This window comes from Humulus lupulus, chromosome 4 (genome assembly GCF_963169125.1).
Source record: "Humulus lupulus chromosome 4, drHumLupu1.1, whole genome shotgun sequence".
NCBI classification, from domain to species: domain Eukaryota; kingdom Viridiplantae; phylum Streptophyta; class Magnoliopsida; order Rosales; family Cannabaceae; genus Humulus; species Humulus lupulus.
Window position 1 is genome coordinate 114772613 of NC_084796.1, and position 72089 is coordinate 114844701.

The 72089-nt window shown below is 37.6% G+C and overlaps 1 long non-coding RNA gene and 1 other non-coding gene across 3 annotated transcripts; both read right to left on the reverse strand.

The window, feature by feature from the left end:
• Positions 1 to 30453: 30453 nt before the first annotated feature.
• Positions 30454 to 35337, reverse strand: LOC133829123 (uncharacterized). Of its 2 annotated transcripts, XR_009891549.1 has the most exons (9): positions 34924 to 35330; positions 34263 to 34399; positions 33634 to 33833; positions 33085 to 33202; positions 32748 to 32810; positions 31357 to 31417; positions 31247 to 31278; positions 30882 to 30966; positions 30454 to 30625 (listed from the first exon to the last, which is right to left on the reverse strand). It is a non-coding gene; the product is annotated as an uncharacterized LOC133829123 (long non-coding RNA). The 2 variants fall into 2 exon arrangements; XR_009891548.1 differs by having other exon boundaries at positions 33085 to 33833; positions 34924 to 35337.
• A 32575-nt stretch (positions 35338 to 67912) lies between these two features.
• Positions 67913 to 68019, reverse strand: LOC133833596 (small nucleolar RNA R71). The gene has a single exon (XR_009892968.1). It is a non-coding gene; the product is annotated as a small nucleolar RNA R71 (small nucleolar RNA).
• Between the last annotated feature and the right edge of the window lie 4070 nt (positions 68020 to 72089).

A 72089-nucleotide genomic window follows, 5' to 3' on the forward strand; every position in this document is an offset into this window, starting at 1 on the left:
AAATCTTGTACTTTTTTATTCACACTTAAGAAACCCAGTTGACAAAGGCTCATCTGATCTTATGTGTAGATCTATATATCATAACTCCAAGTGGATTAGGCTATTACCAATAAATTGGGGCTGAACCACTATAAAATTATTGGTGTCGTATTTTCTCTTGAAGGCTTATTGTAGTTTTTATGTCTACTCGTCGTTGGCCAAAATCGTGGTCAACACCTTTTAAATACTATAATATGTGGGCAGATCATTTGAATTTTAGAAGCATTGTTTTGCGTAGTTGGTCTGAACTGATTCGTGCTTCAGGTTTACTATGGATTTTAAAGAAATTACATCGACCAAAGTTTATTCTGGTGCAGTTTAACAAAGTGAAAGTTTGTGATGTTGCTTAGCAGTTTTCAGCAGCTAAGGTTAAGTACCATCAAGCCCAGTTCAATTTGCAGAAGGACCCTTCATTGGTTGATCTTCAGCTTGCTGAAAAAGAGGCGTGTACAAAGTTTGGCCGTCATTCAAGAATGTATGAGAGTTTTCTAAGGCAAAGGATTAAAATTACTTGGCTTCGATTTGGAGATGAGAATACTTCCTATTTTCATGCTAGTCTAAAGCAGAGGAAAGATAGTAATCAGATCACTTCGTTCATGGATCATTCTGGTCATCTCAATGATAATTATGAAGAGGTTGTTTCTTATTTCATTAATCACTTTAAAGGCTTTATGGGTAGTCCTAGTTCGGCTACTACTTGGATAGAGCAAGATTTCTTCTCTCAAGGGGTTTTTTTGACTCTAGAGCAACAACTTGGCTTAATACAACCTTTTACCAAGAAGGATGTGAAGGAGTCATTATTTAGTATTCATTCTATTAAGAGTCCTGGCCCTGAAGGATATGGTTCGGGAATTTTCAAGGCCTTATGGAAGGATATAGGGGATGAAATTTCTGAGGAGATTTTGACATTCTTTGATCATGGAGAGCTTCCTAATGAACTTAACAACACAATCATTTCCCTTATTCCTAAGGTAGATGCTCCCTCTAAAGTTGTTGATTATAGGTCGATTGCTTGCTGCAACACACTATATAAATGCATTTAAAAAATGCTCTGTTTAATGTTGTCTAGAGTTCTTCTTGTGCTTGTTCATCAAAACCAATGAGCGTTTATCAAGAACCACTTGTTAGCTCATAATATTCTTATCCTCCAAGATCTCCTTAAAGGCTATACCAGGAAAAATGTTTCTCCCCGTTGTTTGTTAAAAATAGATCTTAGCAAGGCTTATGATTCTATCGATTGGTTCTTTTTGGAGGATCTATTGAAAGCTTATTGTTTTCCTAGCCGATTTATTCAGTGGATTACAGTTTGTTTGAAGGGTACCTCTTATACCCTTTTGATGAATGGCACGTTGCAAGGGATTTTTTGTGGGAGTAAAGGCTTAAGACAAGGGGAGCAGATATCCCCCTTACTGTTTGTGCTTATCATGGAGTATCTTACTAGACTTCTTAGCCATGCTACTCATAACAAGGAGTTCCGATTTCATCCTATGTGCAAAAGTCTGCAACTTGTCAACCTTTGTTTTGCAGATGACCTCATCTTATTTTGCAAAAGAAATCTTCAGTCTATCCAAATCATGTATGATGGTTTCATCAAGTTTAGTCAGGATTTTGGTCTTTCAGCCAACTTGGCTAAATCTCATGTTTATTTTGGTGTACTTACCTCTGAGGATAAGAAGAGTATTTTGACTTATGTCAACATAGAGGAGGGTTCCTTTCCCTTAAAATATCTAGGTGTTACTCTTAGGCCTACTAAATGGAAGGCGATTGATTATGGTGTAATCATTAATAAGATTCATAGTCGTCTTCATACTTGGTCTAGTCATCATCTGTCTTTTGCTGGGAGAACTCAATTGATTCATTATGTTTTGTTAGGCATTAGAATGTATTGGATGAGCATTTTCCTTCTTCCTCAAAATGTCATCCATGAAATTGATCGGCTGAGTAGGAATTTTTATGGGGAGTTAAAGGAAATCGTAGCAAACTCCACTGTTCCTCTTGGGATAAGGTTTGCTTACCGAAGAATTTGGGAGGTATAGGGTTTAAGGAAGGCTCTAAATGGCATAAAGTTTTGTTAGAAAAGTATATTTGGGCGATCAATACTAAACAAGATATTTTTTGGATTAAATGGATTGTTGATCTTTATCTCAAAGGTCAGAATTTTTTGGAGTATACCTTAAAAGCTGATGTGAGTTGGTATTGGAGGAAATTAGCTAAGCTGAAAGAGTTTTTATCCTTAGAAGACTTGGAGGCCTCGACTTCTAAAGGCAAGCTGAAACTGAGTAACCTTTACAGCCATTTGCTTCAGCGGGATAAGATCAATTATGCTAAGGTTGTGTGGTGTAAGTTTTCTGTCTCGAAGCACAGATTTATCTTGTGGGAAACGATTCTTGGCTATCTGCTTACTAGGGATAATTTGTTGCACTTCCATGTTCATATGGCTTCTTATTTGTGCCCTATTTGTGATAGTGTAGTTGAGTCTCATGCTCATCTATTTTTCGAATGCATTTTCTCTCAAAAGGTCTTGCTGCATATCAGAAGGTGGTTAGGTCCAGCTATTTGGCCTATCAAGTATACCGATTGGATTCTTTGGATGGATGGGAGAACTAAATGGATGTTACAAAAAATTGTTGCTGCTTCTCTACCTGTGGCTATTTATTTTATATGGATCAACCGTAACTCTTGTATTTTTTATCACTATTCTATGTCTGTTCAAAGAATTGATTGCTTGATTAAATTGTGTCTGAAAGCTAGATTGTTCAGTATTGTGAGACAAAAATTGCAAGTCAAAGAGAAGTTAATGTTAGAGTTTATTAGGAACTTGTAATCTTTTATCCTGTTAGCTCTTTTTGAGCTTTTGGTTGTAAGTTGTGTTGATCAATATATTTCTTTTTCTTCTTGATAAAAAAAAAATTATTTATTTATTTATATATATGAATTTTGAAAATGTATATATTTAAATTAATAAATATCTAAAATTAATAATTCATTCTAAATAAATTATACAAACTCAATTATCATATAATTGTATACTTGACCAAAACAATAATATTCTTCTCAAATTCCCAAATTACAGTTATACCCTTGTATCAACCCTTACCTTGGTATGGTGTTGATAGAATCACCCTAGGGACTTATGGACCTATAATATCAAGCTCCAATAAATATTAGATTACTAATCAAAGTTCTTTGATTAAATAATCATATTTATTAATCTCATGATTACTTCATTATAAATATGAGATTGAACACTAGATAAGTATAGACATATATTTACTAAGTACTTTATTAAAGAATAAAGTTTCCATTGATATAATCATTAAATACAATGTTAATCCTCTATTAATAGTTCATAATTAAAAGGAAATAAAATTACCGTTTTACCCTTTTAGCTATATCTTGTTCCTAGTGCACCATTGACTTTACTAGTGAAGGTTGTCTCACAACAAGTTTGCGATGTGATAGCTCATAACCTTTTCAGTTCCAAAATTCAACCCAATAGGGAACCATTATTCAATCTATAAGAAGGTATAGATTCCATATCTGTTAAACTACGTCCCCGGCCATATATATCATTGAGTCCCCAAAACAATTGTTCTTAGCCTGATCATTCCGACAAATCTTAACTCATGAATCAAAGGATAAGATGGCAAATATATGAGTTCATAGCATCCTTAGGATTAAGATCATTGTGTATATGATCATCGTTTGATGTGTTTGATTAATACTATAAAACTATGTTTAAACAAGTATTAACAAATAACATCTGGTCCAGTTCTATATATCACGATATATAAAGTACATTCATTAAAGTGTCCTACTACACTAGTGACCCGGATATAGGTCACTTGTATTCATAATACTAACGAATCGTACTAGCAGTAATTAATCTATAGATTCCATAACTTTATTTTACTGCGAACTGTTTTAAAAATATTATCTTAATCTTGATCCTCTCATACCAATATGAGATTAAGATCACATAGATACACTTTGGAATTTTCTAATATTTACTTAATATTATCAATGTAATATTAGACATAGTCTATGTATATAATAATTCAATTCAATTATTTATTTCATTTAAAATATTTGCATCTACAATTGCTTTAAGGGCATTATTCCCAACAATCTCCCACTTGCCCTAAAGAAAATTGAGGCATCTCTTTTTAATATGTCAATCATACTCTCCTGAAAGAATTTGTCTAACAAAGTCTTTGTAACGGTTTTTTAAGAAACTGTTTTGAAGTTATCTTCAAGATCATTACATCAATTATGTATAATTATCTTGTATTAAATTATACTTCATTTCATGTGCTTTACCCTCTCATGATTACATAATATGACAAAGAACTCAACTAAATCAAATAGCCTATTTAACTGCTTGTAGCTGTTACATTTTGGCTTTTGGGTGAAATATATAAATATGAAATGTCTAATACATTTCCTAATCTATGTGTCTCCTCCATAGTTATGGAGGCTGATTCTGATATTAATTTTTGAAGATTTAAAATCAGTTCATCATTTGGGATTTTAGGTCTCTGCCTAAATGCACATACATATAATCTCTATTATATTCAAGATACTCAAAATTAAGTCCTTATAATTATTCAATGACTCAATCCATCATGGAGACAACTGCTGACTATTCCCACCGCTTAACAAATGTCAATTCGAAAATATAACATTCGATACATTAAACAGTCCATCGCTGAGTTGTAGGAACAACTGTCTCATGTCTTTTTTTTCTTGTAAAATAATAAATAGACATTTATTATTTAGATAATAAATTCTCCTTACCAGGAAGGCAAAAAACCTTTCTTGGATTTTTGTAAACTAAAATATTTTTGCTTCTTATCTATATAAGTCGCTTGAGACAGTGCCTAAGGATTGTTCTTTCAATCTCTATAGGATTGAATGTATAGAACATTATTGGCTTTTCTTAATCCATTATTTAGAAATGTTCAGCTAACCATTTCTTTTCTATTGACAATTTCTCTACATCACTCCCAATGATTAGAACATTGTCGATATTAAGAATAAGAATCACAATAAAATCTTTCTGGTTGAGATCTTCAAATGATTTTTTCATGTCAGCTACTCAGTAAAGACTACTTAGACATCCATTTAAATTATTCTCATAATTCATGCATAAAGCAGTAGATAAGAGTATGTAAACAGATTTAAGTTTTTTTAAGTACAAGATATTTATTAAAGTAATAAATTCTTCTTTTTATTCATAGCATTAGGCTATTAACTTAACTTTGAAAAGTCTGTACTTTCCTTTGTTCTCCTCTTCATCTTGAATATCATGTTTCAAATTGAAGTTCAATAAACTTTAGTTGGACGTTCAAGAATCCAGATGTCATAGAATTCCAAATTCCATTTCTAGATTCATGGTGTTTCAACCATTGTTTTCCGTAAAAACTTTTTCATTTCATATAATAGTATGTAAATGAAGTATAGTTAGATTGTGTTACACACAATATAACTATCTCTACATTTGTAATGGAGTAGTTACTAACTAAAGCTCCCACTACAACAATGGTTTACATAATTTGTGATATTCTTTGGTTTTATCATTGTTAATTATCAGTAACTTGCTTACTTGACTTGCAGTCATTATTTCTAGTACAACTTATGTAACGAACCAAAATCACTAATATTGCTTAAGGGCCTTGATTAGTGTGCCGGGAAGGCATAATTGGCTTATGTGTGCATTTATTAAGTTAATGTATGATTATATGAATGTAAATGTGATTATATGTTATATTTGTGAGAACCACGTTATTATGTGGGTAAATCTGCAGCGTGCGATTCGAGGCGATCCTAGGGAGCTAGTTGGCAGGAAGTCACAACGGGGCTTAATGTTTGACTTGGGGCAAGTTAAGGGGTAATTCAGGTATTAGATGATTATTCGGGTGAGCAGGTTATGGAAATAAATATATGGAGATATATTTGAGGTTAGGAAGCCTAGGCGGGAATATTGGGGAATTTTACCATTTTGCCCTCGGGGACGTTTTCGGTACCCCGAGCCTCAGGATTGACTTAATTAGCTAAGGTTAGACTAAGTAAACAGAAAGCAGTAGAACAAAAGACACAAACCGACCCATTTTTGCCCCTCTCCTCCTTCTCTTCTCTCTCTTAAGGAAACTACAAAAAACTTAAAGAACTCAACTGGAAATTATGTGTTTTGAGCTGAATTTGCGAGGGATTAGCCTAGTTCTAACTAAGGAACACTCAACCAGGATCAAGGTATCTCATTCTTGAGCATTAGAATTTTGAGTTTTGGCTGAGTATTAAAAGTGTTTATGGTTTTGATGTTAAGGATTGAATTAAAGCTGAGAAGCTTGGGTTTTAGCTCAAGAATATGTTAAGGAAGAGGTTCATCAAAGAAGGTAAGCTTCAATTCGTAATTTAGAGTCTAAATTCTGAGTTTGCATGACTGGTTTTAGAGTTCTTGAGCTACTGGGTTTCAGAAATCAAAATGGGATTTTAGTGAGTTATTAAGCTAGGTTTCTATTAGATTAAGTTGCTATAATGATGTTGGGAGTCTTATGATGAATGGGTTTTGGAATTAGGGTGCTTTGGGATGGTTTTTGGCAAGGTTAGGAGGCTAGTAATGGTGGGATTTTTGGGCACGAAGGGTTGGGTCGCGGCTCTGTTCTAGAGTGCCGCGGCCCTGCGAAGCAAAGAAGAGCCAAGGAGGCTCTGCAGTGGGGAAGCGCCGCGGCGGCACAGGGCAGGGCCGCGGTGCGTGTCTATCTTCAAAGAGGCTTAGCCTCTATTTCAGGGGCGAGCCATGGCTAGGTTTCAGGGGCCGCAGTCCTTAAGGGCATTTTTGATCTTTTGAGGGTTTCAGAGCGGGAACCTAACCTAGGGTGCTCGGGATCAATTCCACCACCGTGATTGGTGGAATTCGATGTCCCGGAGGCTAGAACTCCAGCCAGAAATATTAACGCGATTATTAATGGTACTCCCTATCTTGGTTGTGACTAGGTGTTAAGCTAGGGCTCGGGAAGCGGATCGTGCTCGAGAGGCATCGCTCGTAATCAGTGAACTTGGGAATTAAAGGTAAGAAAACTGCACCCGGTTGTGGAATTATAATGGGACTGAGGGTTCCCTATTTTGTATGCTTTGTAAAGGATGGTATTATGCCATGTAAATAGTAAACCAACGGCCTAAGAGTGCAGAAGTTTACACTAGCGCATAGGGCGCAGCTCGGCCACTGGTAGCTGAGGACAGCTTGTTATGCATTGAGCTCGTTTAAGTAGGTCGGAGTCAGTGGGATAAACAGAGGGTGCGACCTAAAGTGTCGACCCTGACTATTATATGATTTGTTTGTTATTATTGTTTGGTGGGTTATTATGCTGAATAGTTGGGTGATGATTAGCTAACTCTGTGGTTGAATGTCCATGCTTTGTGAATATTGTGGTATGTTAAGTGTATGAACGTGCTTAAATGGTTATCCAAATATTATTATTGCTTGTTATGTAATATGATATGTTTCCTTGCTGGGTCTTGGCTCACGGGTGCTACGTGGTGCAGGTAAAGGCAAGGGCAAGCTTGATCAGCCCTGGTTTGGAGAGCTCTGAGAGCAGAATGTACATGATGAGCTGCTCTGCCGCCACGGTTGAGGGGAGACAAGGGCAGGAATACCATAAACTTATGTTTTGCCTTTGGAAAGGGTGGTGGTTGTCTGTACACTGGAAATTTTGTAAATAGACTTTTGAACGCTATTTCTTTTGGGATCCCATATGTAAATATTTAATTATACGGTAAGTATCTTTTGAGACCAAAACCTTTTAACCCTAGCACCTTTACAAATACACAGTGTAGCGGTCTTGGCTATCCAGGGCGTTACAACTTAACTAGAAAATATAGTTATTATAATAATCATGATTTACTAAAGTAGCATTTAAAGAGATACAAACTCTTTCGTAATCTTTTATGATTATTAAACAATTTCACTAAATGATTCCTATGGAAAATTTTCAATTTATTCACATAACCTTTTGTGCATCCCAACTTTTAAATCTTTGATGTTGTAAAATCAAACATGTACAGAGTATAACAAGTGTTAAAATTATAAAAATAATAAAGGCGATAATGACTACTCATTATGAATAATCTTATCTAATATGATTATATTATATTTCCAAAATACTAATTTTGCTTAGCATTCTAGTTGTATGCGAGTTGGGTTTGAATTTCAAGTTCACATGCAAATTACTTGAATTCCAAATTCGAGTTTAGACTTCCTTTTAATCAGATCAAACAAGTCTCTAAGTGACTTTACTTTGAATGATGCAAGAGAATTTCTAGAAATTTTCTTTGCATTTAATCAAAGTTAAACATATCTAAAATAAATGTCTATCAATATTGACTCGCTATTTATTATTTCTTTTAGCTTTGAACATTAAAATGTTCAACATACATCTCTATGTATTAGCTAAACGATTATGTGATTTTGAGCCTTTATTTGAGAAGGATCTTTTGGTTAACTTTAATTAATAGACTATATAAACTGGGAGATAACCATTGAATGGTTGCAATAAAAGACTGTCTTTTATTTGTTTTATGTGTCTAATTAATTATAAGTCAATCTAAAAAATAATTCACATATATGTTTCAATTAATTGTGGTTGGAATAAGATGTCTTATTAAAACTATGATTTGCACAATAATAAATAATTCATAATCATCATTTATACTCGATGATGAAATAGGTGGAACAAGTATATTTCAAAAATAACAACTGAATTTATTATTCAAAAGAAATATTAAAACTTTTTCATTCATCAAATAAAGGGATCTAAAAATATAGTTTCTAGAAAAAATTCTATAATTAATTTAAAGAAAGAACTTTTTAATTTCTTTCATATTGAAAATCAATTATTTCAAAATGACTAAAAATTTAAATTGTTTTAAACTAAACAAAATAAAATTTTAATCTAATCTTTTCTTTATTCAATTGTCTTCATCATTTCTTTTTCGCTTTGGTTTCAATGCAACTATTCTTTTTCCCAAAAGATTTATGCATCCCTAAAAACAAGAACATATGAAAAAATATATTAGTGGCATAATTTTGAATCAACCATTCAAAAGTTTTAAAGAAGAATTTTTGAGTAAATCGAATTTACCCTGTATTTGAAAAATGGAGCAAGTGCTATAGCATCATCCTTTATCATGGCCCACATCTCGTATTCAGTTTCAATAACCATATATCTTTCTTTAATGTCGTCATGCATGGTAGATAACATGCATTGACGTGACAGGTGATTCAATCTCATCCATTCACCATATTTTCCATGTTCATCAAAGCTAGATGAAAAGTTTGGAACCTCTGGTGGTAGATCATAGATCGCTCCATACAAGTTTTGTGTTTTGAAGACAATGTGAATCCCATCTTACCATCTTCTCATGTGGTTAAGATTAAATGGAATCCTTTCCAAAAGTTTGTCAATTAGGTATGTTTGATTTCCTAAGTTTTCAAGTACATGATCAGGATTAAGAGAATTAACCATTATTGCAAGAAATAAATAAATAAAATGTAACAAATTAAAACATATAATAAATATAAGATTTTATTTGGAAAAGTAAATATGATGCATGAAGGCAACATATAAAAACACATAAAAAATATTACTAATCCACGATAAATTAATTTGAAAATTAATGGATCGCCTTGGGGTAGGTCAGACTAACTCCAAATTAATTTCGAGACAAATCTCAATTTCATAAGTGAAAACTTAAAAACGTCTTTTTCTATTTTGACTTATGGACTACCACTAGTTTGGTCAAGATGCACTAGTCGTGCTCGAAAGTCTATATACATCTTTGGAGTGTAATCCATTATTTTCAATGAATTACTTAACTCAAGAGTGTGCCTTAGGGTCAGTCAAACTTGAAATACATCTCTGATTATATTCTCATAATAGAAGTCAACTTTGAGATAAAATAAAACTATTTGGAAGACTTTCCTTAGGGAGGCCGTAAAAGGAGGCGACACGAGGCCCTTCCTATGCCTATCGGTGTTTAACCAATAATGGAGACCATGGGACTTATTGTCATAACTCCCTCTCCCACTCACTATTTTGGAAAAGTGTGTTTTTCACAAAATCAATATTTTTTAATTTAGTTGTAAAAATAAATTTAATTATTTTTACCAAATGATATTCTAATAATTAGTAATCCAATCAAGCTAAACAAAACAAAGCTGTGCCCTTAATTCTAATTCTAATTTTGCTTTAATTAACAAAATATCATTTTTATTTTAATAAAATATTTTTCATTAAAAACAACAAATTAAGCAACTTTAATTTGATTTACCATCTTAACTAATTTAGACTAAATTTATTATTATATGAATTATCATATATAAGCGGGAATATACTCATTTGGTACCCTATGTTTTTGCAAAGTATCATTTTGGTATCCTCTGTTTTCAATAATGCTCATATGGTACCCTATATTTTAAAATCGTACATATTTGGTACCCTAAACTCAGATTTGATAGATAAAATTTTGTCAATTTAATCAAACTGCTGTCAATTATGTAAGTTACAAATTTAAATTTTATTACATAATTACATATAACTGATGACAATTTGATCATATTGACAAAATTTTATCTATCAAATCTGAGTTTAGGGTACCAAATATGTACGATTTTATAATACAGGGTACCATATGAACATTATTGAAAACAGAGAGTACCAAAATGATACTTTGCAAAAACACAGGGTACCAAATGAGTATATTCCCTATATAAGCATATAGGAAAATATAGGACGTTCCTAATAGCATGTTCCTACACGAATGTAATGCAAGCTAATTGCATACTTTGTGGGTATATGAATGGCATGTTATAATGCATGACAAAATATTAAACATTTTAATCATATGAAACATTTTAATCACATTCAAACATTTATAATAACTTTTGAGTATTTCTAGAAAAATTACAACACTTGCAAAAATATACATGAAAATGTAACCTAGACAAATTAAGGCATGATAAAGAGCACTTTGATCTTCAACCTTGAGATGTAGTCTTATTGAGCCAATGCATGCCATTTTCCATATCCATTTTGAATTATACAACTTTTTAATTATTTTAAACAAACTTTTAAAATAATTAAACTTTGGGTTTTAACACCGAAAAGTTTCTAAGGCCCAATTTGAATTTGGGTAATTTAATTCAAAAATAAAATTAAAAAATTTAATTTTAATAAATTAGAATTCAAGATAATTTTAATTTTGGATATTTTAATTATGGAAGATAACAATTAAAACATTTTTAATTAAGGAAAATAATCAAAATTATTTCAATAAAAGAAATTTCCAAATTAAAACCATTTTAATTCAATTTATGTTTTTTAATTAAATGAATAATTAAACTTAATTATGGTAACAACACACTAGGGTTTGTTTCAAATAAACCCTAGGTTGTATCAAGGGTGTAGCGGCAAGGAGGGTGGTCTGGCGACTGGGTGTAGGCTGGGCGTTACTGGGGCACGAAGGCAGGGGTTCGTAACTGCAGGCGCACGGGTGCGCTGGCTGGGTGCGGTGTGCAGGTGCATGGGTGCGTTGGCTGGGTAGCACGGCTATTGCGCAGGGGCACGGTTGGGCAGCAAGGGCACAGACTGGGCAACAGGCAGGCGCAGGGCCTGGCAGGTGCGCACGGGCTGGCTGGCACAGCTTGGGGCTAGGCTCGGGCTCGGGGGTCTGGCTCGGGCCACAACAGAATTTTACCCAGAATTTTTAAAGAAAAAATTACAAAATCCTTATGCCCCAAAATGGCTTACATATTTCATCTACAAATTTTAAGAACAATTCATAAACCCAAAGGCACCATATAATATAAAAATGCATATAATCTTACACAAGAATTAATAATATATATAGATTAGTGACCTCCTCTGGTACCAATTGTTGAAAAAAATATTCAGAGCACGCGGCGAAACGAGCGTGGTGGGCTCATTGGGGACAACATAAAAAAAATTCATCATCCATATAAAATGTTTATATGTACAAGAAAACATCTAGACGTAAACAATAACATACAATATTATTAATCATGCAACATATATATAAATATACAATATATTTATATATAACATATAAACATACAAGAACATGAACTTTTACCTCTTGAAGCCTATCAAGTGTCCTTAAGTCTTTTCGTATCTTTAGCGATCTTCCTATCCAAAGCTTTAATCACTCAAACCACGATATTCCGGAGTGTTCTCTACACCTCAAGATGTGTGTGGGCACATAGAGAACATGGGTTTGCGATTTTAGGAATCACAAGTATTTCTCAACACATGAGAACTTTGATTATGGTCTGAAAATGGCTAGAATAAAGAAGAAGAAGAAGAAGAAGAAGAAGAAACTTTTGTCTGACAAAAATTATGAGAACTAATATGAATTGTATCTCATCCACCTTTCTTCTTATTATTCTATATCATATATATAGAGATAATTTTATTACCTTATTATTACTAAAAATAATAATAATATAATCATAATATCATAACGATAATAGGATTTAATTTAAGTATATATCTAACTTACCAAATTTGAAAAAACTATTTTCAAATTATTAATTAATTAAATCAATAAAATAAAAACAATATTGATTCAATATCAGTATATTGATACACGCATGACACAATCCTTGGAATGTGTCATGCGTGTACTGCTATATCTTTTTTCAGGGATATTGCATTTTTCTTTTATTTATTTATTTAACAAAAATCAATTTTCCTCGAAATAAGGTATTAATCTTTTTAAGGAAAAGATGACAATCAAATTGATGATCATCATTATCATCATCTTTTAAAATTTAATAAATCAAAAACTATTTTTGACTTACCAATTTTATTTTCTCCACTCAAATAAAATAATTAATTAGAAAAATTAATTAATTAATTTATATATATGAATTTTCAAAAATTATATATTTCAATTAATAAATATATTTTCGAAAATTAATTATTAATTCTAAAGTAATTATGCAATCTCAATTATCATATAATTGCATACTTGACCCGAAAAATAAAATTCTTCTCAAATTCGCAAATTTCAGTTGTACCCTTCTATCAACTTTTACCTTGATATGGTATTGATAGAGCCACCCTGGGGACCTGGGTACCTATAGTATCAAGCTCAAATAAATATTAGATTATTAATCAAACCTATCTTATTAAAAAATCATATATCACTAATCTCATGACTACTCCATTATAAATATGAGATTGACTCTTGATAAGTATAGACATATATTTACTGAGTACTTTATTAAAGAAAAAAATGTCCATTTATATAATTATTACATATGTTATCCCTAAAAAATACGAGGATGACGTGGCGAAATAGAATGCGACACGTGACATCACAAATTAGGGAAAAAATGACAAAGCATTGAGAAAAGGTTGCGGGCAAAAAAGATAGGTCCAGGATCTATGGGGAGGTCGACCAAGCCTAAACCCCCTAAGGGTGGTCGGCCTGACCCCAACCCCTAGGGTGGTCAACCTGACATGCTCAAGAACCATCTGGGAGGTCAGCTCAAACCCCCAAGTACACTTCACTGAGAAATATTCACTCTCGTTCAAACTGAGATCAGCAAGCCTAGCACCCAGAAGGTCACAGGCCTAGCACCTGAAGGATCAACAGGTCTAGCACCCAAAAGGTCACAGGCCTAGCACCCAAGATTTAGTCGACTGGCCTAGCACCTAAGTCTCACATACCAACAGAGACTTAACATCTTCTCAGAGGTTTCTGTCGTGCTTTATCCACCACGATCTAGAGAAACAACGAGAAGACCCACGATCTCATAATCTTGGGGAGGTGGACATGTATCTTCACTCACAATGATCGTGTACTAAACCACAATCTCCAGTACTACTAACCATGTAACAACCCCTGGGTACTATAAATAAAGGACCCAGAGCTTCATAAAGAGGACATTTTGGTCTCTCTTTTCTGGATGGCTTTTTCTGGAATTTTGGAGATCTAAAGAACATTTGGTGAGAAATTCTAGGCAAGTGAGAACGAGTGAATACTTTGGTTCAACAGTGTAATTTTCGAGTAATTCGATACTAAAAGCTATGTGGATTAGGTTATTATTGTTCATCAGAATAGGGCTAAACCACTATAAAATTCATGTGTGTTTATTTAAGATAATTGTACTCTGTCGTTTACTCTATTTATTTCGTTCAGAAGGTGTCGTATACTGTACATACGATCGTTGGCCAATTTCATAGGTCAACATTTTGGTGCTTTCATTGAGAGTACGAAATCAAAAAACACACTTTCATCATTTATACGATGCCTCCAAAATCTAGTCAGGCCAAGAATATGACTCCCAGGGATTCTGACACTCAGGATTCCATCAATCCCGTGAACGAACCTCAGGTGGAGGTTGGAGATCAACCTGATGCAAAAGATCCACAAGACGCTCACCAGGAGGAGATGGCACAATTTCTGGCAAGGCAGGAGGCCTTTGCTGCAGAAATTACCCTTCAGAGGGCGACTATGGAATGGCAACAATGGGAGATAGATGAGTAGGTCCAGAGACTGATCCAGAGGGAGCAGGAAGCTAACCGGAGACACCAAGAGGCTACTGTGGCCATGGAGGCATATACTCAATTAGCTCGAGCTAAACGCTGAAGCTGCTGCTCAAGCGGTGAGGGAGGCTCAGGCCAAAGCAACAAGAATGCGAGACAATAGTAACAGAGAGTCCCAAGGGAGGAGTTGGACCCCAAGGACACTCTCAGAACCACTTTCCTAGAGACAGGATAAAGAGGCATAGTCCAAGACTGCTTCCTCCATGACTATAAAGAATAACACTTCATCTCGAAGTAGGAGTATTACCAACCCAAAGGCCCCCTCCTAGGGGGATCGATGAAACAACGCAGGAGATGAGGGTCAAACATCTGAGAGGCATGACAGGAATAGAAATGGCCGCTCGAAGTCTCAAAGCCATGTAGGAGGGGAGGCTCGAGGGCAGGATCGCACCGACAGGGGCAAGGCAGACCTACCACCCCTACACCCTCAGTCTCGCAAGGGAAAGGAATCGATGAATAACACCAATATTGTGTTCGATAGGCTGGGGAAAGATGCGCAACCTCAGGATTTGAAGGAGGTCATCAACAGGAGGACCAACGCTCAGGAGGGGGTACCAGGGACATCTACCCCACCTGGAGCAACGATCCTACCAGGAGTGCAGGCTCAAATAGATGCCCTCATTATGGTTGTTTAGGGTCTAACAAAGAAACCTTCAAATATCTAGCTGGCTCATAGAAGTGGGAGTCCTTTCAGTGCCAAGATCCAAGCTACCCAACCACCACCAAAATATAAGACCCCGAAACTTCCTACATACACGGGGAAGGAGGACCCAGTACGATACATTGGGAAGTTCGAGGATCAGATGGAGTTACTCGGTATGGAGCATGATTATAGGTGCAAGGTATTTCCTACTACTTTCTCTGACTCAGCTCACGAATGGTATTGGAAATTCAAACCTAGATCCATCACTTCCTGGGACCAGTTAAGGAAGGAATTCTGCAAGGCCTTTAGTGCCAGGCGGATTCAACCAGTTTATGCCAATCAGTTAGCTGACATCAAACAAGGGAAAGATGAATCCCTAAAACACTACATTCAAAGATTCATGAGAGGGGCAAATCGAGCATCCACGGTAAGAGATGAAAGGAAGTCCGTTGCCGTCTCGGCAGGAATAATTTATCATAGTCCCTTGTGGGATAGTATACACTGAAACCCAATCAACACCTTGCAAGAGTTCCCAAACCGAGCTTACAAATACATGAAGCTAGATGATGCTATCATGAAGGAAGAAAAAGGCATAGACCATCTGACCACTGTCAAGGCAAATTAAAATGGCGCAAACCCTCAGGGAAGTAGTGGGGCCAATGGTAAGAAGAGGAATACCTCGAGGGCCGAGTAGGGTGGAGAAAATAAAGCAAAGTCAGCACCCACCGACAAACAAGATAAGCATCAACCCTACCAGCGCAGGTTCACCAATTATACCATCCTGACCACATCAAGGGCTGAGATTTACTTGGCAACATATGAGGTTGTACCATACTAAAAGCAACCACCCTTGCATTCAGAAGGAAAGAAGGACAAGAATAAAAATTTTCGTTTCCATAATGATTATGGGCACGACACAAACGAGTGCAAACAGTTGAAGGATGAGATAGAGTTTCTTCTCCGATCAAGAAAACTCTCGAGGTACCAAGGCAAGACCAAAACCCCAAGCAGGAATCCATAATTCTGAAGGCAGAGAAGTCCTCCACTGGAGCAGGCAAGGACCCCACATAGCAGGCAACAGTAACAATGCTCTTGAGCGATATGCAAGGACCCTCAGAAATGAGGTAGGGGAGTCTTCCCAGTGTATGGCAGTCGAGGAACAGTCTCCAAAAAATCCAAAGTATGAAAGTGAAACTCTCACTTTTAGAGAGGATGATGCCAAGCACGTGAGGTTCCCCCACAATGACCCTCTGGTCCTTATCATTCAACTTACCAATGCCCAAGTGAAGAAATGCTTGGTGGATACAGGAAGTTCAGTAGATATCATCTACAAATCATCTCTCGAGAAGATGAAGCTCACGATCAAGGACCTGACACTATGTTCCCAAGTGATATATGGGCTCACGGGAGAATGCCTAGCACCTGCAGGAACTATCAGACTACCGATCACGGTGGGGATGCCCCCAGGCACGAGACTGTGATGACAAAGTTCTTGGTGGTAGATTTCTCATTGGCTTACAATGTAGTGCTCGGGAGACCCCTCCTGATAGCATTACATGCAACAGTATCTATCTGGCATCTATCTTTGAAGTTCTCCACCAGCGTAGGGCAAGGATGTGTACAGGGCAACCAAAGGGAGGCAGGCGAATGCTATAATGCATTAGTGGTCAAGGAAAAGAAAGGACCATGCGTAAACAACATGATAGTAAACTGTTGCGAAGAGAATAAAGGAACCGATGAGGATGTTAACATGGAAGTTGACGTTCAAAGAAACACTCTATTGGAGTCGGGGGCTCTTTTTAACAAAGATTTATTATTATAGCAAGTTTCCCAAAGTGAGGGAAACGACATCGATCCTCGCTTTGGGGATGACGTCATGGGGGTAGGACCAGTCGAAGATCTTGATGAAGTCCTACTAGATGAAGAGGACCCGACTAGAGTAATCAAAGTCCGGAAGGAGTTAAAGGTGGAAATTAAAGCACGGTTGGTGGAATTTTTGAAGAAAAACCAGGACGTCTTTGCCTGGTCACATAAGGGCAAGGTTGAAATTTCTCCATCCGTGATAAGTCATGTCCTCAATATAGACAAGAACTACCCACCAGTGCAACAAAAAAGGAGATTGCTTGACAAAGACTGATCTCAAGCCCTGAAGGAGGAGGTCGAGCAGCTAAAAACAGTTTTATAAGGGAGGCCTACTACCCGAATTGGGTATCAATCCTCGTGCTGGTCCCAAAACCAAATGGGAAGTGGAGAACATGCGTGGACTTCACAGATCTGAACAAGGCCTGCCCCAAAGACTGCTTCCCACTACCCAAAATAGACCAACTGGTTGATGCAACGGCAAGACATGAAATGCTTTCATTCATGGATGCATATTCTGGGTATAATCAAATAATTATGCACCCTCCCGACGAGGAACATACCAGCTTCCGAAAAGACAAAGGATTGTACTGTTATAAGGTGATGCCATTCGGCTTGAAGAACGCAGGAGCCACCTACCAGCGCTTAGTGAATGGCATGTTCCAAGACTTGATCGACAAAAATATGGAGATATACGTCAATGACATGTTGGTCAAGTCCATAGAAGCTGGAGGGCAAGTTCAAGACTTGGAGGAATGCTTTGAAATACTTAGAAAGTATAGAATGAAGTTAAACCCTCTCAAGTGCTCGTTTGGAGTCGGTTTTGGTAAGTTTCTCAAATATATAGTCAATTCACGTGGAATCGAGGCTAACCCCGAGAAGATCAAAGCATTGATCGACATGAAGTCACCTACCATAATCAAAGAAGTGCAAAGCTTAACCGGGAGAGTAGCTGCCCTCAGTAGGTTAATATCAATGTCTACGAACAAGTGTGTCCCTCTATTTACCTTACTGAGGGGCAGCAAGAAGATCCAATGGACTGAGGAATGTGAGGAAGCTTTCCAAGCCCTGAAGGATCACCTCGCCCAACCTCCCGTCCTAGCAAAGCGAGTAGATGGTGAAGTAATATTCATCTATTTTGCAATCATCGAGCATGCAATCAATGTTGCTTTGGTAAAGGAAGAGAACAAGGTACAACACCCTGCATACTATATCAGCAAAAGGCTAGTAGGTGCAGAGTCTAGGTATCCCCCTCTTAAAAAGCTAGCCTACGGTTTAGTAATCGGCTCTCAAAAGTTGCGTCCATATTTCCAAGCTCACTTGATCCAAGTCTTGACCGACCAATCGCTGAGACATGTTCTTCAGAAACTAGAGGCCTCGGGACGATTACTCAAGTGGGTAGTGGAACTAGGACAGTTTGATATCACTTATCATTCGAGGACGGCGATAACAGGACAAGCATTGGCAGACTTCATAGTCGAAGGCACCAACCTTGAAGACCCTTCCTACCAATCGGAGAATGGAGATACTGAGAAGGAAGGAGATACTCCTGTATGGAAGCTATATGTTGATGGAGCATCCAATAAGCACAACTCAGGTGCAGGAATCATACTGATCACTCCAGAGAATCATCAAATCCATTACGCTCTTAAATTTAAAGTCAACGCTTCAAACAATGAGGCTGAGTACGAGGCATTATTAGCAGGATTACGCTTGTCTCGAGAGGTGCATGCACAGTCCCTGGAGATATTCAGCGATTCCCAGCTAGTAGTGTACCAAGTACTGGGGGAGTATCAAGCCAAGGGTCTTAGGATGGTGTAGTACCAGACCGAGTAGAATGTCAATGCTGATACCTTAGCCAAGCTTGCCAGTGCCAAAGATGTGAACACCCTGAATGTCGTTCCCAGCGAATCCTTGGCGGAAAGAAGCATAGCCGAGCAGGAGGCAAATGTATTATCTTCGAATTATCTACGTAAAAGCCATTGTGCTTCAATGAATGAATGAATTTAATTTCTTATGTTTCACTCAATTCTTTAAATTTCTTTCAACGAGGGACTTGTCCTTTAGACCTGTTAACTCCATCGGAACATGTTTGATTCTGGTCCTTGAGGGACCTATTGACCCATATGATCCCAAAGAGAGACAGGTCCTAGGACCTTGTCATCAAGTTATCAGATCATGTTCGATTCTAGTCCTTGAGGGGCCTATCGACCCATAAGATCCAAAAAAGAGACTGGTCCGAGGACCTTGTTGCCAAATTATGGATCATGATTCAATCTTGGTTCTTGAGGAACCTATCGACCCAGATAATCCAAACGAGAGACAGGTCCTTGGACCTTGTCGCCAAATTATGGATCATGTTTGATCTTGGTTCTTGAGGAACCTATCGACCCATACAATCCAAACGAGATTCAGGTCCTAGGACCTTGTCACCAAATTATTGATCATGTTTGATCTTGGTTCTTGAGGAACCTATCGACCTATACGATCCAAACGAGAGACAGGACCTAGGACCTTGTCACCAAATTATGTATCATGTTCGATCTTAGTTCTTGAGGAACCTATCGACCCATAAGATCCAAACAAGAGACTAGTCCGAGGACCTTGTCGTCAAATTATGGATCATGTTCAATCTTAGTTCTTGAGGAGCCTATTGACCCAGATGATCCAAACGAGAGACAGGTCCTAGGACCTTTTCGCCAAATTATGGATCATGTTCGATCTTGGTTCTTGAGGAACCTATCGACCCATACGATCCAAATGGGAGATAGGTCCTAGGACCTTGTCGCCAAGTTAATGGATCATGTTCGATCTTGGTTCTGGAGGAGCCTATCGACGCATAAGATCCTAATGAGAGACTGGTCTGAGGACCTTGTTGCCAAACTAATGGATCATGTTCGATCTTGGTTCTTGAGGAGCCTATCGACCCATAAGATTAAAATGAGTGATTGGTAGGGAGATTCCTAGCCATGTCCTTTATGGGGTGGTCGGCCAGTCCATCAACCCTATAGGGTGGTCGACCTATCACCTATAGGGTGGTCGACCTATCACCTATAGGGTGGTCGACCTGACCGTTTTGTTCATGGTACTTGGTGAAGATCATACTACTCACATTACCATTGTTGTTAGCATGAAAAAAATAAATGAGTAAGGTTAGTATGGCACGTGAAATATGTGTTCAGAGTATATTGATACTTGAACCAATGAGGGTTGTGAGTTGATATACTTAGTAAGCATTAGAAATAAAAAAATTTAATCAATACACTCGGTACTCATAACAAAAAAGCATAAAGACATAAAATGTCATATAAAAAATTGCAAGTACAAGGTGCCCCACCAATGACATCGAAGGAAAGACAGAGTAAAAAACCAAAAGAAAACTAACTAGGGTGAGGAGTACCATCTGAAAGACCACCTTGAGCCTCGGTAACCTCACGAGCCAGACACTTCCTGAGCTCATTTGCTCGCGTCTTCTCGGGAAGGAAATCCAAGTTCAGATTTTTGTTGGACTTCCAAATCAAGTAAAAGCAAGAGAAAGTTGTCTCTGAATACTCCTTTCGAGCCTCTTGCTCCTTCTCGACAAGAGCGTCCTTCCATAATTGATCCATGTCAGCAATCAGCTTCTCTTTCTCGGCTTCAGACTATTGGAGCTAATCGGCAAGTTTCCCCTCCATCACTTCCTGTTGTTTGAGCTCCACGGTACTATAGAGGGTGTTGATCTCTTCATCCTTTGAAGCAATGTCAGCATCCCTAGAGCCAAGAACACGCCTAAGGTCCAGCACCTCTTGGCGGACAGCTTCAAGCTCATAACGAAGGTTGGAGAGCGTAGAGGTATACTCCACAGACCTATCATGGACATGAGAGACCAGCATCAGTGCCTGCAAAAAACATACAGGTGTTAGATAAACGTCAGAACACAAGCTAACAAAGAAAGAAGAGGACTGTAAAGGACTCATACTCTGAATGTCTAGGAGTGACTTTGTTAAAATGGTGTTCAAGTCCTCATTCTTAATTCCATTAAAAGTTGTTGTCATCTGCTCCAGATGAGACGCTCGATCCATGAGGGCACTTAAGTTCCGTATAGCAGATTGATGTGGCTCGGATAAGGGAGCAAGCACAGAATAGGATGCACCCGCATCAGTGAAAATGGGAGGAACTAGTGTAGACAAATATGAATCTACCTCTGTGACAGGACTAGACACCAAAATAATTGGACAAGATGCCAAAGGACTCGGAGGGGACACCTCAGGAGGAACCTCCATGACTGACTCAGCCTCAGCCCTAGCCCTTTTTGCCACTCGAATAGAAGGATTGGCCTCGGTGGGAGTCGACCTCTACTGGGTATGAACAAAACCAAACAAGTCTGAGCCTGCAAAAGAAGATCAAATGTTAGAAGGATATTAAGCATAGATGAATCATAAAATAAAGGTGATAAAGTGTCGAACCTTCTGAATGAGATTCGAGTTCAAACGTAGTCTCATCAAAGTCGTCCGAAGCAAGCGATGAGCACACAACAGATGCACCTACCTCATCACCCTCATGTCCGGCCGGCACCGGCAAAGAGGCTACCTCCTCAGCATGAATGGGTCCTAGGGAGTCTATGGCGATCACGGGCTCGAGACCATCGTCATCCGGAACATCGGCTATGGTATGAGGAAACAATCCCACCTTCCTAAGGTTCTCTAGAGTAACGAGGGTCTTGACATTTTTCTCCTCAGGGGTCATGGCAATTAGTGCCTTGGCCTTAATTGTCATAGCCTGGGTCGGGAGCGGTCTATAAAAAGGCCCAACGTGTTTAAACTTGGAGTAGTTGGCCTCTGCGTCCTTAGTAAAGAAATAGTTGTCGTCGTATCTAAATGCCTTGCTATTTACAGAGATCTCTTCCAAGAAGGTGTTGGTACCATCGTTCATATAATGGTGGAAGTGGAAATACCCCGAGTTGCGCTGAGAATGGCTTTTCTTTAGGTCAAACAAGTAGTGGATCTCGTGAGGCACTAGAGCAGCCCATTTTCTGCGGTGATAGATAATGTACAATGCAGATAAGGCCAAGATCACATCAGGAGCCAGTTGAGAAGGGCTAATACCAAAATAGTCTGAAACACTAAGGAAGTATGAATGAAGAGGAAGTAGGGCCCCAGACTTAATGGCAGAACGTGTCCAAGTGCACATACCCAGAGGGGGGTCCTCAGCTCTGTCATCTAGACCAGGGATAGTAATAGACACGCCAGAGAGGTCAAAGGTCTTCCTTAAGTTCTTTACCATTTCTTTAGTCATGTCAGAGGCCGTACCCTTCAACCAAACAACCTCATAATCAGCAGGGCGAGGCTTCTCAAACGATTTCCATATGATTTCACTGGCGAAGGTGGCCCTAGAATCTGATGAATTGAACTCCTTGTGTCGCCTCTTCTTCTGCCCCGCAGCTGGCGAGACCGTCTTGCTCTTGGAAGGAGGACGAACCACCTTAAGCTAGAATCTATGAATAGAACGCTCCTGAGAATGAGTGGCATAGCGATGAGAATCCTCGATATGTTCTTGCTGAGAAGAAGATTGATTGAGAAACCGACTAGTATCTCGGTGCAAAGGGCATTGCAATGGGTCTCGCTGACCTGACCTATCCTGCTGAGATGTTCCTTGGGAACCGTGTGGCGTACTGTGCTGAGAAGAAATCTAAGAAGGGCCAGGCGAGGAGCCTTGAGTGATGTGCCTAGAAATATGAGGATCGTCTTCAGAGGGTTGCCAAGTCGTCTGTTTTACTCTCGCCATTGGACAATGCCTTTTCAAGAAATCTTCCTCACTGAACAAATATAAAGCGGAGTGAGGGAGAATCCTTTTCACCCTTTCCAAGAACTTATGGGGAGTACGCTCACTTACTGACTTGTTTGATGAAGAGGAGCTGGACATCAGCAATATCCATGGACTAAGGAGTAAAAATGAAGAAATCAAGAGTAAAATTTTATATAGGGGGTTGGCCCAATGAGCCTAAGCCTGGGCCGACCACCATGAATCCATCAAATTACGAATCATGAAAAATGGGGCACAGGTGGTCGACCTACCACCTTAGGCTGACCACCTCAGGGATGCCAGCCTCAGAAAAGTGCCAGAGGACCGTTCAAATCTCCAGAAAAAGTAATTTTTACAATACAAGGAAGGCCCCTAAAGAGATCAATTGAGGTGAAAATTTTATTTTTAGGGTCCCAGGTGGTCGGCTTATGCTTGGGCCGACCACCCTCGATCCCTGAAAATTGCCTAAGGCAAGAGAAAGGAGGTACTCAGCCCATGAAGCTCTAGGGGTGGTCAGCCAAACCCTAATTCTAGGCCTGGAAATCGCCTAAGGGAAGGGAAAGGGAGTACTAGGCCCATGATGCTCTAGGGGTGGTGGGCCTAACTCTGTTCCTAGACCTGGAAATCGCACAAGGGAAGCTCTGAAGGTGCTCGGCCCAAACCCAGTTCCTAGACCTGGAAATCGCACAAGGAGAAGCCCTGAAGCTACTCGGCCCTAACCCTGATCCTATCCCAGGAAATTGCAGGTGCTAGGGTTTGGAGTCCCAGAAATCGCCAGACTAATGAGGTGGTCGGCCTAGGATCTTACATCCCTGGAAATCGCCCATCCTAGGGTTTACAACCCTGGAAATCGCCATTTTTTAGAGAAATCTTGATTGAAGTAAGTTAATTATTTCAGATCAAGACACACCCAAACAAGAAGATTCAGACAAAAATTCCTCAAAAATTCAAAGTGTTTCTTATAAATCTAAGCACATGTAAATTAAATGATGTGAGGATTAGAAGAAATTACTTGCCAAAGATCTGAGTTTGATGAGGAAGTAGAGAAATCGGACTTGGATCTTGTTTGGAAGTGGCGCATAGAGCAGGAATGAGAAGAGAAGACCTACTTACAATCTCTTAGGCAGACAAGATATTTTTAGGAACTCAAATTTCCTTGAAAAATATCTGATATGGTTAAAATTTAAATTCCTTGAAAAAATCTATATTTTTAGGAATTTAAAATTCCTTGAAAAATATTTATATTCTTAGGAAATCAAATTCCTTGAAAAGCTATCTTATATTTTTAGGAATTAAAATTCCTTGAAAAATATTTTTTCTTTTTATGAATTAATATCCTTGAAAGATATATTATATTTTTAAGACTTGAAAACTCCTTGAAAAATATGTCATATTTTTAGGATTTCAAATTTCCTTGAAAAATATATTAGATTTTTATGAAATTAATTTTCTTTGAAAAACCTAATTATTTGAAGGAATTTCTAATTGCCCCTAAAAAATTCATATCGAGCAAATTATCAATAGTTAAAAAAGTACTATGTAATGTCCTGAGGGACTTGACTATTTAAGTACTGCTATGGTATGTTTCCCAGGCCAGGATCAAGTTTATTGTAATGTTAAAACATTATAATAAACTTGGGGGGCATATGTTATCCCTCAAAAATACGAGAATGACGTGGCGAATGAGAATGTGACACGTGACATCACAAATTAGAAAGAAAATACAAAGTATGTAGAAAAGACCGGCGGGCGAAAAAGATAGGTCTAGGACCTATGGGGTCAACCAGGCCTAAACCCCCTAGGGGTAGTTGGCTTGACCCCTACCCCTAGGGGTAGTTGGCTTGACCCCTACCCCTAGGGGTGGTTGGCCTAAGAAGGCCCAAGAGCCCTAGGGGTAGTCGATCTGACCTCTACCCTAGGGGTGGTTGGCCCCAGTATGCCCAAGGATCCTTAGGGGTGGTCGACCTGACCCCAACCCCTAGGGTGGTCGACCTAACATGCTCAAGAACCACCTGGGTGGTTGGCCCACCCTATTCTTCATAGGGTGGTCGGCTCAAACCCCTAGGTACACTTCACTAAGAAATACTCACTCTTGTTCAAACCGAGATCAACAGGCCTAGCACCCAGAACATCACAAGCCTAGCACCCAGAACGTCACAGGCCTAGCACCCGAAGGATCAACAGGTCTAGCACCCAGAAGGTCACAGGCCTAGCACCCAAGGTCGGGTCGTCGGGCCTAGCACCTAAGTCTCACATACCAACAGAGACTTAACTTCTTCCCAGAGGTTTCTATCGAGCTTTATCCACCATGATCTAGAGAAACAATGAGAAGATCCACGATCTCATAATCATGGGGAGGTGGACACGTATCTTTACTCACAATGATCGTGTGCCAAACCACGATTTTCGATACTACTGATCATGTAACAGCCCCTGGGTACTGTAAATAATGGACCCAGGGCTTCATAAAGAGGACTTTTTGGACATTCTTTTCTAAATGGCTTTTTCTGGAATTTTGGACATCTAAAGAACATTTGGGGAGAAATTATGGGCAAGTGAGAACGAGTGAATACTTTGGTTCAACAGTGAAACTCGAGTGATTCAATACTAAAAGCTAAATGGATTAGGTTATTACTGTTCATCAGAACAAGGCTGAACCACTATAAAATTCCTATGTGTTTATTTAAGATAATCGTACTCTGTCGTTTATTCTATTTATTTTGTTCAAAAGGTGTCGTATACTGTACATACGACTATTGGTCAATTTCACAGGTCAACAACATACAACATTAATCTTCTATTAATGGTTCATAATTAAAAGGGAATAAAATTACCATTTTACCCTTTTAGCTATATATTGTTCCTAGAGTACCATTGACTTTACTAGTGAAGGTTGTGTCACAACAAGTTTGCGACGTGAGCATTCATATCCTTTTTAGTTCCAAAAGTCAACCCATTAGGGAACTATTATTCAATCCATAAGAAGATATAGATTCAATATCTGTTAAACTACGTCCCCAGTAAAATATATCATTGAGTCCCCAAAACAATTGTTCTTAGCTTGATCATTCTGACAAACCTTAACGCATGAATCAAAGGATCTAATGACATAAATAGGAGTTCATAGCAACCTCAAGATTAAGATCATCGTGTATATGATCATCGCTTAATATGTTTGATTAATACTATGAAACATTGTTTAAACAAGTATTAACACTACAATAAAAAATGCTTTTAGTAACACCAAAAATGTGTTATCAAAACATACCATAACACTTTTTGATGTGTTAAGACCGACTATGTTATCGTAGGTCAAGGTACTTTACATAACACTTTATCATTGTTATACAGATGTGTTATTATACTGTCAACAATAACACACTTTCTGTGTTATTTTAATAAATAGATAAGTGTTTAATTATATTATTTATAGTCGATTATATAACACATTTCAATACTTATAAATTTGTGTTATACTACACTTTAGTATAACACATTTTTTGTGTTATACTACACTTTAGTATAACACATTTTTTGTGTTATACTACACTTTAGTATAACACATTATTTGTGTTATATAATGAAGTTTGCATAACAAATTTCTTTACTTATAAAAAGTGTTATTGTAATAGATATTATAACACATTTTTCATATTATTTTAATATTTAGATAAGTTTAAATTCTCATTATATATTCATTTATATAACACTAATTTATTCTATTATATTTTATTTTTTTTTTATAATTAAAATTAGCTTTCTAATATATACTAGCATCATCAAATGAACTTGATTTTCAAATAACAAATAGTAAAAACATTCAACATTATATTAACAATCCACAAATTAGTTTAAAACATTCAACACTGTCATCAACAACAAAATGTTCTTAAAGTATTCAAGTAGTCTTAAATATTCAACATATTGAAAAGTTACTACTTTCAGCACAAAATATTCTACAGCTGCCCAACACAAAGCCTTCAAAATTAAGTATCCTTTTCTATTTCGCTTGTCACATCTGCAAAATAAACAAAGAAATATTTTATTGTTATTATCTAGCATCACAAATTACTTAAAGAAAAATGCTATGGAAATTATTTACAAGAGAGGACACTTGTAATGAACATAATACTAATTCAAATTGGCCCCATTATCATTTTGTCTTTCTCATCTTCCTTATCAAATCAATCAAATAATACTATCATAATACTATCAATTGAACCAACAGCTTCTCGTATAGTTTGTTAATGCATCCTCATTGTCTTTTATAGTGCCATCTATAGTGGTACGGCTAGTTTTCTGCTCATTCTCATTATTCTTAAGTGCACCATCAAACAAACACAATTAAGTAAAAATTGCATCACTCAACAAGCTCGATGATTTTATTCTTAAAAATGAATAAAAACAAGATAATTCTTTGATAACCTTAACATTTAATGAATGAAACATACCCCTCTTTATATGAAAACCTTCAAGCTTTTCTTTATTATTAGCTGCATTAGATGAGTGGACAGTAGAAGCAAGGCAAACTGCAACCAAGAAGCAGCCAACGCCAGGGAAAAGGATCTCGGCTCTAATAATTCTATTGTCTAAAAGTAATTCAAGGTTGTTCCTGTCACCATTAAAGATCCCAACAGAAGAAAAAAATTTAGTATCTATAAGAGCAACACAGACAAACATCAACGTTTAGAAATGGTCAAAGAGAGAGAGAGAATGAAAGAAAGGACCTATAACAACGGTTATGCTTGCAATGATCACTTCTGTGACTGATAAGCCAACAAAAGCCCAAGCATACTGAGTTGAGAGATTTCCAAGGCTAAGTACCACCCTTCCTGCCATTGCAAACATCACAGAAGGCCAATTATCCTGTACCAATCACCCTAACATGAATCGAAACCAAATACATACAATACAATACAACTCCATTATGGCAAAAGATGAAAATTTCATTATGTTGTGTTCCTTATCACTGGTCTCTCCAAATAGCACCACATTCATCAAAGAGAATAGAGAATGAATGAACTAAACTTTATCTAAATATATGCAAGTATTGAATATTTGTGATTCAACACTTGTAATGAGCTAAAAAATATAATCAATACTGAATTAATCATGAGAAGGAGCAGCCAAAAGAATTATATAAAAAAAGAAGAGGAAAAACAAAAAAGAATGGATTCTAGACATATCTCATAATAATTGGACCTTTTTATTAAACTTCATGGAGACAAGACTGTCACAATAAAATTGTCTAGCAATATTTTTATCTCATTTCTTATCTAACTTTTAGCTTCTAGCTTCTATAAAAATAAATTGATTTTCACATTTGCTAAATTGATTTTCAGCTCTGTTAGGGTAAAAATAAAAAGGAGAACAGAAGCTTCGGTTTTGGGGGTAATCTTTGAAAATTACATAGGCCAAAAAAATATGACAAAAGCCTTTGGCATGCCTTAGTAATCAATGGTGGTCATTATCTAGATGGTATCATCATAGGAAGGAGCACCATCACAGTGTACTACATGGTATCATCAGCATTCCTTTGTGATTAAATAATAGCATTTCATACTTCCAAACAGGCCCCCTGTGTGATCGCTGCCATCACACACACATAAGAGTACTTAATAGAAAATGAAATGGATAAAATGATCTCTATAAATGTGCTAGAGATATGGGACTAAAGCATGTTTAAAATACAAATTTATCTTGAATACTTTCTACTCAAGCATTCTGTAACCAAGAAAAGTTTCTTGATTTGTATTATTGCTTCATTAAAATTCCAATAACTAACATATATTTTACAGGATATGTCTAACAAAACAGGAAAAATGACATCTCTATATATCATTAGTAAAAAAATAATGCATATAAACACATAAAATTCAAGCATGGTGATTGTAAAAAAAATAATTACCTTGTCTCCATCATTTGATAGACGTAAAGCACAATCAGTTAGTAATGCCACTGATTTAGAGACTGCAGTATAGTCTAAGGAAAAGTATAATACATTAATAACTTTTCAAATAAACTAGTTGAAAATAATAAATAGCTTCTGTAAAGTCTCTTAGTTATAAAGCATAAACTTGTCTGCAAATAATTAATTTCCAAGTGAAACAAGTCAAAAACACATAATCAATGCTTACCACAGCAGAAAGAATGAAATCATGTTTGTCCTTCGCAAGAGAGAATAATACAGAGGAAGTTATGCCCCCAAAACATGTTACTGATGCAGCTCTCACCTTGCAGAACACATAGAGGTGGTTCAGAAGTAACTACAAACACTTAAAAGTCCAAGCTAAATTAATAAACCAAAACTTCAGGGGCTTATAATCAATCTTTAAAAATCCTAACTAAATTAATAAACGTAAACTTCTGTTAATTCTTGATAATTAATATTACAAGGGAAGATGAGGAAAATTAATCACCTAACTTAATGTTCATTCTAAACAAACTAGCATCTTCCCATTCTTTCAAGGATGTAAAATTTGAGACAACTAAAAAACAAGGCTCATGCATGCATTAATTTAGAGTTGTTCAACTTATTCTTCAATATGAAATTAACTAGCATGAACATTATCTCTATTTCTTAATCATGGGTTGGTTTCCATTTCTGCTTTGATGTTGTGTATTTGCTGCTATGCTAAACCATCTAAGGGTTTCTCCTTTTCTTTCTTCTTCACTTCTTCTCACTCTTGTTGACTTACCAAGTTGGAGAAAAAAGATATATATAGTAAACCTAGTATTTTTAGCTTCTTTGATTTGATTTAAGTAAGTTGTAACTTGTGATTTTGGATTAGTGTGTTTGGTTTTAGTTTCTATGGTGTGGAGTAGCGTAAATAGTATAGGTGCAAACTGGGGGACAAAAGCCAGTACTGTAGTGAGGCTTCTGAGACAGAATGGGTTTCAAAGGGTTAAGCTTCTTGATGCTGAGTAGGACACTCTTAGGGCTCTGGGTAGAGATCTGGTATTGAGTTCATGGTGGGAAAATGGATATGTGCATACTTGTTTTTGTTAATATTGTCACATCTTAATCTTTTCATGTGCCTTTTTTATTTCAGGTTTTACTCCAAAAAAATCCAAACATCACATACTAGTAGAATGGGCAGAATTTTGATAAAATATTTTTTAAACTTATATATTAATTTATCTTCCATCAGTTTTTTGACATATTTTTTCAAAAAAAATTATGTATTAGGTTCTTTATTAAACGTATGGATATGATGAGAAAATAATTCACATTTTAAGAATTATTCAAGTGGTCGGGATGAGGATGACTTCATGCAATATTTGATCCTCTATCAATTTTGTTCCATTATTCCAATATGATATATTTTAAGCGCATTAATACAGTATGGTGGAATCAGACTATCCAAAGAAATAATATATATATATCACAATATTTCTCTATTCTCTCTCTCAATCATGATAAGATCACTATATATAAATATGTGTGTGTGCATTTATATATATATATTAAGTATTTTTTGCATTTGATATGTCTACACTTAGAACTGAATTCATATAACTCAACAACCATCAGAAGAGATTCAAATGTATTAGAAAATAAATTCAAATGTGAACCATAAAAGATTAAATCAATATTCACTAAACTGTATCTGATTTGGCCAAAACAATTTAATATTTTTTGGAAAGAGTGGTGATATAGACAGCAAAGCACCTGCAAAGCAATACCAACAAGAGATATATTAACTACAGAAATACAATACATCCATGAACAAGATACAAAATTCCTATAAATTAGTAGAATATAATAAGAGTAGTACACTTTGATTCATATTATTTTACTAGTAATTCGGGTTGTTGATCACATATAAAAAAGAAAAAAAAATCAATAATCATGTGTATATAAGCCAAATCAGAACAAAATCATATACAGTAATGGCATTACAAGCCAAAATCAATGGGTTGTTTACCTTTAAAACAACTGCAAGGAAATCATCAGCTGGAGTATCCTTAAACCCTCCTCGCTTAGCTTTGCAAATTGGAGTCCGGTAAGCCCTGTTTGCAAATTGGACCACAGTTCAATATAAAAGGCATCATATTGCAACTTCAGTCAATAAATCAGTTGTTAAAAAAACATCAACGAATGAAGAAAATATTGAATTCAACAAAAACATTGTCTAATCTTAAAGCATAAATAATGATTGCTAGAATGATTTAGAGGGATTGAAAACCAAATAATTAAAAAGAAACTAAGATATACCCAATTACATTTGATCAAAATGGAAAGTAATCAAGATATAATATAGAATTTGTAAATAATTTTGACTGAACTCACCTCACCTGAGTTGGTTTTACCAATGGCCTGATCTGGAAGAAAGCAAAAATAGAATTCACAATATTAACAAATAAACATTACTGCCAAAGAAAATATTGTTGATGACTAACCTGTAGGATATAAACAAATGAAAACTTTGCACTCAAAATCACAAGCTAGAATAGCAAATACCTGCAAAAGTTAAAATATCCATATTGACCTTCCATTCAAATTAAAAACAACTAATTTTAAAAATCATTTCAAAGGAATAAAAATGAACAGTTACAATCTAAGGACTTTCAAAGGTCCTTGTGTAGCTAAGTAAGAATATTTATGATCATAATTATCTTCTTCTACATATCCATGGAATTTGAGATGACCCAAATCAACAATGCATATATACATACATGTAACATTCATCTAATGAGGAAGAAATGATATAATTTCTAATATAAACAAGAAAAAAAAATCACAAAGAAAAGTAAAACAGAAAATTGAACGAGCATACCCAAAAGGGTCGCCAACTAAAAAGTCTACAAGAAGTCCTAGAAAGGCTTTGCTTTGGAAATAAATCATATGAGACAGGAGCTATGGAGTGGGGCTTGTTAAATAGAGTAAAAACTCACATGTCAATTATAGCAAAGTGTAACGAGATATGGAAGAGTGATTAAAGAGAATCAAAATTCTACTATGCTAATACCATTAAAACCAAACACATAAAACATTGTCTCTAAGAGAAACACATAAAACACTGTCTCTAAGAATCATTATTAATTATTCATTTATTTTTATTTCTGATTAAAAAAATACTAAACATAGGGAATTTATAGATAATTATTAATATATATATGATGAATTTTCTAAGAATATAGTCACTGGTCTGGTCTTATAGCAATGATATATAAAGTAATCCATAGTCAAAATTTAATGAACAAGTTAAATCTTATTATTATTTTGCTGATAAATTGAACCAGTGACTAATACAATTTAAAGAAGTACACATATATACTAAAATGATATAGTCCCATCATTTTTTATGACTTTGCAGTCAAAAATAAGAAGTTGAATTCAATTGGGGGGTCAGAAACTCTGAACTTGGTAGATTAACTAGAGACCAAAATAAAACAAAACTCATCAACTATTATATTATTGACCAGTTATAATAATATCAGTTTGAACGATTCAAGGACTCCCCTGTTTGGTCCATATTCATTTATCAATATTTCATGTGGAAAAGAAGAAATAGATGATGTTCAATATGGCTGGAAAAACATGGTTGAGGTGGCTTTAGTGACGAGAATTGTTCAGAATCTGTACAAAGGTATCTCACTGCATGCATCATCACTCTATTATACTTGGATTTTCTACATGCATAGCAATCTTTCATTGATGAATACATGCATGATGGATGGTTCTTATTTTCTATACAAGCTTCAAATAATGTATGACATATATATTGATATGTATATTCAACATGACAGTGCTTCTATGCAAGACATAAACTAGTCATAAGTGTACTTACTTCTCATGGAATATGAGAATTTCTTACAAGACTTCCATGATCCAAGATTCGTGGAAATTGAACCTCCAAAACCAAACACATCAAAGTAAAGTCAAGAGATAAAATAAACCTAATATCCCAAAACTCAAAGGTAATGTGAAATAATAGATAAAAGTGGAAGAGTCAAAACAACAAACATTATGAAGACAAAATATATACACAAATCTTAGATTTACAGTTTTTTTATATTTGAAATAGAGGAGGATCCATAACAAGAGCATGCATATGTTGACCTTATATACATTAAGAGAATCTTAAACCATCATAGATTAAGAGAATCATAGTTCAATAAACTGACCTCAGATTTTCCGATCAAAAGAAAGTTGTTGAAAATCTCAGAAATGGTTTCTTGAACATCTCCTTGGTTAAATATTGGGCCTCACCTTAAGCATCTACTGATGTTGCACTGGGTAGTTCTATCAAACAAAAATAAAAAAAATTAGACAAACTCTAAACAAGGTCTATATATAACAAAGCATTAAATCCTCATATACATGAAAAACAAGGAACAGAGAAATGAAACATCATGAATAGATTCAACTAAAAAGGTACCAAAAATCACCAAAGTAATGTAAAATTATTGTATTTAAATCAGCAAGTAAACATTTTTTAGGCAAAAATCACTCCTGTCATCATTTTGGTGGGCATAATACGGTTAGATAAAAATATGATTACCTTTGCAGATTACTTTTATGGGAAATACAATTTACTGAAGAGCACAGTAAAAGCATATATGCAAGTGAAAGTAGCACATTGAACCAAAAAAGGTCAGACACCAAATTAGCAATCTGATTATTCACTTGTCTAGAACATCAACTGAATAATAGGTATAAAGGAAGCAGAGTACAAATTTGGATATTTTCTTTGTCACTTGGCGACAACTGAGATTTGAGATAGCCACTTTTCTGCAATATCTTTACCCTGGTTCCATTCCATGAAAAAACTATATAAGAATACAGGTCTTTCAAAGTTCAAGCATGCCTCGCCCAGTTTTTGCATCATAAGTCTTCTCCATCACAACATCCGTTGGAGTATCCTTTGGACCAGCTGAAAAACAAGTTAAAGAAATTGTCAACAGCAGGATATGAATTGGGGGTCTCAGAAACAAACTTGGAGTCACAATCTGGCAAAGTCAATTGGAATGATAAATTACTACAAGGTCACGTGGAGCAATCTAGACATCTTTAATTCAGCTTTTGATTACAGGATACAATAGTTCAATACTTATTATATATGCGTATATATAGACAGCAAATACTTTGGCTAACTTGCTCGGAATCTAAGGTTATGTGCAAAGTGATAACCATATCAGCCCTGAGTTTATCGTATTCTTAGTATGCAACATCTTAGCAATTGCAAAATTGAGGCAGTGAATCCATGCTCAAATACCTCGTGACACGAAAAATATCAAGAGGAGAGTCATATTTTACTACAGGGAAAAAGAAAAAGAAGAGCGTAAAATATTAGAGTAAGTACCAACTATAGGGCTTGGCGTAGTCCTTATCTTCAATATCTCAGGAAGAGGAATAATGGATCCTGATGCACCCAAGCCTCTGGATACTCTTACTATGGTTCCATCTTCAAGATACTTAATCCCAACTTTACAAGGCTTCCTGCAAAGAAAACACTAATCTCCACTTACAAACATGGAAGAGTGAAAACTGAAGGGTTATTCAAACAGAATTGAAGGCAGTCACATACCCTTTGACTAGATCAATAACTTGAACATTTGAAACATGAAGAGAAGCTTCAACCGTAAATAGGGAAGAGAATATTCATCAAAAAAATTAGCAATAAATTTACTTAGCAGCAAATTTCTCTAGAATATTCATCAATATGCATAAAATTGACACTCAAAACCTTATTAAAACAATAACATCTCTAAAACAATGAGTCACCAACAACAAAAATCCAAAGTTTAAAGCAATAATAAAACCATAAACCCAGTTCCCCTGAAATTAAAGCACCAAAACCATAGTTCTTGAACCTTAAAGTGTTCGGGGACTGATGAGGAGAAGCCGAGAGGTGTCACAAACCCAAATCAAAATTCCCCTTTTTTAGTCACAAACCCAAATCAAAATTCCCCTTTTTTAGTTTATCAAAAAATAAAATAAAATAAAATAAATAAAGATAAGACCTTGGGTGCGAGATTGATCTGGTAAACGAGATTGCAAAGCTGTTTACCCTCTTCGGTTTCGAAGTAATGCTTCATCAAATCGAACAAAGTCTCTGGGAGTGACCGGTCGCCATTTTCTCCACTCTCTTCGATCGCAAATTGGAGAAGAAAGAGCCTACAATTCCAGTGGAGAGAGTGCTCCTTTGCCGTGGTGTGCTCCAACAGCTCGTGCGATGGAGAGGGTAGAAAGAACGCTGAGACGCTGGCAGAGAGAGAGAGCGAGAGAAAGAAAAGAACGCTGGGAGAGAGAGAGAGCAAGAGAAAGAATAGAGCTAGAGAAAGAACTCTGGGAGAGAGAGAGAGCGAGAGAAAAACGCGTCATTAGGGATTGGGTTTTGAGATAATAGGGCTAGGCTGAAACCGTGGGTTTCCCTCCATTTTAACATTACCCAGCAATTTTTTTTTTGTTTCCCTCCCTTTTAAGTTTAGTGCTTTCTTAGTTACCTATTATAATACTTTTCCAATTAGCTTATAGTTATGTATTATGGAAAATGGTATTTGGTATAGTGTAACAAATGACATATGGTCCAGTTCTATATATCACTATCTATATATAAAGTACATTCACTAAAGTGTCCTACTACACTAGTGACCCAGATCTTGGTCACTAGTATTCATAATACTAGCGAACTGTACTAGCAGTAATTAATCTAAAGATTCCATAACTTTATTTTACTACGAACTGTTTTAAGTTTATTATCTTAATCTCGATCATCTCATACCAATATGAGATAAAGACCACATAGATAAACTTTAGAATTTTCTGATATTTAATTAATATTATCAATATAATATCGGACATGGTCTATATACATATATAATAATACAATTCAATTATTTATTTCATTTAAAATATTTGTCAACTACAATTGCTTTAAGTGCATGATTCCCAACATGAGCTCCCGAGTAGGTCCCCAAGAGAGACCTTAAAAATCCCGTTGAAACTAACTAAAATTAGAAAAAACAACATTTCGGGGCACCTGGCGCGATCGCGACCACCGAAAGTTTGGGGGTTCTAGTGCACTAGCACGGTCACGCCAAACTCTGTGTGTGATCGCGTTAATGGTCTGGAAACCCTAATCGCCCCTAGAAAACCAAGAATTCAACAATTGACCAAAAAATTTGATTCCAAACTATACCAAACCAAAAATTATGCATTAAAACCATCATAACACTCCATATACATCACCTAGTTACCACTTGCATTTCTAATTTCAAATTCTATCAATGAATCGACATTCTAGTGTTTTAAAATCCCTATTTTCCTCAAATTCGAAATTAACCAAAAAAATTTTATTTCAATTCTAATTCAAGTTGTAGAACAATTCATAAACTTATTTCTAACACTATCCTACTCATTTAAACAATCGTAGCTCATCAAATTTTGAAATTGAAGCAAAAAAAATACTAAAATCCTCCAAAAGCTTCCTCCAGAACACTATGAAGGTGAATATGGAAAGAAATTCTCACCTTCTACTATTATTTTATTTCAAATTTGCAATAGGGATGGATTCTTCTCTCCCAATCATACTTGAAGCTTGAAATTCCTCACAACATTGGACCAATTTGAAGAATTTAAGACATGGCTTCTTATGGGTGAGTGTTCTTGAATGTGAGGGAAACAGACTGAAAAACATGAAGAGAGAAACTAAAGCTAATGGTTATCTGCTCACTATATCTACCCTGAAATGACCATAATACCCTTCATTTTAAATTTCTAATTATTAACCTCAAGGGCAAAATGGTCATCTCGCCCCTAACTCTAGATTCACCACTAATCTCCAATTACCCAACTAATATCCATAAAGTATTATCATTTTATCAACTAATATCATTTCACTAATATCCTCAAAATGCAAAAATTCCCATAATACCCTAGGCTCGCCCCGAGCTAGGTATTTTCCTCCGTTGTAACTTTTCTGCTACAACCGCTTGAAATGAACAACTTGCCACAAATAATATTTAACCACATAATAATGTGGTCACAATGCACTTAACATATTATATTTACAAATATACTCCCAACGAGTCAAAATTATGAATGATGATCTTCAATTATTGTCTATTGACCAAAAAAAACTATTGTCCAGTGTTCTTTGTAGCTTGTTCTTAAAAATAAAAACAAACATGATGAAATTACAACAAATAATATTTTAGAATAAAATATCTTTATAGATGTAAATATCTTTATAAAGCCTCAGTCTGATGGTTTTATATCTGTTCAAATACCACAGAAAAAGCCCCCACACAGGACTTTCATAAAAAATTTCCACGAAATATCTTAGTAAGGTTTGTTAAAAAAAGATATCAGACGCTTTGCTAGGGATTTTATGCTCTCTCCAGAAAAGAGCCTTTCGAATAAGAATTGCATTCTGGTTCATGTTCATTAATGGACGATCTAGTATGGAAGACGAGGACTCTCTAAGTCGTTGACACGGAGGGTTGGGAGGTTGATGAGGGTTTGGCTTAGACGGTTGGGCAACTGTGTTTGATGGGGTGATTACGTTCTACAAGGGAGTACAGTAGAGGGTTTCTGAAAACAATTTCGGGTCAAATTTGGCGAGTCAAAGAATCAGAATGGGAGGGGAAGATCAAGTATCACACTAATATGGATATCTTCATATTTTTCTCATTCAAGTCTGAAACCCATATTTCCAGATTTTGAATAAGATGCCATGGAACTTAACACATGGAGTGCTGATTCTTGGAACCTTAGATAAAAGTAAAAAGTGAGGTTCGTGATTATTTTGTTTGAACTACTGAGGGAAGCAATTTGGGCAAAACCAACCATGACAAGCGGTTAAGAGTTGAGGCAAACTCTGTGATACAAGATGGTGCGATAAATTCGAGTATACCTCTAGGCTTTCAACATCATATAGAAGCTATACCATCAGAGGTGCTACAAGTTCAACAAGAAAGAATTGGCAGGATAAAGGAGCAACGATGTAGTGGACTTTGGAACGCTTGATTATAGAACTTCTGAATACCTCTAAATTAGATGAACACAAAACCACAAATACCCAAGGTTTAGAGGCATCAACGACTGCTATGGTTGAACATGGCACATCGTTACCTGATTTGGAGAATATGGAAGGTCATAGACGGAAGAAGCATTTGAGTGAACCTGATATGAATAGTCTGAAACTTACTGATGTAATTCATAAGTGTTCGAAGCCAAAAATTGTGTTAATAAATTAAAATATTATGGATGGTGATGGCACGAAAGTGAACAATGAGTCTCCTAGTATAGGAAATTTTTAGATGGGATCCACTACTTGAAGTGCATCGATAAGAGTGGCTGGAAGAAGAACCGTATCAGTCAAACAATGAGAACGTCAAATGGGCATGAAAGGCTCTAAGGAGAGGAAGTTGGATACTGGGAAGGTTTCTAATTCTTTGGATTCCAACCTGGTTCTTAATGAGATATCGGCAGACCTTGGAGGACAAGGTCACCGGGAGCAATGAATATCCTATTTTGGAATGTCCAAGGTCTTGGGAATCCTTGGACATTATCCACCCATATTTCCCATAATCAAGAGTATACTCCAATGATCATGTTCTTGCTGTTTGAAACCCATTTGAGATCTACTCAATTGGAAGAAGGCAGACTTCGTCTTAGTCTTGAAGGTGGCTTTGGTGTGGATGGTATGTGCCGTAGAGGTGGTTTAGCTCTTCTTTGGAGAAAGGCTGATGAGGTGCATATTAAATCTTACTCTACTGGGCACATTGATGCATTTGTATACACAAATAAAGCCCCCCTCGGAGGACTACATGTTTCTATGGTAATCTTATAACCAATTTAAGGGTGCATTCTTGGGCTCTCCTTCGTCGCCTGCATGATGTATTTCAAATGCCATGGATCTGTGGACGTGACTTCAATGAGATAATGGCTTCGAAGGCGAAAAAAGGAGGAGAACAAGCCGAATATTTGATGACGAACTTTAGGGACGTGATTGATGATTGCAACCATTGACATTGATTTTAACGGAGGTTCTTTTACATGTTGTAATGGTAGACATAATAATCTCATTTTTGAACGTCTTGATTGTGTGTTTTGCAATGCAGGTCGTTGTCAATTATTTGATGTGGCTAAAGTTTTCCACTTGCGGTAATGGAATTTGGTCCATCAGCTTATTCTTCTAAGGTTCAACTCAATTCCTCACAAGGCCAAGGTGTCACAAAGGAAATGGAGGGCGAGATTCATTATGAACAAGCTTGGGCTATGAGCGAGGAGTATCAACAAGTTGGCTCGGAGGTTTAGAACCACTCTAAGGGGATTCTTTCTGTCAAAGATCTTAAGAACAATATTCAGCTATATGGTGTTCATCCTAGTAAATGGAACAACAAGCACAGGAAGGAATTAAATAAGCACAAGGAGAGTCTTAATGCTGAAATTGAGGCTTTGTCGGAGTCTTGTGAAAAGGCTGACTGGTTAAGAGCAAAGCTCCTTGAGAATAGTTTAACAACGATTTTATACATGGAAGCAATGATATGGAGGCAGCGGAGTAGAGCCTTTTTGCTTCAACATGGAGATAGGAATACTCGGTATTTCCATAATAAAGCTAATGGGCGACGTCAGAAAAATGAGATCAAGGGTCTCTTTGACAATGATTTGCAGTGGCAAGAGAGTATAGATGGCATTGAAGAGGTTTGTTGTCGTTATTTTGAGACTATTTACTTCTCATGGTGCTACTGATTCTCTTCTTAAGGATTTTGGTAGATGTGCTCCCCATCGGATGACCGTGGAAATGAATGATAGGCTTTTGGCTCCTTTTACAGTTGATGAGATTAATAGTGCCTTATTTCAGATTCTTCCTCTTAAAACACCTGACCTAATGGTTTTCCTAGTTTGTTTTATCCAAATCATTGGATGTTAGTGGGGCCTTCAGTGACTTGATTGTGCTTGGAGGTTCTTAATAACAATGTAGATTGTAAGGAGCTTAATAATAACCTGATTTGTTTGATCCCTAAGAAGTCAAATCCAGTTAGCATTAGGAAGTTTCAGCCCATATGTCTTTGCAATGTTATCTATACGATTATTTCTAAATGTCTTGCAAACCGAATGAAGGATAGTATGCCCTTAGTGATCTCAGGCAACCAAAGTGTTTTTCTAGGTGGGCGATTTATCTATGATAATGCCATTATTGGTTTTGAGAGCCTTCATACTATGGGAAAAGGGTGATTCGATAATGAAAAGAGTATGGATTTAAAATTAGATATATCAAAAGCCTATGATCGAGTTGATTGGTCCTTTATTATAGTAATGATGAGATGCCTTGGTGATGATGATGATATTTGGATAAAAAATATTATGAATTGTATGACCTCGGTCTCTTTTTCGATTCTTATAAATGGAGCAGCCAGTGGGAAAGTAGTGCCTCAAAGGGGTCTTCGACAAGGTTGTAACAACCCTCAAAACAAACAAGACCAAAACATGCGGAAATTTAAACATTTACTTGAATTCATTGTACTGAAAATCCATATAAAAAAGCTTTTAAAAAGATCGTGTGCTCACACTTTTAGTTTTAGCAAATGGAATTACAACTAATCTTTTACAGAGTTAAAGTAAAACAAATGTCATAAAAAAAATAACAAGCTCTCAATGTTTCTTTTCAAAATGGTGTTCCATCAAAACCTCCCCATGTCGGGCCACATGTACATATCCACAAGCAAACTCTAGCGCTCACGACTGCACTTTGCCTTTGCACTTACCTACAAAATGAAACAACTAGGTAAGGGAAAACACTTAGTAAGAATAGCCTTGCACAAAAATATACTAAACCCAGTAATGGGTTGCCCTAAGGTAGTTACCACTACCAGTCACTAGGGTATTGGATAAATTACAACCCTATCATACAATTCATAATAATAGTCATACAAAAAATCAAGCACATTGGTTGCACCCAACAACCAATGTTCATACATATCAAAACACCTTGTATTTAGAAAAGTTCCCAAATCATCCAACATAGATAACCATATCAAACTATAACTTTTGTTGTTTCTAACAACCAAGTTCACACTTAACACAATAACCTACACTCAGCAAATTCCCAGAACATACAATATATCACTCATATAATAACATCCTGCACTAAGAAGATTCTCAGAATATTCAATTCTATTTACCACAAATCATGACTAAGAAATTAAATTACCAACAAGGGATCCGGGCACAACCCAGTTCCCACATTTACGTCCTGGCTCTAAACCAGACTATATTACCATTATCCTGGCTTCAACTCTGACTATATACTTACCATGTCCTGGCTCCAACCTGGGATATATTACCATTGTCCTGTCTTCAACTCGGAATATATACTTACCATGTCATGTCTCCCACCCGGACTATATTACCATTGTCCTGGCTTCAACTAAGACTATATACATACTATGTCTTGGCTCCAACCCGGACTATATTACCATTGTCCTGGCTCCAACCTGAATTATATATTGCTATGGTTCTGGTTTCGACCCGAACCTACTTACCATTTATCCACAGAATGCCAAAGCATTGCAAGAGTAGGAATTAAGCATACCCTGGTCTTAATAACCCAAACAAAACTAGTGTAATCTACTACTACAAGCACACACTAGTATATTCATGTTGTATCCAAGAAAGAGAAAGGCTAACTTAGTTTGAGTCCTTAGTTACCAGCTGGATCATTTAACTCCGCTATCCACTTTTTCCCTTCACGGTTATTGTAATTAATATAGTGTACTCGGATTAAAATATGACATACCTGTATATCTAATATTCTATGATAGTTACGTTCAATAAAGTTCTCTTAGAGACTCTATACTAAAAATATCTCTTATACACTTCACAATGTATAAGACAAGATTCCACTTTAATCAATTTACGGCTTCCTGAGAAAATCGTCCTTACCACAACATGCTCTCCGCGTTGTGCATTTTAATATTCTATCTCTAGACAACTCTTTCAATCATATTACGCGTATTTCAGTTACTTATAAAATGAGTTTTAAACAACTCTTAATCTTAGAAAACTACTGACTTTTTACTCAATTACGGAGTTTACCGTTTTCCATTCTTTACCCAAAAATACCGCGTTTCAACCTTTTACAATTTATTATCCGTTGACGATAATACTTTTCAATTTACGGTTTTATAAAAATAAACTCCCATTTTTTCTATCTTTAATCCATAACCTCGGATCTTTATTACGTCATTTTTGAAAAGAAAGTGCAATTAGACCCCGTGTTTAGAAAATGGTAAAAATAAATTCTCAATAACCTTAAGCTAATTTGGGATTGGTTAGATATCCAAAACTTTAGCTATATTTAAAAAAAAAAACTTCATTTCCATTTCCAAACCTAACTTTTTTCATTATTCATTTTAACGTGATAAAAACCCCTCTTTTAAGCTCGTATTCTATGTTAAGTTCTCTAACCACAACCCTTTTGAGTATCGTTCACGTATTATGCATCCTAATGACGGGAACTATGAGAAAGCTCACATCAAAAATTCAATTTAGGTTAGGAGAACTAACCTCCCAAAACTCATTTTTTGTTAAATTTCGAAAATAATATTTTTCCCCGTTTCTAGGGAAACTTAGAAAATTACTATTCTTAACATGTGACATATTTTAATCTAAAATTTTACCAGGGCCCTAATACATATCTTAAAAAATTCCTCACCAAGTTTCATAATTTTTGGTATGGAAAAACCCATTAATCCATTTAAAGAAATTTGGGCAGTGCTTGCTGCCTAGGAGTTTCTCTCAGAGTATTAGGGTTCTTTAAAAAAATTATTTCTCTTACACCGTAGCCCAATTTTTTCTAAAATTTTACCAAGATCTTTAATCATATCAAATTTAGTGTCTCTTAAAATTTCATAATTTTTAGGATAGAGGAACCTATTAAAAAAATGTAAGAAAATATGGGTAGTGCTTGCTGCCCCAAAATTTCGTTTTCAGATTATTAGGGAAACTTTTGAAAAAACATTACTCTTTAAACATTTTTCATTTTCCTCTAAAAAATTTCTGTGAAGCTTATACATATTTAAACAAACATTTTACCAAATTTCATTGCTTTTGGTTCAGTAAAATGTGTTTAAAATTCAAAATAATTTGGGCAGTGCATGCTGCCCAGAAATTTTCCAGATTGCATCAAGATGCCAAAAAGTTCATAACTCAGGTTTGAAAACACTTTTTTTTATCTTCCAAATCCTAAACTCAAGTACTCATCTAGAAATATGCAACCGTATAAATTATGTCCACAAACAGTGGTATTAAGATATGATCTTGCCTGTTGGAAGTCAGACCACAAAAACATGACAACATGCATTTTTACACATTCTAGCAAAATAAACACAACTAACAAAACCCTAGCCACTTGCATGCATGCAAATCACCCAATCTAAACCTCAAGCCTAAAATAAACTCCAATGACCAATAAAATAGTCTATACAACCAAATCTACTAATATAAACCAAAAATCTACCTTTAACGGTTCTATATACTCAAACCGAGCCCCAATAGTTTCACATGCAGATTTTTTTAAAGAATGTCTGGGTAGAAGATGAAGATGAGTGGAAAATTACTAAAACTCTAAAATCCTTACCTTTGTTCTCACTAAAATATCAACAAGCTTCAAATCTTGAGATACTCCTAGAACCACCTCTCTTGAACCCTAGAATACAAGATCCATGCCATGCATGGCCATTAGAATCACGTGCATGCATATCCACCCCTTAGGGTTTCAGATTTGAAGAAGAAGAGAGGAGAAAAAAAATGGAGTAGGGTTCGAACTTACTCTTCCTTGGTGTGCACTTGAGCTTCTCCCCTTCCTTCAATGGAGAGTGAGTGCCTAAGCTTGAGCAACGAAAATGGCAGCCATGGAGGGTAGAGAGAGAGAGCTCTCGGTTTTGGGGAGAGAAATGGAGAGAGCCATTTTTGCTTTCTTGAGGAAAAAAGAAATTAAAAGAAATAATGATTGGATGTGTAAGAGGGAATGATTGGAGGTTTAGCCAATGAGTGAGGTAGCCTCTTACTCTTCCTAGGGTAGGTGTCATAGACACTTGAGTAAACTAGGGCATAGCCTAGCTGCCCATCACACCCTCTCTGCACCTTTGGAAATGGCTAAAATGCCCTCACCCTTTTTAACTCACTTCTAATTCACTAAAGGGCCCTTTGGTAATTTCACTCTCCAAATTTAAACAAATTTTAACCTTATAATTTTTAAATATCTCCAAGCTAAAATAAAAAAATGTGACCAAAAATAAATTTTGTCACATAACACATAATTTAGGTAATTTACTCGAATTGACCAAAATGCCCTTAGAGGCTCGAGCAAGAATTTTCAATCTTCAGCCCAGTAGATTGGAATTAAATCCTCAATCATTTTTTCTTAAATTTACTGGCTTGACTATACAGTCCTAGTTGCCAAATATTTTTATGCCGTAGTAATCCCCATTTTACTAATCCGAGATTTTTTCGTTATTAGGGTTTGCCCCTCGGTCCAAGACCAATTTTCTTTGCATAGGCCTAAACCCTTTATCAAATTAGCATAGTGCCTATACACATTCATGAAATAACATAATTTCACATAATATTATTTATCGAATAATATTAAACAAAAATTTTCACCGGCTACTAACGGTGTTCAAAATACGAGATGTTATAATTCCTACAATTTATAGAAGTTTTGTCCTCGAAACTCAAAACAAATGGGAGTATGACTCCTGCATATTGGCTTCCGTTTCCAAGATCGCCTCTTCAATGTCGTGGTTACACAACTACACCTTTACCAAAGGTATTGTTTAGTTCCTTATCACCTTGTCTCTTCGATCTAGATTCGCGACCAGTTTTTCCTCATAGCTTAGCTGAGGATCTATGCTAATTTCATCGTAACTTAACACATGAGTGGGGTCATTCACGTACTTCCTTAAGGTTGACACATGGAATACATCGTGAGCTCTAGAGAACATGGGCAAAAGGGTTAGTTGGTAAGCCTCCTTTTCAATGCGTTCTAGAACCTCAAACGGTCCTATGCACCTAGGGCTCAACTTGCCCTTTTTCCCGAACCTCATAGCTCCTCTCAGTGGAGCTATCTTTAACATTACCTTGTCACCAACTTCAAATTATAATGGTCTCCAACGGCGATCAACATATTTGTGTTGTCATTCTATAGAGGTCTGCAACCTTTGACAGATTAACCTAATGTCTTCCGTAGCTTGGTCTACCTATTCTGATCCCAAGAATTTCCTCTCAACGGTCTCGTGCCAGTGGATTGGAGATCGACATTTTATTTCGTATAGTGCCTCATACGGAGCAATTTTTATCGAGTCGTGATAGCTATTGTTGTAGGCAAACTCAATTAATTGAAGTTTTACACTCCACGAACCTTGAAAATACAGCACACAAGCTCTCAGCATATCTTCCAAGGTCTGAATTGTTCGTTCACTCTAGCCATCCATTTGTGGATGGAAGGCAGTACTAAACTTGAGTTTAGTTCCCAATCCCATTTGCATTCTTCTCCAAAACGCGGAGGTAAATCATCCATCACGATCAGACACTATAGGGATGGAAACCTCATCTAATCGCACTATCTCAGCAATGTACAAGTCTGCCATCTTATCTGCACCATCAGACATCTTAGTAGGATAGAAATGGGCAGATTTTGTCAATCTATCCACGATAACCCAGATAGCATCGTGTCCCTTCGGATTGTGTGGTAACCCGGTAAGAAATTCCATGGTGACCATTTCCCATTTCCACTCACGGATCTTTATCGGTTGCAATAATCCTGCGGGTCTGTAATGCCCTGGATAACCAAGACCGTTACACTATGTGTTTAAAACAGTGCAAGACTTGATAATCAAGTCATTTAAATAAAAATGTGATCCTAAAGACATAATCAAGTCAGGGTTAAAATATTTTGGTTATAAACAAATAATTGTCATTAAGATAAATGTTTAGTACATGGGATCCAAAAAACAGGGTTAAAGGAAAAATTTACAAACTTTCAAAATTCAAATACAAGCAAAGTCCATTCTAATGGAAAAATACACATTTTAGGTTTTCTGTCCCTGTACAATCCCTCGGTCGTGGCGAACGAGCAGCTGACAATGTACACCTCGCCCCCAGAGCTCTCCAACTCATGGTTGATCCATCTTACCCTTGCCTTTACTTGCACCACGTAGCACCTGTGAGCTGAGGCCTAGCAAGAAAACCATATAGCATAGCACAAACAATGACGACAATCAAATGATCTATAAAACAGTTAACCAATTATTCAGCATGTAATAACAATCACCTAATCAGAGAGGACAATCAATGATTCACAAGCCATTCATCCCAGTATTTAACAAGATATAAGCACCAGATTAGCAATGGTAAACATATCAATACTCATCAGTTTATCATATTCCTCATACAAAACTCAGGGTCGACGCCCTTAGGCCGCACCCTCTATTTAACCTACTAACTCCGGCACGCTTAGGCCGAGCCCAGTGATTATCTAGCTGACCCCAGCTCTCAGTGGCCGAGCTGCATCCTGTGCGCAAATATTAGCCCCGACACTCTTAGGACGTTTATTTCATGCTCTCGTGGCATATAATAATCATACAACATTTGTGTTAAATGATAGGGAACCTTAGTCCCAACACAACCACACAAAGGGTGCAGTTTTCTTACCTTTATGTCTGAATGGAGCGAACGAAATGATTCCGAGCACGATCCTTAGCCCTGAGCCTTGGCGATAAACCTAGTCACAAGGGCCAATGGGTATCTGTTAACTTCCAATCAAGATAAAATACCTAGACGACAGAAACTAGCCTCTGGGCCTTCAGTTTCTACTAAACCGGGTAGTAGAAATTGTCCTGAGCACCTAGTTTCGAACCCCTGAGACTTACCAATTCTAGGGCTAAAATCCTCAGGCGGGTCACGACTTGGCTTAGTGGGTCACGACTTGCCCCAAGCCAGAGAAAAAATACCCAAGTCAAAGGGGGAGGCGGACCGCGACTTGGCCTAGTGGGTCGTGGGGCACCCCCAAGTCAGAGGCCATACCCAAGCCAAAATGGCCACACGCGCCGCAGCGCCCCAGGCTGGGTCGTGGTGCGCCCCCTTCGAACCCAGAAAAATATTGGGTTTCTCTTCTTCTTTTTAGCCAAGAACACCAAGAAACCAACCCAGAATTTCCCCTAGCAAACCTCCTTAACACACTCCAAACTAGCTACGAATTCAAGACCATATCACCCATTTTTAATCCCACAACCATAGCAACAATACCAAAGTCACTATCCCAATTCTCTAGCCATTATCACCCCATAAACTCAGTCTAACTCATCATTCAATTCATACTCAAGAACCCATAATTTACCTAAACTAACCCATCAAAAACTCAGAGATTAAGACCAAAGTTCTTACCTCAAATTGGAGCCCAATTTCCCAGCTGAGTTTTCTGGTTGCTTAGCTTCAAGTCTTCAAGCCTCCCCTTCAGCTTTGCCCGAGCCCTCCCCTTCAATTTTGCTTCCAAAATCACAGTTAAATGCCTAAGTTCACTGCACTTTCCCCTAGCTTCAAGGCACAAGTGAGAGAGAGAGAGAGTGTGTGTAAGAATCGAGAGAGAGAGAGAACATGAGGCTTCTATTTTTTTCTTGTTTATTCCTAAGTAACTCTGAATATATCCCTTCTATGGAAAGACCATTTTGCCCTCCCACATAATACTTAATCCTTTAATTAATCTAGGGGTAAAATAGTCATTTGCTCCCAATTCCCGCTAATTCCTCGAGTGTTCCTAAAATCCACCAATTAATCCCGTCACCCAATTAATTATCGATTATCTATCCAATATCTAATAATTCCTCGATATATTTTCTAAATTCCCAAAAATACCCCCAGGCTCCACCGAGCCGGGTATTAATCCCAACTGTGACTATTTCTTCAATCCGCTCACTAGGAACGTCTCGAACCATATGTTGCAAATATATCCACATAATAATGTGGTCTCAACAATTTATCTCATATAATTACATTTATGCCCTCAACGAGCCAAAATTACAAATATGCCCTTATAAGCTAAACAGGACCCACATGCATATTTAATACTCATAAACGTGCATTTCACATATTCATATAATCATATGGTCATGCATGCCACAAAATCATGCATTTAATCATTTAATAACACATAAAACAAATTATGCCCTCCAGGCACGCTAATCAAGACCCTTAAGCCTGGTTAGCAATTCCAGGTTGGTACAACTATCCCTTCCTACTGAGAATTTCATCCTCAAAATTTACCTGAATAACTCGGGTACTGATTTCGCATCGCTGATTCAAGCTCCTTGGTCGCATCCTCGACCTTGCTATTCCTTTATAACACTTTAACTAGAGGAATCGTCTTGTTCCGTTGAACCTTGTCTTTCCTGTCTAAGACTTGAACTGGTCGCTCCTCTTATGAAAAATCTGTCTGCAATTCCAAGTCCTCATACTTCAATACATGAGATGTATCTGAGACGTATTTCCGAAGCATAGAAATATGGAATACATTATGAACTCCTGACAACGAAGGTGGCAAAGCCAATCTGTAGGCCACTTGTCCGATCCTCTCCTGGATCTCGAAAGGTCCAATGAATCTAGTGCTCAGCTTGCCCTTCTTCCCAAACCTTCTCACCCCTCGCAGTGGTGAAACTCGCAAAAACACGTGGTCCCCAACTTGGAACTCCACGTCCCTATGCTTGGTATTAGCTGTTGGATTAGCTTATACAGGATCTTTATTTATTTTCATGTATATCTAATATTAAACAAATTAATACGGGATAGCCTAAAACATGTTTCTAAAATTGAATTCAAAGATAAACAAATAATATAATACTTACAGTATACGCAGCAGAATTAAGAGTCCTTCCTTCAGTTTCTCTAACTCTTGTATCCTTTCTGTCGCAGAGTATTATCAAGAAACTGAACCGATCTTCTATTTTCTTCACGATCTTCCAATGTATCCTTAGAACCACCTAGACTAGTGTGGGCAATTCTCAACACATGAGATAGATACAGAGAGAAGAAGAGAAAATAACAAAGTGGCTTAGAAAAGGACTTGTGTTTAGAGAGAATATAAAACTATCAGAAAATCTGACTTGTGACTTATCTGTCGTCTCTGAAATCTTCTCTCTAAGCACTCCTTTTATAGACTCAATTAGGCCATTTAATTTAATTAAAAAAATCAATAAAATAACAGCCATTTTGAAGCCCTAGGTCGAAATTATCATGGGCTATAGGCCCGTGAAATTTCCCATTTGATTATAAGCCCATTGGACTTAAAATCAAGGCCTGTATTATTTTCTATTGATTTAATTATTTAAATCATTTATCAAATTAATTATTTATAATTTGAACCTTGATTTAAATTTATTTATTAATTTAGATACCAATTTATCTTAATTTATAAATCTGCCATAAATTCTCTTTTCTTCTCAAAATTACACAACTCTGTGAAACTATCCAAAATTGACCTGGTCAACTTTGATAATTCTAATTGATGATTAAATCAATTAATTGAGACTATCTAGATGATTTTATCCAAGGTACAATGGGGACCATGGGCCTATGAAATCAAGCTCCAATAAGTTATCATAAATCTAACAAATAAATTTACTAACTTATTAATTCCTCGTGACTCCACTATAGACTCGGAATTGCACTCTTGAATTCATAGAACGCTCTATAAAAAATATAGATACGCTATTAATTATCCATTGTTACAACCATAATTTTCACTCAATCCTCTATAGACGGTCTACAATGAGATAGGACTAAAATACCGTTTTACCCCTCATTGTATTTTATCCTTAAAACACTTAGTTCCTTGTAAATGATATTTTAGTAAACTAATTTAATTACTGAAATGAGATCTCTATCATTTATCACCTTGAACCAAACTAAAAGGAAACCATCATTTCACTTCTTCATCAGAAGCTATAGATGTTCATATCTATGATTAACACTCCCACTCAATTATACTACCGAGTTCCCAAGATGTAAGTATGGGCTAGTCCGTAGGGTAAGCTGGTAACGAACAAGTCAAAGAACTCAAATAATACAATCAGTTAGAATACTAACCACTCAGAATTGAGATTGAATTGACCTATGGTCAACTATATGATATGACTAGAATAGATAATAACGGTATGTTTACTTATCTTATCAACTATCAATATCGATCATGTCCGATGTAACAAATACATCCGATCTTATCTACTTTGCTAATGTTCTGGAAAGAACATAACACTGTAATGTGTAAGTAGATCATATCGTAGATTGGCAAGTCAGTGTAAATCCGGTGCACTGAATAATCTTAGGACTAACATATTTTTGAACATATAATCATATTTATATTCCACTGTGATTACGTCACTATAAATAAGATTAGCTATATGCTCGGGATTTAATAGAAGTTTATATTAAACAAATAATCATGAAAATAAAACATATGAGCAAAGTGATTTACCAAGACAAAAAATGATTTCTATTCTTTTATTGATAATAAAATGAGATTACAAAGAATTTGGGTTTTAATTAGGGCATAAAACCCCAACATTAGCATAGCTTTTTTGTCTGCTCTGCGAAGCGAGCATTCGAGCTCAGATCTTCTTGATAGTTTCATTAGTCTTTTGAACCATGTCCGATCCCAAATACTTCCTCTCACCCATCTCATCCCAATGAATGGATGATTTACATCTCCTCCCATATAACATCTCATATGGAGCTACTCCAATCGTTGATTGATAACTATTGTTTTATAAAAATTCAATCAATGGGAGATACTTACTCCAAGACCCCTCAATGTCTATCACTCATGCTTTGAGCATGTCCTCCAATACCTGAATTGTTCTCTCAGACTGTCCATCAGTCTAAGGATGAAAGGTCGTGCTGAACTTCAACTGAGTCCCCATAGCCTTCTGCAATCCACCCCAAAACTTGGAGGTAAAGATAGGGTCCCAGTCTGACACTATAGAATTAGGAACCTCGTGGAGACGTACAATCTCCCTCACATATAGCTCTGCGTACTGATCCACAGTATAAGTTGTCTTCATTGGAAGAAAGTGAGCTTACTTGGTGTATTTGTCAACTATCACCCAGACCGAGTCATTTAGCCCCACTGTCCTGAGTAAACCTCCCACGAAATCCATCGTAATATCCTCCCATTTCCACTCGTGAATACCCAAAAGTTGTAGCAACCCCGTTGGTCACTGATGCTTAACCTTCACTTTCTAACAGGTCAAACACCTGGCCACATACTTCACCACATCCTTCTTCATTCCGGTCCACCAATACAACGTCCGTAGATCCTGATAATCTTCCTGGTGCCTGGATGGAGTGAGTATGGTGTAGTATGGGATTCATCCAGTATCTCACGTCTAATCCCCATATTAGCCGGAACACAGATCCGGCCCCGATACCGTAGCAAACCAACCTCAGAGATGGAATAGTCCTTACCCACTCCTGCTAAGACATCCCCTCTAACTTCCATCAACTGTGCATCTACTAACTGACCCCCTTAATCCGCTCTAGTAGGGTCGACTGCAAAGTAATATTGGCCAACCGATCCACTACCAACTCTATCCTTGCTCGGGACATCTCCTCTGCCAATTCTTTCGATATCTAAGTAGAATTAAACAACTATCCCGGGCCTCTCTTACTCAATGCATCTGCTACTACATTGGCTTTCCCTGGGTGATAAAGGATATCACAATCATAATCCTTTACCAACTCTAGCCAACGCCTCTGCCTCATGTTCAAATCCTTCTGGGTGAAGAAATACTTTAAACTCTTGTGATCGGTGTATATCTCGCACTTCTCTCCATATAGATAATGTCGCCATACTTTCAGTGCAAATACCACTGCTGCCAACTCCAAATCATGGGTAGGGTACCACTGCTCATATTCCTTCAACTACCGTGACGCATAAGCTATAACCTTCTCATTCTGCATTAGCACACATCCCAAACCCAACCTAGAACCATCACAATACACCACAAAATTTCCTCCCTCCGAAGGAAGACTCAACAATGTTGTCGAAATACGTCGTCGCTTCAATTCCTAGAAGCTATTCTCACACTTGTCTGACCAGACGAACTTCATATTCTTCCGTGTCAATTCTGTCATCGGTGCAGCAATCTTCGAGAATCCTTCCACAAACTGCCTATAATAACCCGCTAATTCGAGGAAACTCCTAACCTCTGAGGCGTCGTTGGCCTCGGCCAATCTCTAACTACTTCCACCTTAGATGGATCCACCTTAATCCCATCCTCACCAACAATATGTCCAAGGAATGTCACTTCTACTAGCCAAAACTCACACTTCATAAACTTGGTGTACAACCGGTGCTCTCTCAACCTCTGCAAGACCTGCTGTAAATGTTGTTCGTGCTCTACCTTTGAACTAGAATACACTAGGATGTTGTCGATGAAGACAATCACAAACTAATCCAAAAGCTCCTTGAACACCCTGTTCATTAGATCCATGAAGGTTATTGGGGCATTGGTCAAACCAAATGACATGACCAGAAACTCATAACGCCCGTACCTCATTCGGAAAGCATTCTTCATTATATCCTCATCCTTGATCCTCAGTTGGTGATAACCAGATCGAAGATCAATCTTCGAGAATACCGTCTTTCCCTGCAGCTGATCAAACAAGTCATATAACCTTGGTAAAGGGTATTTATTCTTGATGGTCAATTTTTTCAACTCCCTGTAGTCTATACACATCCTCAGAGTCCCGTGCTTTTTCTTCACAAACAAAACTAGAGCACCCATGGCAAGTAACTACACCTGATAAACCCTAAATCCAGAAGCTCCTGTAACTATATCTTTAATTCTTTCAACTCCGCTAGAGCCATTTTATATGGTGCTTTAGACACTGGCTCAGTCCCATGCGCTAACTTGACGACGAACTGGATCTCCCTGTGCAGCGGCAACCCTGGTAAATCCTCAGGGAACACATCCAAGAACTCATGAACTAATCTGGTCTCTCCCGGCCCTGCTGACAAAACTCTAGTAGTATCCACCACACTAGCCAAGAAATCTATACAGCCTCCTTGTAATAGCTCTCTAGCTCTCAATGCGGATATCATGGGTATGCGGGGTCCATGTACCGCACCCACGAAAACAAAGGGATCCTCTCCCTCAGGTTCAAAAGTCACCATCTTCTTCCTGCAATCAATGGTAGCCCCATATCTGACCAACCAATCCATCCCTAGAATCATGTCAAAGTCCTCCATACCTAACTCAATCAAGTCTACTGAAAACTCCATACCATCAACCATCACTAGTAGTGTTCTAATCCATCTCCTAGACACCACCAGTTCCCCTGTAGGCAACGTAGTTCCAAACCCCGCAGTATAATACTCACTAGGTCTACACAATCTATCAATCACCTTGCTAGAAACAAACAAATATGTAGCACCAGAGTCAATCAATACAGTAAAGGGATAGCCAGCGCTAGAAAGCTGACCTGTCACCACTGAGGGACTAGCCTCAGCCTCTGCTTGCATCAAAGTGAACACTCGAGCTAGAGTCAAGCTGTCCACCTTCCCTGCTTCTCCTTTCTTCACTTTTGGGCAGTCCTTCTTGAGGTGTCCCATCACCCCGCACATATAACAGGCCTTGGCTCGACATTCACCTGAATGACGTCTTCTGCACCTCGTGCACTCTGGGTAACTCCTCCATGTATCACCTCCTCCTTGGCGGCCACCTTGAACACCCCGACCCATCCTATCAAGGCCAGCAATGGCCGAAGTCTAAGGGGTCTTTCTCTTTAGATCACTAGAGCCCCCACCCCTACCAGAACCAGAATATGGAGGCATCGCCTTGGGAACCTCCTGACTCGCAACGTTCTCCCTCCAAATCTTATTTTCTGCATCCTCAACGATAAAAGCCTTCTCAACAACCTAGGCATAAGTCGTCCCCCCAGGTACTGTTGTAATTCTCACATCTCGGGCTATCATAGCATTAAGCCCTCTGATAAATCTGTCATGCCTAGCTGCGTCAGTAGGCAGTAGATCTGGTGCGAACTTTGCAAGCCTGTCAAACTTTAGGGCGTATTCTGTAACTGTCATGTTGCCATGTACTAACCCCACAAACTCATTTACTTTCGCTGCCCTGACGGCAACATTATAATACTTTTGGCTGAACAAGCCTCTAAACCCAACCCAAGTTAGAGTGGAAACATCCCTGGTCTATGATGCCACTTCCCACCAAATGCGGGCATCCTCTCTCAGCATATAGGTGGCACAAGTCACCCTGTCATTACCTTCTACCCTCATGAAATCTAGGATTGAGGTAATCATACTCATCCACTGTTTGCCCTTTAGTGGATCTAGTCCCTCAAAAGTTGGAGGGTGCTGTCTCCTGAATCGCTCATATAACGGCTCCCATCTATTCCCAACCTCAGGTGTCTGTACAACTGGTGCCATGACAGGTGGCACAATAGGTGCATCACTCCCTGACGGAGCCTGCTATCTCAATAAGAGAATCTATTCTTCCTGAATCTACAATCAAGCTTGCATGTCTGCAAGTATCTGCTGCCAGTTCTCAGGGGCTGGCAAAGGGTTTTGGCCCTGATCATCTTCTCTAGCCTCAGACCCTTTGCCTGCTAGTCGTATGGATCACCTTGGATGCATAGCTATCCAAGTTTATCTGCAATCAATGACTCGGCGGTCAGCCTATGATGACATGGTAATAATCTTTCCATGATCCACCATTGGAAGTTAACCAATCACAAGCAATCAAGATATAAACAATTATCCAAATATTCATCCATGTGCAATCAATATGCAATTGATCATTCAAATATACAAATATTCATTCACACACAACAACAATGCTAATAAGCACATCTCGATATCATTACACAATAGTCAAGGGCCAGGCTCTATCAGTATCTCATGCTCCCTATTAATCATATTATAAAATATTTATATTTCATTGAAGAACTTAAGCATAAAATCACATGTACACAATTACCAAACCTTGAGTCGAGCATATCTTTAGCAGCGAGTGTACATGTCCAGCCAACCTTCAAGAACCCTTAAACCTAGACCGCTTTGATACAAAGTTGTAACGCCCTGGATAACCAAGATCGTTACACTATGTGATTAAAATAGTGCAAGACTTGCTAATCAAATCATTTAAATAAAAATGTGATCCTAAAGACATAATCAAGTTAGGGTTAAAATATTTTTGTCATAAACGGATAATTTTCATTAAGATAAATGGTTAGTACATGGGATCCCAAAAACAGGGTAAAAGGACAAATTTACAAAATTTCAAAAGTAAAATACAAGCAAAGGCCATTCTACTGGAAAAAAACACATTTTAGGTTTTCTTTCCCTGTACAATCCCTCAGCCATGGTGGACGAGCTGCTGACAATGTACACCTCACCCCACAGCTCTCCAACTAATGGTTGATCCATCTTACCCTTGCCTTTGCCTGCACCACGTAGCACCTGTGAGCCGAGGCCTAGCAAGAAAACCATATAGCATAGCACAAACAATGATGACAATCAAATGATCTATATAACAATTAACCAATTATTCAGCATGTAATAACAGTCACCTAATCAGAGAAGACAATCAATGATTCACAAGCCATTCATCCCAGTATTTAACAAGCTATAAGCATCAGATTAGCAATGATAAACATATCAATACTCATCAATTTTTCATATTCCTCATACAATACTCAGGGTCGATGACCTTAGCTCGCACGCTCTATTTAACCAACTGACTCCGGCTAGCTTAGGCCGAGCTCAGTGATTATCTAGCTGACCCCAGCTCTCAGTGGCAAAGCCGCGTCCTGTGCCCAAATATCAGCCCTGGTACTCTTAGGCCATTAATTTTTTGCTCTCATGGCATATAATAATCATACAACATTTGTATTAAATCATAGGGAATCTCAGTCCCAACACAACCACACAAAGGGTGCAGTTTTCTTACCTTTAAGTCTTAATGGATCAAATGAAATGATTTTGAGCACGATCCTTAGCCCCGAGACTTGGCGATAAACTTAGTCACAAGGGCCAATGGGTATCCATTAACTTCCAAGTAAGATAAAATACATAGACGACAGAAACTAGCCTCCGAGCCTTCAATTTCTACTAAACTGGATAGTAGAAATTGTCCCGAGCGCCTAGTTTCGAACCCCCGAGCCTTACCAATTCTAGGGCTAAAATCCTTAGGCGAGTCGCGACTTGGCTTAATGGGTCGCGACTTGCCCCAAGTCAGAGAGCAAAATACCCAAGTCAAAGGGGGAGGCGGTCCGCGACTTGGCCCAGTGGGTCGCGGGGCGCACCCAAGTCAGAGGCCACGCCCAGGCCAAAATGGCCACACGCACCGCGGCACCCCAGGCTGGGTCGCGGTGCGCCCCCTTCGAACCCAGAAAAATATGGGTTCTCTCTTCTTCTTTTCAGCCAAGAACACCAAGAAACCAACACAGGATTTCCCCTAGTAAACCCCCTTAACACACTCCAAACTAGCTACGAATTCAAGACCATATCACCCATTTTTAATCCCACAACCATAGCAACAATACCAAAGTCACTATCCCAATTCTCTAGCCATAATCACCCCATAAACTCAGTCTAACTCATCATTCAATTCATACTCAAGAACCCATAATTTAACTATACTAACCCATCAAAAACTCAGAGATTAAGACCAAAGTTCTTAACTCAAATTGGAGCCCAATTTCCCAGCTGAGTTTTCTGGTTGCTTAGCTTCAACTCTTCAAGCCTCCGCTCCAGCTTTCCTCGAGTCCTCCCCTTCAATTTTTCTTCCAAAATCACATTGAAATGTCTAGGTTCACTGCCCTTTCCCTTAGCTTCAAGGCACAAGTGAGAGAGAGAGAGTGTGTAAGAATCGAGAGAGAGAAAGAACATGAGGCTTCTATTTTTTTCTGGTTTATTCCTAAGTAATTCTGAATATATCCCTTCTATGAAAAGACCATTTTCCCTCCCACATAATACGTAATCCTTTAATTAATCTAAGGGTAAAATAGTCATTTGCTCCTAATTCCCACTAATTCCTCGAGTGTTCCTAAAATCCACCAATTAATCCCGTCACCCAATTAATTATCGATTATCTATCCAATATCGAATAATTCCCCAATATATTTTCTAAATTCCCGAAAATACCCCCAGGCTCCACCGAGCCAGGTATTAATCCCCATCGTGACTATTTCGTCAATCCGCTCACTAGGAACATCTTGAGCCATATGCTGCAAATATATCCACATAATAATGTGGTCTCAACAATTTATCTCATATAATCACATTTATGCCCTCAACGGGCCAAAATTATAAATATGCCCTTATAAGCTAAACAGGACCCACATGCATATTTAATACTCATAAACATGCATTTCACATATCCATATAATCATATGGTCTTGCATGCCACAAAATCATGCATTTAATCATTTAATAATACATAAAACAAATTATGCCCTCCAGGCACGCTAATCAAGGCCCTTAAGCCTGGTTAGCAATTCTGGGTCGCGGATGCTCCACCTTGGTTTGGTGACACGTCAAACAATGTGCCATATACTTCGCTGCATCTCTCTTCATTCCTACCCACCAAAAGTATTTTTTGAGATGCTGATACATCTTAGTGGTCCTAAGATGCATAGCGTAAGGAGTATGTTGAGTCTCATAAAATATTTTCCTCTTGATCTCCTCATCATCGGGCACCCATATTCTACCCTTGAAACCCAACATTCCACCCTCCGAGATGTGAAACCCTGGTCGCATCTCTTTCCTAGTCTCATGCACGAGTCGTTGGATCCACGGATCTGCGAGCTGTCCCCCTTGGATCGCTTCCATGATCGTAGGTTGCACTAATGACTTTTCCAATCTTCCCAATACTATCTCCAAATCCAATTTGGATATATCAGTTTGTAGTACTTGTGGTATTTCTTTCACCAAAATTACATAAGCCATTGGATGTCGACTCAACGCGTCAGCTACTTTATTAGCCTTGCCTATGTGATACAATATATCACAATCATAATCGTTGAACAATTCTAACCACCTCCATTGTCTCATGTTTAACTCTTTCTGGGTGAAGAAATATTTCACACTCTTGTGATATGTGTATAGTGGATCCCATAGAGATAGTTTCTAAGATCTTTAATGCGAACACTACCGCTGCTAACTCCAAGTCATGAGTTGGATAGTTTTTATTGTAATTTTTCAGTTGTCGTGAGGCATATACGATCACCTTCTTGTGATGCATCAATGCTTCTCCGAGTCCTTGACCTGATGCATCACTGTAAATGGCACAACCCCCTGTGCCTTTTGGGATAGTGAGCACAGGAGTAGTTGTTAATCTGGTTTTTAACTCTTGAAAAGTCTGTTCACAATTGTCTGTCCACTCAAACTTGATGTTCTTCTGGGTCAGTGCTGTCATAGGTGTAGCTATTTTGGAGAAACCCTCCACAAAGTGCCTATAATACCCTGCCAGACCTAAGAAACTACAGACCTCTTGTGTGTTCTTTGGGGCTTTCCATTGTTCCACTGCCTCGATTTTGGCCAGATCGACTGCAATCCCGTCTCCTGACACCACGTGTCATAGAAAATTCACTTGAGTCAACCAGAATTCGCACTTGGAGAACTTGGCGGAAATTTTTTTCTCACACAACTGTTGTAAGATTAGATCAAAGTGTTAGGCTTGTTCTTCCTGGTTTCGTGAGTATACGAATATATCGTCTATAAACACGATCATGAATTCGTCTATATACTATCCTAGTACCCTATGCATAAGATCCATGAATGTCGTGGGCACATTGGTGAGTCCAAAAGACATCACCACAAACTCGTAGTGGCCATACCGAGTTCGGAATGCGGTCTTGGGAACATCTAATTTCTTGACTTTCATCTGGTGGTATCCGGATCTCAAGTCGATCTTCGAGAATATCGATGCTCCCTGCAGTTGATCAAATAGATCATCAATTCTGGGCAACAAGTATCGGTTCTTGATCGTTAGTTTTTTGAGTTTGCAGTAGTCTATACATATTCTCATGGAGTCGTCTTTCTTTTTCACAAACAGTACCGGGGCTCCCCAAGGAGAGTGACTTGGTCGTATTAATCCTTTATCCATGTATTCTTGTAATTGCGCTTGCAGTTCTTTAAGCTCTACCGGTACGATCCGGTACGGTTCCTTTGAAATAGGTGTGGCACCTGGAATCAACTAGATCTTAAACTCAACTTCTCGGTGCGGGGGTATCCCTAGAAGATCCTCAGGAAACACTTACACAAATTTGCACACCATTGCTACCTCAGTTGGTTGTAGCTTAAACTCCCTATCCTTGTCTATTATGTTTGCTAGGTAGCCGATAGATCCATTGTCCAGTAATTTCCTAGCCTTCAAGGTTGAGATTGTAGAGATATTCTTTTCACGAGTTGTGCCTTGGAGCACGAACGGTTCTTCGCTAGGTGGGTTAAAAGTCACCTTTCTTAGTTTGCAATTTACCACCACCCCATATTTGGTTAGCCAATCCATACCAAAAGTAACATCATACTCATGTAAATCTAAAAATAGCAAATCCACGGTCAACTTTCGACCTTCTACCCAAACTGGTACGACTCTAACCCAAGACCATACCATCATATCTTCCCCCGAAGGTAAGGATATGCCACATACCTTTTTCATAGGCTCAAGCTTCCTATTTATCTTATAAACATAAGATGCAATAATAAAATAATGGGATGCACCAGTTTCCATCAATGCATATGCTGAGTTATTAGCCATAGGAAGCTGACCTGACACCATGTCGGGAGTCCTAGCTCCTTTGTCCCCGTGGCTGAGTGCATGGACTCGTGGTGCAGTTCCTACAAGCTTGGGTTGGTCATTTCCTCCCTTCTGACTATGAGTTGGGCAGTGCCTGGATAAATGACCCATCTATCCATAGGTGAAGTAGTAGTTGTTGTTGCACTCGCTTGTGTGGCACCGATTGCACTTGTTGCACTGCGGCCAATAATTTTTTTCTCTCCTTGGCTGCTTGTTAAATTTCAAACTTCAACTTGGTGGCTCCATTCTTCGTTTATTATTTTCACCATTGGAAAACCAAGAGTTTCTTGGAGTATTGGTCTTCCCCATACTTCGATTGCCTCTGAATGAAAACCTCCTAGAAGATTCGTTCTAGTTGTTAGAGTATCTTACTCGGTCATTTGGAGACATATGCTCGTTCTTTGGCCCTGTAGGGATCTTTCTTCTCTTGTACCAATCATGACTCTTGGCGAATTGCTCTCTCTATGGCTTCATCATAAGTATCTAGGCTGGTCATCCCAGTATCCACGAACTGAGCTATCTCTCTTTTCAACCCCTTCATGAATTTGCGTACCTGGTTGGCTTCAATGTTGACCATGTCCGGAGAAAATCTTGAGAGTTGGTCAAACTTATGCAGTACTCTTGTACGCTAGATGACCCTTGGACTAGGTTGGCGAACTCAACCACCTTCCAATCTATCACTGTCTAGTTGTAGTACTTGGTATTGAACAAGGTCAAGAATTCTGCCCATTCCATCTGTCCAATGTCACACTCCTTCCTAGCAATATCCCACCAGATGTGGGCGTCCTTCCTCAACAAATACACTGCACATATTACCTTTTCCCTTTCGGTAGCTGCCACAATGTTAAAGATTCTCTCTATCACGCTGACCCATTCCTCTGCCATCAGGGGGTCTGAAGTTCCTTTGAACACAGGTGGATTTTTCCTGCTGAACTGTTCTGGGATTGGTTTCAGCTGTTCTGTTCTAGATGCATTAGCTGATGGGTTTGCTCCCACAGTGGGTCTTCTTGCTCGAGGAATTCCTATTTTTTGGGCACCTCTTCCCGAGGTGCTGATGGTGCGGGGTTGTGTGGTGCTTCTGGTAATCTTCGCATCAATGTCTCGAACATCAGAGCGTTTACTGTGTTATGTTCCTATACAGTCTTTCTCAGATCCTCTATCTAAGTTGCCAGATTTGGTTCTGGCTGTGCTCTTTGCCCTCGGCCTCTCCCTTAGCCTCGATCCCTTCCTCTGCCTCGGCCACGACCTACATCTTGGTCAACGATCGCTCGCTCGGCTGGGTCTAGTGGGTTAATAACTCGACCTATCCTGGCTCAAGTGTTAGGCACCATCATGAATTTCTATACAACAATGTATAGTAGGGAAGAATAATAACCTAGCATTAAATGAGCATAAAAGTTTTTCTCATACACAAGAAAGAAGAACCATAACGATATTGACAGATCATGCTATAAAGTTTTAGTTAGCAGAACTAGAAATACAAAAGAGAAGAGAATCCTAGCTACACGTCAGGTTTCCAAATATGCCTGATATAACTATACCAAAGTTCCACAACCTAGTAGGTTTGCCAAGTCTTTACCCAAAAGTATCAACAAGACCCTCATAGCATAACCTAATCTAGGATATCCATCAGCATATCCAGCCCTATGTTGGAATACTCGTCCGGCTGCTCAAGATCATCCTCTAGATCACCCTCATCGTCACCCACTAGGTCCATTACTAACTCTTCCATCTCCTCCACCACCTCGCCATCCACTGCAACTTCCACCACGGGCTAGGGTTGCTCTTGAGGTGAAACGTTGGGTGCGAGATCCTCTGCTGCCATATACCCCTCTTGATACCTCTCTTACCACCGGGACATGCAGAAGTGCGGTCTGAACGTGAGCTTGATAGATATCTGGAATGCTGGCCAATCAACAGTTGGGTGCTCGTAGCGATACTGGAACTAGTGAAACACCTCATCTCTCAAGTATAGGCTAGCCAGCCTCACCTGGTATGCAGGTGGAATCTCCATAACCTGAAGGATTATATCGATCATGTATATCCACTCCCATACTTCAGACTAAGAGTCATGTTCTCCAGTGAAAACACACGAGAATGCGCTATGGAAGGCTTGGTGAAAGCGGAGTCTCTCCGCTAGAGGATACCCGAAGAGTGGGTCCTTTAGGACCAGATTAACTATCTCTAGCAAACCTACCATCGCACCTACAGTTTATAGAATTGAGGAAAATAAAGAAAGCAAAGGAAACAAATATGAAAAGACAATACTTATAGTGAGAGCTGGTCTATCTTGCAAAATATACAAGTGGGTTTGTCTACACAATCGGCTCAACTCGAGCCCTGATACCACTTGTAACAACCCTATAAACATACAAGACCAAAACATGTGGAAATCTAAACTTTTACTTTAATTCATTGTACTGAAAATCCATATAAAAAAAATCTTTTAAAAAGATCGTATGTGCACACTTTTAGTTTTAGCAAACAAAATTACAACTACTCTTTTACAGAGTGAAAGCAAAACAAATGCCATAAAATAAGTAACAAGCTCCCAATGTTTCTTTTCAAAATGGTGTTCCATCAAAACCTCCCCAGGTCGGGCCACATGTACATATCCACAAGCAGACTTCGGCGCTCACTGCTCAAATTTTCTTTTGCACTTACCTACAACATGAAACAACAAGGTAAGAGCAAACACTTAGTCAGAATGGTCTTGCACATAAATTTACTAAACCCAGTAACGGGTTGCATTAAGGTAGTTAGCACTACCGGTCACTAAGGTATTGGATAAATTCCAACCCTATCATACAATTCTTAATAATAGTTATACAGAAAATCAAGCACATTAGTTGCACCCAATAACCAATGTTCATACATATCAAAACAACCTGCATTCAAAAAAGTTTCCAGAGCATCCAACATATATAACCATATCAAACAATAACTTTGGTTGTTTCTAACAACCAAGTACACACTTAACATAATAACCTGCACTTAGCAAATTCCCTGAACATTCAATATATCACTCATATCGTAACATCCTGCACTCAGAAGATTCTCAGAATATTCAATTCTATTTAGCACACATCATGACTATGCAATTAAATTATCAACGAGGGATCCGGGCCATAACCCGGTTCCAGCATTTATGTCCTGGCTCCAACCTAGACTATATTACCATTGTCTTGTCTTAAACCCGGACTATATACTTACCAAGTCTTGGCTCCAACCCGGACTATATTACCATTTTCCTGGCTTCCACCTAGACTATATACTTACCATGTCCTAGCTCCAACTCGGACTATATTACCATTGTCCTGGCTTCAACTCGGACTATATACTTACCATGTCCTAGCTCCAACCCGGACTATATTACCATTGTCCTGGCTCCAACATGGACTATATTATGCTATGGTTCTGGCTTCAACCCAAACCTACTTACCATTTATCCACAGAATGCCAAAGCATTGCAAGAGTATGCATTAAGCATGCCTTGGTCTTAATGACCCAAACAAAACTAGTGTAATCTAATACTACAAGCACACACTAGTATGTTCATGTTGTAGCCAAGAAAGAGAAAGGCTAACTTACTTGTAGTCCTTAGTTCCTAGCTGGATATTTTGACTCCGCTATCTGCTTTTTCCCTTCGCGGTTATTGTAATTAATACATTGTACTCGAATTAAACTATGTCATACCTATACAGCTAATATTCTATGATAGCTACATTCAATAAAGTTCAATAAAGTTCTCTTAGAGACTCTATACTACAAATTTCACGTATACAATTTATAGTGTATAAGAGCATATTCCGCTTTAATCAATTTACGGCTTCCTGAGAAAATTGTCCTTACCACAACATGCTCTCTGCGTAGTGCATTTTAATATTTTATCTCTATATGACTTTCTCAATCGTATTACATGTATTGTAGTTACTTATAAAAGGAATTTTAAACAACTCTTAATCTTAGAAAACTACCTACTTTTTACTCAAGTACGGAGTTTACCGTTTTCCATAATTTACCCAAAAATACCACGTTTCAACCTTTTACATTTTATTATCTGTTTACGATAATACTTTTCGATTTATGGTTTTATAAAACCAAACTCCCATTTTTACCATCTTTAATCCATAACTTGGGATCTTTATTACGTCATTTTCGTAAAGAAAGGGAAATTGGACCCCGTGTTTAGAAAATGATAAAAATGAATTCTCAATAACCTTAACTAATTTGGAATTGGTTAGATATCCAAGACTTTAGCTATTTTTTAAACAACTTCATTTTCAATTCTGAACCTAACTTTTGTCTCTAATCTTTTTAATGTGATAAAAATCTCGCTTTTAAGCTCATATTCTATGTTAGGTTCACTAACCACAACCCTTTAAAATCTATTTCACGTATTATACATCCTAATGACAGGAACTAAGAGAAACCTCACGTCAAAAATTCAATTTAGGTTAGGAGAACTAACCACCCAAAATGCGTTTTTTATTAAGGTTCGAAATTACTATTTTTCCTCGTTTCTAGGGTAACTTAGAAAAATTACTACTCTTAAACTGTGACAGATTTTAATCTAAAATTTTACCAGGGCTTTAATACATATCTTAAAAAAATTCTCACCAAGTTTCATAATTTTTGGGATGGAAAATCACATTAAACCATTTAAAGAAATTTGGGCAGTGCCTGTTGCCCAAGAGTTTTTCTTAGATTTTTAGGGTTCATTGAAAAATTTATTTCTCTCACACCGTTGCTAAATTTTTTTTAAACTTTTAACAGAATCTTTAATCTTATTAAATTTAGTTTCTCTCAAAATTTCATAATTTTTAGGATAGGGGAACCTATCCATAAATGTAAGACAATTTGGGCAGTACTTGCTGCCCATAAATTTCGTTTTCAGATTATTAGGGAAAACTATGAAAAATCATTACTCTTTAAAAAATTTTCATTTTCCTCTAAATATTTTATGTGATCCTTAAACATATTTAAACTAACAGTTTACCAAATTTCAGGGTTTTGGCTCAGTAAAACATGTTCAATATTCAAAACAATCTGGGTAGTGCATGCTGCCTAGAAATTTTCCAGATTGCATCAAGATGCCAAAAAGTTCATAACTTAGGTTTGAAAACACTTTTTTTCTATTTTCCAAAGCCTAAACTCAAGAATCATCTAGAACTATGCAACCATACAAAATATTTCCACAAATAGAGGTAGTAGGGTACGATATGACCTGTTGGAAATTAGACAACGAAAACTTGGCAGCATGCATTTTTACACATTCTAGCAAAATAAACACAACTAGCAAAACCTTGCCACATGCATGCATGCAAATCAACAAAGAAAAAAATCTAAACCTCAAGCATGAAATAAAGTCCAAAGAACAATAAAATAGTCTGTACAACCAGATCTACTAATATAAACCAAAAATACTCAAGAACTAACCAAGAATCTATTTGATGGTTCTAGCTTGGAGATGATGTTCCTTTAGCCTTTCAAACTTCCTCCTTATGTTCTATACACTCAAATTGAGCCAAAATACTTCCACATGTATATCTTTTAAAAGAATTCCAGGGTAGAAGATGTAGATGAGTGGAAAATTACCTAAACTCTAAAATCCTTACCGTTGTTCTCACTAAAACATCAACAAGCTTCAAATCTTGAGATCCTCCAAGAACCACCTCTCTTGAACCCTAGAATACAAGATCCATGCCATGCATGGCCATTAGAATCACATGCATGCATATCCACCCCTTAGGGTTTCGGATTTGAAGAAGAAGAGAGGACAAAAAAAATGGAGTAGGTTTTGAACTTACTCTTCCTTGGTGTGCTCTTGAGATTCTCCCTTCCTTCAATGGAGAGTGAGTGCCTAAGCTTGAGCAGAGAAAATGGCAGCCATGGAGGGTAGAGAAAGAGAGCTTTCAGTTTTGGGGAGAGAAATGGAGAGAGCCATTTTTGCTTTCTTGAGGAAAAAATAAATTAGAAGAAATAATGATTGGATGTGTAAGAGGGAATGATTTGAGGTTTAGCCAATGGGTGAGGTAGTGTTGAGTCTAGTTTATGTCATGTTTATGTGGTGTTTTAGGTAGTCTTTTATGTCGTTTATCTTTCACTTAGTGCGGGTTTACGCTTCTGTTTGTTTGTTTTTCAGTTTTTGTGAATAGAAAGGGAGATTTGAATACTTGGAGGAAATTGGTTCAAAAAGAGAAGAATTATCCAAGTTTCGGTGTTGTTTTCAACAAAGTATGGATCTCAGCATGATTTAAAGGCGTTGGTGATTTTTCGGGCTTAAAAATGCATGAGTCGAAAAATTCCTTAAGGGTCACGGCTTGAGCACCTTGGAGCCACGGCTAGCCCTTTAACAGAATCTATGTTTCAGAGTAGAGACTCAGGATGTAGCATGGCTAGGGAGGGCCGCGGCATGGTAGAGCTAAATCCCAAAAAGCAGAGACATGGGTCGCGACATGGTGCAAGGAGAGTCGCAGCCTAGAGTTGCAGATTCTCAGGAATTAGGGACATGGGTCGCAGCATGGTGCATGTAGAGCCACGGCCCGCCTCTCTTAAAAATGAAAAAAATTAGGTTTTATAAAAGAAGGGGAAAAAGAAAAGGGGGGAGACAGAACAAAGAGAGAGAGAGACGGTTTTAGGGGTGTGTGAAATAAGCTTGGAGAATTCTCAATTGCTTTTTATTCATCTATTTCTTTATGTTATTCTTCAATTTCATCGTGTTTAGAATGACAAATATGAACTAACTTTCTGTTTAGGGCTGTTAATTGAATCACTTGAATCCTTATTATGAACTAATGCAATTATCGTTTCTTCTTCATCTTCTCTTGAATTCCTTACAATCTGTGCTTATTAATTGATTATTGATTGGCCATCTATAGTCATTATCCGTATGTTTTTTAATAAAAAACTGAGAAGTACGATTCAAATTTGCTTTGATTGTTTAGGACACAATTCTAATTTGGAACGAGAGTATCCAGATTAATTGTGTAACGATTATGTGAGTTGTTGCAATTAATGTTGTCTTTGTGATTAAATTTACCATAGAAATATAGGAAATTGTCACTTAGGTTGAGTTTATAATTCATAACATGATTATAAGCTGCTTTTGTCAACTCGTTAATTGAAAAGGAAGAAAGAAGAAGAATTTGGTAACTTGTATTAGGGATTAATAAGGAGGATAGTTGATGAGATTAGCTGTCCTAATTACTCTTTCATTATTAAAATTCATAGATTTTCTGTTACTTATTGTGTTTATTGATTTCTTTATTATTGTGTCTGCAATTTATATTTTCTTCTGCATGTTTACAAGAATCAAATTTTAATTGACCAAATAGAACAAAAAGATTAATTGACTAGTAATTGGTGATTCATTCCTTGAGGACGATACTTGGTTTTACCAAGATTATTACTAAATTGTGATACGTGCACTTGCGTAGCTATAATTTTCGCAACAAGTTTTTGGCGCCGTTGCTGGGGACTGAAAACTATCAATATCAGTCTAATTAATTTTATTTCTAATTTGGTTATTTTTTGTCTTGTTTCTAATTTGTTTCAGCTACGTTCCTTTGTCAATTTCAGGTAGTTTTGTTATATGCGTAGCAAAAGAAGGGCAGGTAGTCTTGTTTCTGTTAATCTTGAAACTGAGAATGCTTACAAACAAAACAGAAGAAACAAGAGGTTGGCTCGTCAGACTATAGAGATGGCACAAAATGATGGGAATAATGAGGTTCCCGAAGTTATTCAAAATCAGGCTCAAAATCCTGCTGCCGAGAGATTAAGAGACTATGTACTGCCCACTATAACAGGAGTACAAAATTGTATAAGACCGCCAGCTGTGGAGGCCAATAATTTTGAGATTAAGTTGGCGATCTTGCAAATGGTGCAGTCCACTATCCAATTTGGTAGTTTGCCTTTTGAAGACCCCCATATGCACTTGGCGAATTTCTTAGAGTTGTGTGATACCTTCAAATACAATGGGGTCAGTGATGATGCTATAAGGTTGAGACTCTTCCCATTTTCTCTGTGGGAGAGAGCTAAGAGCTGGCTTAATTTGCTTCAGGCAAATTCTATTAATACATGGCAAGATCTTGCTCATAAATTCTTAGCTAAGTTTTTCCCTCCCTCGAAGGCTGTTAAATTGAGGGGAGAAATTAATAACTTCTATCAGATGGTTGGGGAGTCATTATATGATGCTTGGGAGCATTTCAAGGAGCTATTGAGGAAATGTCCCCACCATGGTATAGAGAAGTGGATGCTGGTTCACAATTTTTACAACGGGTTGTGTGGTACAACAAGAACGATTATTGATGCTGCAGCTAGTGGGGCATTCATGAGTAAGAGTGCCAACGAAGCGTATGAACTGCAAGAGGACATGGCCACAAATAATCATCAGTGGTCTGATGAGAGGTCATCTGGGTTAGAAAGGTAGCTGGAGTTCATGAACTTGATGCAATTATTGCTTTCACAGCACAAGTGGCCTTATTGACAAAACAATTACATCAGAATATTGTATCTGCTAATGCGATTCAGATGGCAGATAGGTGTGAAATGTGTAGTGGTTCTCATTCTTTTGATCAGTCTCCTACTAGTAGTGATAATAACATTCCCATGGACCAAGCTCAGGTTCAAGCTGTGGAAAATTTTCAGAGGCCATTCAATAATCTATTCTCCAACACTTACAATCATGGGTGGAGAAATCATCCCAATTTTTCTTGGAGAAAAAATCAGGGCAACCAACCTCAGTTTCAGGGTCAGTTTCAGCAGAATATGCCTCAACAACCAATGAATCAAGCATCTTCATCACAATAGCCTAGACCACAACAACTAATGAATCAAGCTCCACCAGACAGGCCTAATGAATTACAAGTTGCATTATTGACTCTCACAAACACTCAAACTCAGTTCATGACAGAGACCAGATCTTCTATCAGAAATCTTGAAACACAAGTGGGGCAGTTAGCTAATATGTTGAATAATAGACCACAAGGAAACTTGCCTAGCAACAATAAAGTTAATCCTAAGGAGCAAGTTCAGGCAATTACTTTAAGAAGTGGTATTACAAATTGAGCAGTTCAGTGTACAACAATCAGTGGTTCAAAATGAAGGTTTGGGTGAAAATTCTGATACAGCAGAGAAAAGGGTCACTGGAAATCATAAGAGTACAGAGAAAGTTCCTTCAGTTGTTGTTGACCAACCAGCCCAAGTTCCATATCCTCAGAGGCTTAGAAAAACTACTCTTGATAAATAGTTTTCTAAGTTTTTAGAGGTGTTCAAAAAGCTGCATATCAACATCCCTTTTGCTGAGGCTTTGGAGCAGATGCCCAGTTATATAAAATTCATGAAAGAGATTCTATCTAAGAAAAGAAAAATGGAAGATTATGAAACTATGGCACTCACTGAAGATTGTAGTGCAATATTGCAAAGGAAGCTGCCCCAAAAGTTGAGAGATCGAGGGAGCTTTACTATACCTTGCACAATTGGAAAATTTGAATGTAAGCATGCATTGTGTGATCTGGGGGCGAGTATTAATCTGATGCCCTTATCTGTGTTCAGAAGACTTGATTTGGGTGAGGCAAGACCAACAACAGTTACTCTACAATTAGCAGATCGGTCAGTGAAGCATCCACGGGGTATCATTTAAGATGTTCTTGTGAAGGTGGATAAGTTTATTTTTCTTGCTGATTTTATCGTTCTTGACATGGAGGAGGATACGGATGTGCCCATTACTCTTGGAAGACCATTTCTAGCCACGGGCCAAGCTCTTATTGATGTTCAAAAGGGAGAGCTTAAACTCAGAGTTCAAGGAGATGAGGTGGTATTTAATGTCTTCAAGGCAATGAAGTATCCGGTGGCTAGTGACAGTTGCTATAGCATGGATGTGATAGATAAAGCAGTCTTGAAAATAAGGGTTAATAGTGATGCTTTAGAGGCGGTGTTGATAGGTGGTGAGGTAGATGATGATGATTCTGAGATGAGAGAATATGTAAATTGGATCAATTCTTACCAAGCGTACAAGAAGAAGTTTGAAGAGTTCGCGGAAGGACCAGAATGACCATTAACATCTCTTCAACAGCCTCCACAGTTGGAATTAAAGGCTCTTCCGGATCATTTGTGTTATGCATACTTGGGGGAGAAGGAGACTTTACCTGTAATTGTTTCAGTTGACCTCTCAAAGACTGAATTGGAAAAATTGTTGATGGTTTTATGGGATCATAAATTGGCCATTGGGTGGACATTGGTGGATATCAGAGGAATAAGTCCTTCAACAGTAATGCATAAAAATTTATTGGAGGAAGACAGCAAGCCATCTATAGAGGCCCAGAGAAGACTCAATCTAGCAATGAAGGAGGTTGTACTTTAGCAGATCCTTAAATGGTTGGACATCGAGGTGATCAACCCAATTTCTGATAGTGCATGGGTGAGCCCAGTGCAAGTGGTACCGAAGAAGGGTGGTATGACCGTGGTGAAAAATTAAAACAATGAACTCATTCCAACGAGAACTGTGACGGGGTGGCAGATTTGTATTGATTACTGCAAGCTCAACAAGGCTACAAGGAAGGATCATTTTCCTTTGCCTTTCCTCAATCAAATGCTTGACAGATTAGCAGGCCATAGCTACTATTGTTTCTTGGATGGGTATTCAGGGTACCATTAGATTGCTATTGCACCAGAGGACAAAGAGAAAACACATTCACATGTCCCTATGGCACATTTTCTTTCAGGAGAATGCCATTCGGACTATGTAATGCTCCAGCAACATTTCAATGGTGCATGATGGCTATCTTTTCGGATATGGTGGAAAGGAGCATTGAGATTTTCATGGATGATTTTTCTATCTTTGGCTCGTCGTTTGACATCTGTTTGGGTAACTTGGAAAATGTGTTGAATCATTGTGAAAAGGCAAATATGGTGTTAAATTGGGAAAATTCCCATTTTATGGTAAAAGAGGGAATTTTTCTGGGACACAAGATTTCTAGAGACAGAATTGAGGTGGATAAAGCAAAAAATTGCAACAATTGAGAAATTACCACCTTCGGTGTCAGTGAAAGGTGTAAGTTTCCTTGGCCACGCGGGATTTTATCGACGATTCATCAAAGATTTCTCTAAAGTGTGTAAGCCTCTCTCTTCACTGTTGACGAATGGTGTGGTTTTTGATTTCAATGAGGAGTGCCTTCATGCTTTCAAGGTACTCAAGGAAAAGCTAATATCTGCACCTATAGTTGTGGCTCCAAACTGGGACTTACCGTTCGAATTGATGTGTGATGCTAGTGACTATGCTGTGGTTGCAGTTTTGGGGCAGCTGATTGACAAGGTATTTCACTCCATTTACTATGCTAGTATAACTCTCAATGATGCACAGTTGAATTACGCCACAATAGAAAAAGAGTTGCTAGCTATAGCATTTTCTTTTGACAAGTTCAAACCCTATCTGATTAGTAATAAGGTGATTGTGTATACTGATCACTCTGCTATCAAGTACTTGATGACTAAGAAAGATGCAAAGCCTCGCTTAATCAGATGGGTCCTATTGCTACAAGAGTTTGATATGGAGATTCGTGATAAAAGGGGTACTAAAAACCTGGTAGCTGATCACTTGTCGAGACTAGAAATAGAAAAGAGTTAGAATGAGAAAGCTGTGCAGATCAATGATTTCTTTCTAGATGAATAGTTATTTGGGGTGAGAGAAAATCTTGTTGTGCCTTGGTTTGCAGATATTGTGAATTTCCTTGTTGAAAGGGTTGTGCCTCCTGAGATGACAAGGCAACAGTTGATGAAATTTTACTCTGAGGTGAAGCATTACTACTGGGAGGAGCCTATTCTCTATAAGCTTTATGTTGATCAAATTATTTGTCGTTGTGTAGCTAAGGATGAGATGCATTCTATTCTTGCCCACTGCCACAATTTACATTGTGGTGGGCATTTTGGAGCCACAAGAACAGCAGCTAAGGTATTGCATAGTGGTTTTTATTGGCCAACCTTATTTCAAGATGCTAATTCTTTTGTGAAGGCTTGTGATTGGTGTCAGCGCACTGGTAATATCTCAAGGAGAAATGAGATGCCCCTCAATGTGATTTTGGAAGTTGAGTTGATTGATGTTTGGGGCATTGACTTCATGGGTCCATTCCCACCATCTTACAATAATGAGTATATCTTGCTAGCGATTGATTATGTGTCAAAATGGGTGGAAGCTGCTGCTACGAAGACCAATGATGGTAAAACCGTGTTAAACTTTCTCCATAAACATAGTTTTACTCGTTTTGGTACACCCCAAGCTCTCATTAGCGATGAAGGAAGTCATTTCGTCAACAAAC